We start from the raw sequence: 69168 nt of genomic DNA, 5'->3' as shown, positions 1-69168 counted from the left end.
CCTCAAGAAGTCCTCGCAAAGCCTATTCTCTCCTCTTCGCTCTCTGTCTCTGTCTCTCTTTGTCTCTCTACCTCTGTCTCTCTGTATCCCTCCGTCTCTGTCTCTCGCACAGATTTTCGCCTGGAATAGTTGAGGGCGAGTTGCAGACGTGACACCTCTTTACCTTCAATTCCTTGGCGTGCGTGTCCTAAGCACAGGGGCACCCCCTGCATATCCGCAACACAGTGAGCAAAGGCTCAGGTCTGCTTCTGGGGAACCCGACCAAAGACAGGGTGAGGTGAGAGGGCAGACTGTCTGAGTGTCCAGCCTGAGGTGAGGCTGGGAGCCCAGCCCAGGAAGGGGCAGTGTTGACATCTGAAACCAGGAAGAATCCACCGCATTTCTGCAGTGCCCCGGGGACACTGGCTCATTAGCGACGCTGCCCTCGAGGCTTGCAGCTTATGCGGGGTGGCACCGGGACGCGGGCAGCCTCTCCGCCCTCCCCGTGCGTGGCAGGCCCGTGTCGCTGTCTGCAGCATGTCTCCCCACCAGCCGGGCAGACAGGCAGGCACGCCGCACCCCCCCCACCGTACACACCTGCCTTCCCGCCCGGTGACGCTCTGCCTGTGAGCTGCCAGGTGGCTGTTGGTTTTAAGTGTGTCCGGCGAGGGAGTCGAGGTGCAGAGAGACGGAGCTGTTGCTCGTAGCACGGGGGCGCCAGCTGCTTCCCAGGAGCCAAATTCTGGGCAGAGTGCCCGCGGCCAGGGCCGTGCTGCCCCGCACCGGACGCAGCTCCTGCCTCCCAGGCCCACAGCCAGAGGGCACCGATGGGCCATGGACGTCCCCACCGGGCAGCACTCAGCAGAGCCGGAATGTGCCCCTCCCTGGAGGAGCCTGAAGGAGGCTCTCTGTGGCCGGGGTGTGGGCAGGGATAGAGGGGGGGGCTCCGGCCGAAGATTCCGAGCGGGGCTCCTGGGGGGCAGGGGCTGCAGGGTGAGCTGAGCTGTGTCCCTGAAGGGCGGCTTTGGCCGCTGTGTGGCCAGGAGGGCCGAGGCAGGGCTGAGCGAGGATCGTGCCCGACCAGGCTGTGTCCCAGTGGTGTCCAGCCCTGGGCTCGGCGCTTTTGTGGCACTTCGAGCCTTAGCACCCTGTGTGGATACGGTCCGTGCAAAGCCTGCCGGGCTGTTCCCATCCTGCGCGCGGCCGGGGGCCCCTATAATCTCCCTGCAGGATGGGCGGGGAGCGTCAGCCTCAGGCCCCGAGGTTCCCTGTCCCCGGTGAGGCCCCAGCGCTAGGCCCCCGTGCTAGGCCCGCTCCGGTCACCCCCCAGCCCTCCCTGACTTTGTGCAGACACAGCACTTGGGCTCCTGCTCTGGCCCAGCCGTCCTGGGTGACCTCACCTCCGAGGCATGCCCCCTCCCCGCACCCCTTCCCCCTCCCCCTCTCCGGGCCTGGCGCTGCAGGGCGTGGACTGGGCTCCAGGGCCTCCTCAGGGTGTAGCTCAGGCCCCTCCTCTCCATCTCCTGGGGCCCTGCAGCCCCCAGTTCTCTGCCTCCCAGCTTGGCCAGGCTCCCTGCAGTGACATAGCCGTCTGGAGAAGGATGGCGGTGATGTGTGCATAACGTGATGAATTACTTAATGCTACTGAACTGTACACCTAAAAATGATCTAAAAGGTGAGTTTTGTGTTATATCTATTTTACCAAAATTGAAAAGACCCAACCCTCGGTTACTGGCAATAAAGGGCCTCATGCTGCGATGGAGTCAGCCCCCGCCATCCCATGTCTGTCACCTCTGCGCCACCTGGGGAGATTTTGGCCAGGCCTCTGCCCGCACTTCTTTCCCTCCAAGTGGAGCGCCCGCTTCATCTGGGAGTGCCCTCTGCGTTCTGAACCTGTGCAGGGCGCCTTTGGGGGAACGGGGACACCTGGACAGACAGATGGACAGGGACGGATTCTTGTACAGGAGAAATGCTGCTCGCCACAGGCTCCTAGGAATGTATCCCGAGGAGATGAGCAGTTAAGGCTTTGCACAACTTCTGAGCTGTGATGCTTCCCATGGCACTATTTCTGACACTGAAAGCCACGCGTGACTTAGGGCCGCGTGGTAGGGGGTCTGAGGGATGGTGAGCCATGGGGCACAGCAGCGGCACGTAGGCTTCCGCTCAGAGCAAGTGGAAAGTGTCACGTTACCTCCTAGGGTGACAAAAGAGGTCACACCCCAGAGGGGCCCTATGATGCCATTTTGGTAAAACTTAGACAGGATGTATGCCTATACACCTTTCTATCAAAATCTGGAGGGAAGTTCTCTAACATGTGCACCATGGTGGAGGGACCCTGGTGATTCTTTTTTTTTTTTTTAAATTGGGGTATAGTTGTTTTACAATGTTGTCTTAGTTTCTACTGTATGGCAAAGTGAAGTGAGTTCCCTGTGCTCTACAGCGAGTTCTCATGAGTTACCTACTTCATACATATTAGTGTATCCATGTCAATCCCAATTCACCCCCCGATACCCCACACCCCCGCTTTCCCGCCTTGGTGTCCATACGTTTGTTCTCTACATCTGTGTCTCTATTTCTGCCCTGCAAACCGGTTCATCTGTACCGTTTTTCTAGATTCCACATATATGCGTGAATATACGGTATTTGTTTTTCTCTTTCTGACTTACTGCCTTTCTCTCCATTGACAGGTATGGAGGGTATAACTTTTAATAGTTGTTTTATAGAGATGTGTGTGTGTGTGTGCGTGTGTGCACATGCATATGTGTGTGCAATGTGTGTGCGCGTGTGTGTATGGGTTGACGTGGTGTGTGTATTGCTTTGGATATGCAGGTGCCCACCTGCGTGCGCTCACGCGTGCATATGTGTGTACGTGTGTGTGCGTGTGTGTGCGCGCGTGCATGTGTGTGTACGTGTGTGTGCGCGTGCAGGGGGTGTGTGCTGGGTGCAGCGTGTGTGGGCGCGCTCTGCCTGGGTGTGCGTCGGCGTCTACACTCTAGCCACCGTCCCGCCCGGCAGACAGTCCTGGTCCCCGAGGTGCATTCCCGGGGCCGGGAAGAGAGTTCTTCCCAGACTTCCTGTCCTGGAACTCGTTCCGGAGGGGAGGAGGAGAAGGGGGAGGCCCATGGCCTCCAGCGGGGTCTGGGCAGGGGCCAGGATGCTGAGAGCGCGGTGTCCGTCAGTTTCCTGGGGATAAAAACTTGCTTTTCCCTTTGTTACCACAGACCAGAAGAGCAGAGCTTGGCAGGGTCTCAGAAAGCACCCACCCGGAGTGTACAAGTGGGGAAACCGAGGCCCAGGGCCTCGGCCCCATCCTCTCGGGCCACGGGCCCCTGCTCTGTGCCTGCACGCCGGGGAAATGCCTGTGTGGAGATGTCACCTGGGCACGCCCCCACAGCCACCCACTCAGGCAGTGTCCAGCCTTCGGCCATGGGCGGGGAGGGCCGGGGCTCGGGGGGGGGGGCGGGCATGTCCGAGCACCCGGGAGGGTCTGGCCCTCTGTTATCCATCCTTCTCAACTGTCTCTCTGTTTCTGTCTCTCTCTCAAGTTGGGAAAAGTAACTGTTATTATTGTGCAACTCACTTCTTATAGTATTGTGATTCCTAGTGGTACTTCTTTTTTTTTTTTGCGGTACGCGGGCCTCTCACCGCTGTGGCCTCTCCCGTTGCGGAGCGCAGGCTCCGGACGCGCAGGCTCAGCGGCCACGGCTCACGGGCCCAGCCGCTCCGCGGCACGTGGGATCTTCCCGGACCGGGGCGCGAACCCGCGACCCCCGCATCGGCAGACGGACTCTCAACCACCGCGCCACCAGGGAAGCCACCTACTGGTACCTCTAATAATAAAATATTCTTGTGGATCATTTAGAAAGTAGCAAAGAATAGGCAGACCGTTTTTTTAAAGTGTTTTTAAAAATTTATTTATTGATATATGTACATATATACGTTTGGCTGCGTCGAGTCTTTGTTGCTGCGCGCGGGCTTTTTCTACCTGCGATGAGAGGCGGCTACTCTTCACTGCGGTGCGCGGGCTTCTCATTGCGGTGGCTTCTCTTGTTGCTGAGCAGGGGCTCTAGGCGCAAGGGCTTCAGTAGTTGTGGCTCTCGGGCTCTAGAGCGCAGGCTCAGCCGTTGTGGCGCACGGGCTTAGTAGTTGTGACACACGGGCTTAGTTGCTCCATGGCACATGGGATCCCTCCGGACCAGGGATGGAACCCGTGTCCCCTGCATCGGCAGGCGGACTCTTAACCACTGTGCCACAAGGGCAGACAGTTTTTAAAGCTACCCCCTCGTAATAGGTTGGATGGTGGCCCTGAAAATGATATAGCCAAGTGTTAACCCCCAGACCGGTAGGGATAAGTTGAGTTTGGGATTGACATACACACACTACTATATATAAAGTAGCTAACCAGTGAGGACCTACTGTAGAGCACAGGGAACTCTGCTCAATACTCTGTAATAACCTAAATGGGAAAAGAATTTGAAAAAGAATAGATACATGTGTATGTGTAACCGAATCACTTTGCTGTCCACCTGAAACTGACACAACATTGTTATTCAACTCTACTCCAATATAAAATAAAAATTAAAAAGAAAAAAAACAACAGACTCTGTGACTGTGAACTTCCTTATTTGGAGATAGGGTCAGGACTTCCCTGGCGGTCCAGTGGTTAAGGCTCTGCACTTCCAATGCAGGGGGCGCGGGTTTGATCCCTGGTCGGGGAACTAAGATCCCACATGCCATTTGATGCGGCCAAAAAATAAGTCAAAAAAAAAGAAAAAAAGAAAAAAAGGAAATAGTGTCTTCACAGATGTAATTGAGCTAAGGGTCTTGAGATGAGCTCACCCTGGGTTATCTGGGAGGGCCCTAAATCCAGTGACGAGTGTCTTTGTAAGAAACACACACAGAGGAGGAGGAGGAGATGTCCGCACAGAGGGGGGCAGAGATTGGAGTGATGGGGCTGCAACCCAGGAACACCTGGAACCCCCAGAAGATGGAGGGGGCAGGCTCCTTCCAAGAGCCTCTGGACGGAGCCCGGCCCCATAGACTCCTTTATTTGGACTTCTGGCCTCTGGGGCAGTAAGAGAATCACTTTCTATCTTCTTAAGTCACCACATTTATGGTACTTTGTTATGGCAGGTCCAGGAAATGAATACCGACTACGACCCCAGCAGTCAGGGTGGGTCCTGGTTGACAGGTGGGGTGTTGTCCTCTGGCCTTGAGTCTTGGGGCGTGTATGTGTGTGTGTGAGTTTGTTATGTAGTTTAGATCTTACTGACAGACTTTGTGGTATCTTCATTTTAAAAAACAGGGTTTCATGAAAAATTTCTCATTTTATCCAGTAATTTTCACAGAATGTACTTTTTTTCTGACGACCAAATGTATGTTACAAAGTACTTGTGTATTTCATAAAATTTGGAAGATACAGAAATAGACACATGAGGAGTAAACATTATACTTATATTGTATAATATACTTATATGTATATTATACATTATAACGATCACGTCTGTGCTTTTCTCCGAGGCGTGCACCTCGGTCAGAATCTTGTCAGGACATGTAAAATGGTGCGGCCACTCTGGAAAATAATCTGGCAGTTTCTTAAAAAAAAAAAAAAAAAGAAACCTAAACTAAACCTATGCGTAGGACTCAGCTATCGCATTCTTGGGTGTTCATCCCAGAGAAATGAAGACTCGTGTTCACACAACACCTGCACATAATCCTCCAGAGCCGCTTTCTGGGTAACGCGACGACCTGCATGAATGGTTAAGCCGACCGTGTGCGTCCGTCCATCTCATCCGCACCGGGGACGCCTCTCTCCACACAAAGGAGGAACCCGCCGATAAACACGACAGCTTGGGCGGGGGGGCCTCCAGGGCACCACGTGGAGGGAAAACGTCAGTGTCACAGCCTCACATACCGCGAGATCCATCTATGTAAGCTTCTCAGGAGGACAGAATCGCAGAGACGAAGAACGGATTCGGGGGTGCAGGGATGGTGAGGAGGCTGTGACGTAGGGAAACGGCCGTGGGGGAGGACTAGCTCTGTGTCCTGTCTGCAGGGTGGTTACATGAATCTACATATGTGATAAAGTGGCACAGACACACACATACACACACCTTCTCATGCCAGTTTCTGTACCGTTGTTACATAAGGTGCAATCGGCTGGGTGAAGGGTGCATGGGACCTCTCCGTACTATCTTTGCAACTTCTTGCAAATCAATAATTATTTCAAAAGAAAATGTTTAAAAAAATCCTCCCGGGAAAACAGACACCGGTCTCGGCATTTCAAACAGGTGAGGAATAACAGGCCCTGGTCTCGGGACAGCAACGGAGGCTCAGAAAAAAGCTGCAACGGTGCGCGAAGCCACCTCCACCCCGGCGCAGAGGAAGGAGGGGGGTTCCCAAGCTCTGGGGTGCCCTGGCCGGAGCTGGGGGAGATCTGGGGAGCCCTGCTCCTCCCCGACTCTCCCGGGAGCTGAGCCCAGCCGGAAGCCAGCTGGCAGCCCTGAAGGGGCTTCTTCTCTCCCCCAGGCGTAGGGTGGATACGGAAGGCAAACGGGCGCTGGGGAAGCCCGGGTCGGTGAAGAGCAGGGCGTGCGTAGTGGACTCTCCCATCGTGGCCGTGCGTCGTGTTTATCGACTCACGTCACAGAGCGACCACGTCCCCCTTCGTTAAACCTTCTCAAAAGCATGCTTTAGGTGGCCACGTGTCGCCTAGCGGGGGGGGGGGGGTGCTGTCATCTGTTCGGTCAAGCCCGCCTCCTCGCCCGGCGCGCAGCCTCTGATGACGCCGGGGTGAATGTCCCGGGCGCGAATGTTTGCGGGCGTCGCGGTGGTGTCTTGGTGCGCCTTTGCCACCCTGGAGTCTCACCTCTAAAAGGATACTTGCTGCGCACGGTACCCCTGCAGCCCAGCGCCTGCCACCTGAGGAGTGCCCTTGGGAGGTGGCGGGGAGGGTGTCCAGCACGGGGGGCCGGAGGGCCGCCTGTGCTTGCGGATGACGCCTGGGGTCTGGCCGGCAGCTGCTCACCTCAAAACCCTCCCACCCGGCGGCTGCTCGCTGGGCCCTCCCTGCAGCTCCCGGTCCCAGGGCCTGGCCCTGGCGTGGCTCTTCCTGGAATGGCCCTGGACGCCCCTCTACCTGCTGCCGCCTCACGCGCACTCACCCGGCCACACATGGCATCCTGGGTGCGCTCCCGCAGCGCTGAGAGCTGGAGACATTGGCTGTCACACAGAGTCAGGCTCCTGCCTGCTTCCCCTCGGTGGAGCCCTCCCCAGTGCCCAGGCGGGATGTCCGGCCCCTTCTCTGCGCCCACTTCCTGCTTCCTGTCTGCCTCATCTGCCTTTACCCACAGCACGTGCTGCAGCGTTCCTCCCAGCGGCTCCAAGGGGACCCCAGACCCAGCAGCCCCCTGGCAGGGGCTCCGTGAACCCCTCACCTCACTGATGGGACCCAGGTCTCTCAGGTACACGGTTTGGAGCCCGCCCGCTTCCTGTCGCTCTGAAACGTGTTCACACCTTCTCCCATAACCATTTCATAGATGAGAACCCGACATGCAAGAGGGGAGTGGCTGGTCCCCCGGCCCACAGCTGGCAGGGGTCTCTCCAACCTGAGGTTAGGCCAGAGCGCCCTCCCCGGGTCCTGCCAGCTGCAGGAGGTTGTGATTCTGTGCAGGGGACACCGGGCTGGATGTCCCTGGACTGAAAGAGCCCCCACGGGAGTAGGGGAGGCTGGGCTTTGAGTCAGAGGCTGTGGGAGCTTGGGGGCGCCCACGAGAGGCAGTCGAGAAACGCACACCCCCAAGTTCCAATCACCACTCGCTGAACCTGGAGTTCAGACTTCTGGTCTCCCCCACCCTGGGGCGGGGGGGGCCGTTGTTTCTCTTCCCGTGTGGCTGGTGTTTAAATCTACGCTCAGAAGAGGGAAGGGCCCATGTTTGACGAGGAGCGTGTGAGTTGCAGGGACGTGAGAAGCAATTGTACGTCTTCTCACTGCACTGCAGCATCGAGCTGCGGCCAAGGGCACAGGGACTAGGTGGACGGCTGCGAGGATTTTCACAGACAACACTCCCGTATCTCCCCACCAGGTCAAGAAGCAGGTGGCGACCAGCCCTAGTTCTCCGCTGCTGAAGCCAGGGCGGGGCTTACTGGCCTCGAGGGTCCAGATAGACTGGACACGGCTATCGGCCTCTCACTGTTTGCCAAGACAAACTGTCACGAGCTAAGGGCTTAGAACTTGTTTGCTTTCGCAGCTCTGGAGGCCAGACGTCTGAATCAAGGTCCTGGCAGGGCCGCTCCCTCCTAAGGCTCCAGGGGAAGATCCTTCCTGCCTCTTCCAGCTCCTGGTGGCTCCAGAAGTTCCTGGGCTGTGGCCATATCACCCCAACCTCCACATCCGTCACCACCTCTTCTATCTCTTATAAAGACTGGTCTTTGGATGCAGGGCCCATCTGCATCATGCAGGATGATCTCATCTCCGGGTCCTTAACTAAGTACACCTGCAAAAACCCGAGTTCCAAGCAAGGCCACATTCTGAGGTTCCGTGTGGACCTGAGTTTGGGGGATGCTATTCAACCCCCTGCCTGTCCTCAGGGCCTTCCCAGCCCCCTTGAGATTATAGCTGCATTTTAAGCCTGACCAATAGGCAAATGATACTTGCCATGAATTTTTTACCCCGAATCGCAGTGCCATTTTATTCCCCGGCTGTAGGCCAAGGGGCCTCATGCAACAGTTAAATAAATAAACCATTAAGGAAACAAGCAAAGCATTGAAACTGACACAGGTGAGGAGGGGAGATCTGTGACATTCGCAGCCCCCACTGGACACCATCCAGGCTCCAGCTCCAACCCACTTCCCATAAGGGTAAGCCCACCCCCATGTGCTGACCACCCCAGGGTTACCAGGACACGCCACCCAGGGTGCAGGTCGGGAAGGGCTGGGAACCACAGTCTGGGTGGGTCTGGGTTCTGTCCTTCCCAACGCACGTCGCCTCCTTGGGCCTCAGCTTCCAGAAGGGGCTGCGGTCATACGGTCCCTACAGGTGCTGCATCCTGAAAAAGCCACGGCTCCAACCGTCCAGCCAGGCCATGTGCCGTAGGTCAGAAAAGAAATTCCCACACGTGCATTTGTCAAACACGCAGTTCACAGAATTAGCCTGGCAAAGTCTCTGCAGCAGGAAATCCAACAACGATCTGCCTGGCCCGTCCTTCGGTGGGAAAATATATATGACGAGAACTCATGGTGAAAAATATGGCCTGGGAAAGAGGTGCTTAAGGGATTTCTGAGAAGAGAAAAGAACATTCTGTTCTGTGCAGAAATTCTCCGAGCGTCCCTCCACGTGGGTTCAAAGCCCTTTCTCAGCCACGTAAGGCAAACCCGCTGCCGTGTCCCAGGGAGGCTGAGAGGCTCCCTCAAACCCCAACCCCTGGGGACACTTCTGCCCGCTTCCCGACCATCTTCACGGGAGGCTTACTCCTCCCGGACCCGCCTTCGGTCAGGAGGTCTCACGCCCGTGCCTTCCCGTGCTAAGCCTCCCGGGAGCCAGCCCAGTGCTGGGCGTGGCACAGACGGTGGATGGACCCACCCCAGGCCCCATAGTGAGCACGACCCCGGCAGGCAAACAGGAGGTGACAGTCTAGTATGAAGACTGCTGCACAGTGAGGTGTAGAGAGCAAAGTGGGGTCCTGGCGAGGAAGCCCTGCAGCCGGGAAAGGCTTTACGGAAGGGGTCATTCACAGTGGGTCCTGCAGGGTGAGTAGGAGCCCGCTGGGCGGAGGAGGAAGCGCGCATGTGCCGAGGAGGTGTGATGGGTGGATTGTGGCACAGTGCTTGTGGGTCATCCCTGGCATGCTCTTCCCAGAAAAAGATAAGAACAGTGCCATTTACTGAGGGTTTGTACTTTACAAACACACCCTCACATGATCCTTGCACGTGACCCCTGAAATCGACATCATTACCCCCATTTTACAGATGAGGAAAACAAGACTCCAAGGGGGTTAAGTTGATGACGGGTGTAGGTGGCTCTGAGCTCTGGGCTATGCCTTGGACAGGTCCCACATGGTCCCTCATATACCCGGTGCGATTGTCCAAAGTGCCAGACGCCCCTGACAGCTCCGTTCTGAGGTCTGTCTGTCCACGTGGGCAGGCATTTCTGGGGGTTGCCGCTTCCTGAATTAGAGACGAGGTCAGTGCCCTCGTGGAAGGCGATGGAGCCGGGCAGACCTGAATAGGAACACCGTTCCGTTGCGGAGCACAGGCTCCGGACGCGCAGGCTCAGTGGCCACGGCTCACGGGCCCGTCCGCTCCGCGGCACGTGGGATCCTCCCGGACCGGGGCACGAACCCGCGTCCCCTGCATCCGCAGGCGGCCTCTCGACCACTGCGCCACCAGGGAAGCCCTAAAAAGACTTTATTTTTAAGGGCGGTTTTAGGTTCACGGAAAAATTGAGGGGAAGGCGCAGAGAGTTCCCGTGTACCTCGCCCCGCAGCGCGCTCAGCCTCGGCGCCGTCAGCACCTCCGCCAGGGCGGTACCTTGTCACAGTCAATGAGCTGCACTGATACGTGGTCATCGTCCAAAGGCCACAGTTTCCGTCGGAGTTCACTGTTGGGGGTGCACTCTCTGTAGGTTTGGACAAAATATGTGTCCATCCTCACAGAATCACACAGAGGAGTTTTATTGCCCTAAAAACTCCCTGTGTGCCACCTCTTTATCCCTCCACCCAACACCCTGGACAACCACTGGACTTTTTACTCTTTCTACAGTTTTTGCCTTTTCCAGATGTCCTATAGTTGGAATCATACAGTCCTTAGGCTTTTCAGATTGGCTTCTGTCACTTAGTCATATGCGTTTAAGGTCCCACCCCCACCATGTTTTTTACTGGCTTGATAGCTCATCTCTTTTTAGCCCCGAATGGTAGCTATGTATCTATCCATCACCTACCGAAGGACATCTTGGTGGCTTCCAAGTGCTGCCAATTATGAATAAAGCTACTATAAACATGTGTCTGCAGGTTTTTGTGGGGGTATAAGATTTCAGCTCCTTTGAGTAAATACCATTTGAATGCTGGAGCAAATAGTAAGAGTATGTTTCCTTTTTTTTAAACACTGGGCTTGTGAAGAGTCCAATCAAGTCTAACGTTTACTTTTTTTTTTTTTACATTTTAGTTGTTATGAATTGTAACATTCATACATAAAAGTGTACACATTGTAAGCAAGGCAGTTCGATGAATTTTCACAGACACATTCGTATAATCAGCAACCTGATCAAAACACCTAGGAATACCAGCACCACAGAAGTTTCCTCGAGCCCCTTTCAGTCACTAACTGTCCCCCACCCCCTAAGGATAATCACTATGAATTGATTACGCCTGTTTTTAAGAGTACGCTTAGCTTGGTAAGAGGCTGCCGCGCTGCCTTCCAACGCGGCCGCACCATTTGCGCTCCCACCAGCGGAGAGCGAGCATTACTGTTGTTCCACGTCCTCACCGGCGTTTGCCGTGGTCGGTGGTCTGGATTTTGGTCATTCTGATAGGTCTGTGGTGCCCTAATCCAAAGTCAGTAGGAAACTGCTTTTTGTGGCACCTTTTCCCATCTGTTGATCTGGGCTCATAATTGTAAAACTGTTTTCATCCCTTAAGCCTTTGCTCTGAACCGTCCAAGCCAAGCCCTTCTGGGATTAAAAACAAAGCCCACTCCATGTCAAGTGCTGCCGAGTCAAGATGGGGCAGAGAGAGGGGGCGAGAGGGGTGCTGTCGGGGCAGGGACAGGCTCTGGACTGCAGGACATAACCCCGGAGACCGGCCGAGATGGGAGGATTTGCAGCACCTGAACCAGGGTTTCAAGATAACAAACCTCGTATCAGTGGTGTCAGACTGTGTACAGCGTGTCTAATTTGTTCTTCTCATTTAATCAATATTTATGAGATTCATCTAATAATGGCCCTAACTCCTTCACTTTCACTGCTGGATGGCATCTCACTGCACAGGTCAGGATGCACTTCATTCTCCCATTGGATGCTGATGGAGTCTTCAGTTTTTCATTGTATCTCTCAACTTTTGCTGACAGATGCAATGCAACAAGCCATCTCAACACTTAGTGGGTCTATACGATGACCCTTGTATGTAGCTCAGGCATCCCTGAGCCACTGAGCAGCTCTGACGGACGGCCCCTGAGCTCTCTCACGCCCCGGTGGCCAGCTGGCGGCTGCGTGATCGCATGATCTGGAATGGCCCTGGTCACGGGCATAGCGATCGATGAGGGTACCTGGCTCCTCCTCCTTGTGGCCTTTTGCTCTGCAGGAGGCTCAGCTTTCTCGCGTGAAAGAGGCATTGCAGCCAAGCCCCCCACCCCACCCCGTGCACAGCGCTTTTCAAGCCTCTGATTGAATCCCACGTGCTAATGCCCACTGGCCAAAGCCACTGCCCCGGCCAGTCGGGGTTCAGCGTGCGGGAGGGAGGCTCCATCGCTTGAGGGGAGGGAAGAACTGTGGCCATCACCTTCTGCCACGTTTAACGTCATGAAGGCGCTTCTGTGTAATCCTACGCGCCCCTGGGGCCTGTGTGGGGTTTGCTCTATATGAAGGTGCCATACTGCTCTCGGAAGTGGCTCTGCCTGTCCCGATCTCAGCAGCAGTGTGTGGACACGACCCTGTCCGTGACCTCGCCAGCGCTTCCCGTGCTCTCACTGGTTGTATCTCACTGACAGGACTGCTGGTGGAGGCTTTGCGAATGCTATTGGCCAGTTGGCTTTCTGCTTCCATAATTTGTCTGCTTCTATTTTTGTCCCTTTATGTAAAATGACTCTGTGTGTGTGTGTGTGTGTGTGTGTGTGTGTGTGTGTGTGTGTGTTTGGTTATATATGATGTTTTGAGATTATCTTTATAGACGGTTATACGTGTATATAGTTATATATTATTATGTATTATATACACGTGCATATACATATATGTGAATTACACATAGCGCACATGCACGCACACACACAGATTATTACCACTGCTCTGGATACATGCATTGCAAACATCTTCTCCAAGCTTGTGGCTTTTTTTTTTTTTTTTTTTCTGAGATGTCTTTTCCTGCACAGTGGTTTACAACTTTAATGGTAAACAAAGATCAATCTTTTTCTCTTGTGCTATTTGTGTCTTGCTGGAGACATTCTTCCTTAGCCTGGCTCATGAAAATATTCTTTTTTTTTTTAAAGAAGTTCACATCATTCCTTCTTTCCATATTTTGGGTTTTAATCTGACAGGAATGGGTATTTGAGGAGGCTGTGAGGTAGGGATAGCATTTCATAGGTGGGCAACTCAGTGTCCCTAGGTGGTAACTAAAATATCTAACTTCTCCCTGAAGAGCTGCACACTTTATACCGTGTCCACATGCTGGTAGTTCAATTCTAGGCTTTTGATTTTTTCCATAGTTATTTCTTTATCCCTGTCCCAATACTACCCTGTATCCATCAAGTAATTTTGTAATAAACCATTGGATCTTATAGGGCAAGGATTCTGAACTGTATGATTTTCCAAATGGCATTTCCTAACTCATGGTTGCTGGTCGGTAAGAACGAAATTGACTTTTGTTCACTCTTTTCCCAGGAAACTTGGCTTCATAATAATCCTAAAAGCTGTCTGAGACTCACCTGGGGTTTTCTGTGTAAACATTTATCATTGGTGAATAATGGCCGTTTGTTTCTTCTTCAACAACCTTTGAACTTATTTCTTTTTCCTTGGTTTGTGGCGTTTTCTGGGACCTTCGAAGCGATATTGACTAGAAGTGGTGGCGGAGGCCACCTGGCCTCATCCTTGAACTTACGGGGAACACATCTTAGGCTCCACTAAATACGGTAGAAAACCGTTCTCAGGTCGAGGGGGTCTGCTTCTTATCTGCTGAGAGGATTGATCGCGGGTTGGGTGAAAGAACACGCAGTGCGTTTCCTGCACCTGCTGCGGTGGCTCTGGGGGTCTTCCTTTGCTCTGTCGGCCGGGGCCTGGGGTGAGACGTCAAGGCCTGTGGAGGGCCACGAGGTGAGGAGCTGAGCTCATGGAGACCCCGGCCTCCTTCCAGCCAGGACCCATCCGCACACAGAGGGCCGTCCCCAGGGGCCCCTCCATCTCGGCCACCCCGTCCCCGGCGGGGCCTCTGGCTGTGTCCAGGGAAGCAGACGTCCAGGCCCGCCCACCCTCCTGCTCGGATCCCGGACCCAGGCCACGTCGGGGACAGGCGCGTCTGCTTGTGCAGGACAGTGAAGCCTGCGGCGTGCAGCTGTGGCCGCGCTCTGCGGGGTCCCCCCGCTGGCCTCGAGGAGGCTGCCCGGCCGCCTGGGTGGCAGCCGGCGCCCGGCGGCACGCGCGATGCAGGCAGGGGCTGCCCCACGGGGTGCCGGGGAGAAGGGGGCCTGATCCTGGGCCTGTCCCAGTCCTGGTGAGGGGACCTGCCATTCCTGCCGCCCTCCCCGAGGGGCGAGCCTGCCGGAGCCTGAGATAGCAGTGTCGTAAGAGCTGTTTCTCCCTCCCTCTGACTTCTCTGGCATCCCAGCCCGCCCTCCCCTAGCCTCACGGCCTCCCCAGATTGATAGGTCCCTGGAGAGTCTCCTCACCCTGCAGATGGGGCAACCGGAGCCGTCAGAGACGTGGAACCCACCCTGTCTGGGTGTTCCTGGAGGGACGACCCCCGTTTCTGGGAGACGCCCTTACCCTGCATTCCCCCTTCCTGGGACACAGGGCAAACCCAGCCCGAAGCCACAGAGATTGTGAAATTCGGGTTCTGGCTGGGGGAGAGGGCTGGCCTGCTGAGCAGAGCCCCGGGCAGGCCAGGGCCGTGCTTGCGCCAGGAGCGACTGCGCCTGAGGGAGAAGGCTGCCCCGCAGAGGCCCTCCTGCCCACGGAGCCAGGCCCGCCCCCAGAAGACTGCTCTCTGCTCCACGAGGGAGGCCCTGAAGCCCGGGCTGCCCCGGGGGCTGCAGCTGTGCTGGAGGGTGGCCGAGAGCCTGGGGTCCTGACGCCCGGGCCCCCCGCCCCCGCCTTTACTCCTGGTGCAGCAGCTGAATGAACTTCAAGGCCTCACACGTGGACCTGGAGAGCCTGGAGAACACGGGCAGGTGGGTAGTGGGAGGGTGAGCAGGGAGGTCTGCGGGGAGGCCAGAACGTGGGTCCTTCAAGGTGGGGCTCCAGGCTGCGGGCACAGCTGGGGCGTGGCCCTGGTATTTGTTATCTGCGCTTCGTAATAAATGATCACAAACGTGGTGGCTAAAAACACACCCATTTATTATCGCACACTTCCTGTGGTCAGGAGTCGACAGCAGACTGTATTCAAGGTGTCAGCTGGGCGGTGACCCCATCTGAGAATCAGGGGCCCCTTCAAAGCCACGTGGTTGTTGGCAAAATTCGGTTCCCTGTGGTCGCAGGGCAGAGGTCCCCATACCCTTGAGGGCTGCCAGCCCGGGACCACTCAGCTCCTTGCCATGGGGCCCCCTCCATAGGAATTTCACTTCACGGCTGGTTGCTTCTGCGAGCTTGTAGGAGAATTTCTGCAGCTTCAAATCTCTCCCTCCGGGGAAGGCTGGACCCTCTTCTAAAGGGCTCACCTGATTAGGTCAGGCTCACCCAGGGTAATTCCTGTTTGAGTGATTCAAAGTCAACTGATTAGAGACCTTAATTACATCTGCAAAGTCTTCACCTTTGCACATGCATTACCTAATTATGGGAGTGAAATCCCATCACATTCACGGTTTCACTCAGATTATACTGGCCCTTTTAGAATTCTGCCTTGGGACTTCCCTGGCAGTCCAGTGGTTAAGACTCTGTGCTCCCAGTGCAGGGGGCACAGGTTCCACCCCTGGTCAGGGAACTAAGATCCCACACGCCATGCAGCACAGCCAAAAAAAAAAAAAAAAAAAAAGATGGAATTCTGCCTTCCCTCTGGGTTGAAAGCACATGATTGATTTCATTCACATTTTCACACCCACCCCGGTGACCTTAAACCTGGGAGAAAATGCTAGGTGTTTATGCTGTTGTTAATCTTGTCAACAGTCTGACGAGGAAATACCCCCTTTACAGATGAGAAAAATGAGGCTCAAAGCACATTGGCCTATGAAGGGCACATGAAGGGTGCCTTCTGCTGGATGCTCCAGTTCACACCAGGTTGGAGGGAGGTAAAGCCTGGACTTGACCTCGCACAAACAGACGCCCACCCGGCTGTCGACAGGCCCCACCACCTACACAGCCTGTGACTGACAGCCCCTCCCCAGCCAGGCATTGGGCACCCAAGGAAGCACAAGCTGACTGCTCTCAAGCTCCCCCAAAATGCAGTGGGATCACGGATGGTGCAGACCCTAGTCCGAGGGGCATCTTACATCCCCTGAAGACTCTCAGAGCTGCCTGGACCCACCTCTCCCCCGCTCAGGAGGAAGACCTTCCGTGGCCTGCTTGAACCCCTCTGCTGATGGAGAGCCCCCTTCTCCCTGAGGTGAGCTTTCCCTTCTCTTGAGAACTCGGCCCGAGATTCAGCTTCATGACGAGACACACCCACCTCCTTGCAGCTCCCACCCGCCAGTTATTTGGAGGCGATGGGTTGCTGTGGCTCCACCACGATGATGAAGATGACAGATGCTGTGCATACTTGAGATGGTCACTCTCCCTCTCTGAGCCTCAGTTTCCTCATCCAAAGCTAGGGGCCAGCCTGGACTTGGTTCTCCAAGCGTGGAGACAGCATGCGGGCAGGGAGCTTCAGGGCCTCGCAGTCAGGAAGGGTGCTGTGTGACCCTGGGCAGGTTGCTTTCCTTCTCTGTTTGGGAAAGTGGGTGGGAGAGTCTTCAGGGACCCCCCCCCCACAAGGCGCTTGACTTTTATCCCCTGCCCCAGGGACTCCTCCAGGAGGGGCCGCTTGTCCCCGCTTCCACAGACGGCTCAGCCCTGTGCCTGGCCCTCGGTCGTTACTAAGCATGTGCACGGTAAGTGCGCGGTGAACCTGAGTGAGCAGGTGACTGGATGGACCCAGTGGAGACACTGTTTCTAAAACTGGGGCAGCGGGGCTTCTGGGCTGTGTGCCTACTGTGTGTGCCAGACGCATGCCCATCTCACGCCTACTCTGCTGAAAGAGGAGATTGGGGCCTTGTGGCCCAGGGCCCCGGCCACCAAAGGAACAGAGAAGGACTGGAGCCCAGTTGGCCTGGGGCACAAGCCAGCCGAGCACTGGCCTCCAGCCGCCTGCTCCTTGTCTTGGCCGCAAACAGTGGGGCCACCCTGTTCTGCGTGCCTACTGTGTGCTGGCCACCCTGTTCTGCGTGCCTACTGTGTGCTGGCCCACAGTTTCTCTTCGTGCTCAGAGCCTTGAGGTAGGGTTTGATTTTGGTTACAGATGCAGAAGAGACTGAGGGTCTGAGAGGCTAAGCGACTTGATCAGAGTGACTCAAACTTTGGTTCAGGGTTCTGTAGCCTGCGGTTGCTGGAGCTCTTCCCGTAGCAATAAGCACCGTTAATAGGAAACAGGCCACTGCTGGCCCTGGATCTGGCACCGCGCTGAGCTCTCTGTTTCTTGAATCCTCACTTCAACCCAGATGCAGGGGTAATCAGCCTCGCTTTAGCTGCGACCAAACTGGGGCTCAGAGAAATAAACTTTCTCAGCCCAAACCCCACAGCCTCTGAGTGGGGAGCTGGGATTTGAACCCAGATGTTGGACTACCGAGTCTCGCCTGGACCTCCAGGTCTGCCGCCCGAGGGCAAGGGGTCCCAGGAGGCCAGAGCCCCCAGCGGGGCCTGGTGTGGGCGGCCGGGACCCCCGGCGGGAGGGGCAGGGGCCCGACAGCTTGTGGAAGGTCAGGGAAGGCACGGGTTCCGAGGCCCGCCGCGGGCCAGGGGTGACCCGGCCACCGTCCCCACCCCCTGCGGCGAGGCTGCAGGCCCACGACCTCAGAGAGCTGTGTCCTCTGGGTCATTGTGGTGGGGCTTCCCGAGGCACCCAGCGCAGGTCATCACGCCCCCGTGTTGCCAACTACAGCCGGCCTCCTCCTGCCTTCCAAACCCGCCCAGCCCACAGAGAAGGCAGCCCGGGGTCAAGGTTAGATAGAAGGTTTGCTGGCAGTTCTGCTGGGACCTGCTCCCTCCCCGAGGAGGTGCCAGTTCTGGAAAGCTCTCTGCTGCCCCCTGGTGGGGGGAGGCCTGGGAGGGGCCTGCAGCGTGGCGGGGCTGCTCTGGGGCTCCCCGACCCCAGGACCACAGGAAGGAGGATGGAACCCCCCTGCCCTCCTCCCCGGGGCCTTCCAGGCTCTGCACCCCGGGCGCAAAACCAAACCAGGGCTCTCCTGACCCGGGAGCCCCTCTCCAGGCTCCGTTTTTTTTTCTGTTACTGGGGAGGATGGGAAGTAAAATGATTGCCTCACGGTCCAGGAGATTTCTTTGGGGACACGAACATGTTTTGGAACCAGACAGAGTGGTGGTTGCGCAACAACGCGAATGCACTAAGTGCCACGGAGTTGTTCACTTTAAATGGTCAATTTTATGTTATGTGCATTTCATCTCCTCCAAAAGAGAAGCTTCGGGACTTCCCTGGTGGTCCAGTGGTTAGGAATCCAAGCCTCCACTGCAGGGGCACGGGTTCGATCCCTGGTCAGGGAACGAAGACCCCATATGCAAAGAGAGAGAGAGAGAGAGAGAGGCTTGGGATAGTGCTGTGGGGTGGGTGAGAGCCACTGGGAATGCCCACGGCCTCTGAACCTGGCACCCTGTCTGGAAGTTGGGAGCTGATCTCAACCCTGCCTAGATTCCTGGCCCTTGGCGGGTTGCTGGGAGGGAAGGGGAGAGAGAGGGCGGGGAGGGTTGGGGTAGACGGCCCAGGTAGGCCTTTAGATACGCTCAGCAGTGGACTCCACGTCGGGCTGGAGGCCGTGACACCACGTGTCCCGAGGGTCGACTGGGGGCTGGAGGTGCGACTGGCCAGGCTGGGCAGGAGGACACCCAGGTGGGGGGCGCTTGGACCCCCTTCTCCTGTCTCCATCACTTTCGGGACACAGAATCGGGGTAGAGAGGTATGGAACCATGTGCCTGCCCTCGTGTCCTAATGGGACACATCACACGGCGCAGCCTGGCAGAGCGGTGCAGTGGTTACTGCGCTGGGCTCCGGAGCTCTGCCCCTACCTACCTGCTGTGTGACTGCAGGCAACAGACCTCACCTCTCTGTGCCTCTGTTCCTTCAACTGTAAACAGATATAACAGTCCCGATCTCACAGGGTGGTTTGAGGATTACAGGCAGACAGAGCTGGACATTCAGTGAGGGTCCAGGGAAGGGAGAAGAGGCCCAGGGAGCCCCACGACCTGAAACTGGGGTTTGAGGGAAGGACCTGCCCAAGGCCACACCGTGAGTGACCGGCTGGGGGGACCTGGACGGGGTCAGCTAGACTCACAGACCTGCCCACTCATACCCGAGGACGGGATGCAGCAGCAGCGTGGCCCCTGGGGGCAGGGCCCAGTCCCCAGACACTCCCCAGGAGGCAGCGCAGGGAGGGCAGCCTGAGGACTCCAGGTTTCGGCAAAAAAACATTTATTGCTATTTGACCCCTGCCCTTGGGCCCCCATTTCCCGGGAAGCAAGCCCCCTGAGACACCGGGACAGACGGAGGCCACGGCTCAGGACGGGGGCCCGGGGACCAGCCAGGCCGCCCGCCCGCAGCACCGCCCGGGGCCCAGGTGTCCCCGGCGGACGTTGAGCTCGGTGGCAAAGGTCCGAGCCTTCTGGTAGAAGAACAGGGACTTCTCGCGGTCCAGGAGGAAGTTGTGGTAGATGGCGGCCAGGCGCGTGTAGATCTTCATCTGCGCCTTCTTGTTGCCCAGGTCCACGGCCGCCGCCAGCGCCAGCTGGTAGTACCCGGCCGCGTCGAGCGGGTCCTGCGGGGGACACGGCACGTCATCGATGGGACAGCTCCGCACCGGGCGCTTTGGGGGGGCTGTCTCCCCCAAGGCTGCGCCCTGCCTGCCTCTCCAACCCCAGGGCTGGGCCCGCGACAGGGCTTCAGGGGGACAGGACGCTTCATCGCCCCCGACGGGCCACAGCTCCAGTGCCTTTGGGCTGGCCCTGCATGCTTCCCCCAAAGAGGTGCCCACCTGCTCCCGGGGCTGCCTGAGAGCGACTGGGGGTCTGCGGGGGCCTGGACTGGCCTCTCGGTGGCCCTGGTCCCTCCTGTGCTCTAGACCCACCGGTCCTCCCCCTTCCTGAAGCCAGGGCCTCGAACCTCCTAGCACCCAGCGTCCCCTCCTCCTGGAAGCCTCTTCCCTGCTCACCCCTGGGACCTGGGGGGACATCTGTGGCTTCCACTTGGGCTGAGCTGGGGTCTGACCGGCTGCTCTGAGAGCCCCCAGCAGGGCTACCCCGGCCCAGGGTGGCCATGGCTTGACTCCCTCCAGCCCACGGCCACACTGATGCCAGCACGAACGGCCTTCCCCGGGCCAGGCCCAGCGCAAAGCCACTCAAGGGTGTCATCTCAGAATCCCCTGCGACTGCAGGGGGGCGTGCCTCCCTCCAGGACATGGGATCCCGTTTCAGACACGTCTTTGCCTCAAACGCAACGTCCGCAGGCTGGGATGTTCCCCCACCCCCGCCAACTCCCGTCTCCCACCCCAGCCTCCCCAGGCCCTCCCCCCGCGGTCACCCAAGGGACTGCTCTAAACCCAAACCCAGCCCGGCCACCCCCCGCTCACAATGGCTGCCCAGGACAGAGGACAAAGTCCAAAGTCACCAGCCCCGGCCCCTCATTGCCCCCCCGCCCCGCTAGAGCAAGGACCCAGAAGACAATTAAAGCAGGTGTGTGTAGCAGTTCAGTGTCCCAGCCCCAGCCCCAGCCCCGGCCAGGCACAGGACCCTTTGTGGACGGCAGGGACGGGGAGGCCAACGCGGCTGATTCTGGGACCACAGGACCACAAGGGTCGACACCAGCACTGAAACAGAGGGAAGCTGTGGGAGCCTGGGAAGCACCTGACCCATCCTGGGGTGGGACAGGAGGGCTTCCTGGAGGAGGAGACATCCCAAATAATGGAAGGAATTGGCCAGAGTGGGCGGTTGGGGGGTGGTGGTGTGCTTTCCTGTGCATGTGCCGTGCACATGTGTGTGTAGAAGCTAGCGGGTGGCAGACCCAGAATCCACACCCAAATCTTTCCTAGTCCAAGCTTCGCCTTTCAGCTATGACCCACCACACACAGGCTAAAGATGGTCCTGCCTCTGTCCGGCCCCTCTTTCTCCTTCCCATCCCTGTCCCACGCAATAGAGCCCCTGGGTCACACAGGGCACGCAGGGCACGAGAGGGCCGCTTTCCCTCCTGGGCGCGTGGAGAAGGATGTGAGGTGAGGGAATTCCAAGGCCTCAGAGTGGTAAAGGCAGGCGTGGCCTTGGCAGGGCGGTCACGGTGAGGCTGTGGATGGTAGCGCAGCCTGGGAAGCCCGTTTGGAGGGAAGCGGAGGAGTTCTCTGCCCCTTGACCCCAGCTGCCCGGCCAAGGGAACCTGGCCTCAGCTGCAGCCCTGCCCTTTCCTTCCTGCCCGGAGTGACCGTGGAGAGATCAGCCCCCGTCCCCAGGGCTCGCTCCCAGTGTCAGGGGCCAGCGAGCGTTCCGCCTGGGCTTAGATCAGACACCTGGGGTCTGGAGCCGACCCTGGCCTGGCTCACCGCCCCCCCCCTTCCCCATCTTGCGCAAATCTGTTCACCTCCCCAGCCTCAGTTTCCCCCTCTTGTTTTGAGCTGAGGAACCTCACACAGCTCCCTGCTGCGGTACAGAACTGATCACGCAGAACCTGCGTGGTACGTGCTCGATGTGGCCCTATCCTCAGACGGTCCAGGGGCGCAGGGCTCTGGGCATACGGAGAGGTGGGCTCAGGAGAGGCTGGCCCCAGTCCTGCTCCACCGCCAGGCACCCCGCCCAGGAGGGGGCCCTGAGGTAGAGAGAATGAGCGGGGTCGCAGGGCCCCAGGGCTCCAGGATGGGAGCCGCAGAGCCACACGCCCACAGGGCCACAGGGCGGCAGAGTCCCAGGCGCTGCTTCTCTACCGTAATTAGCTGCCCACTCCTAGCCTCAGTCTCCTCCCTGTCCTGTGGGGTCACCAGCTCCTTCTGCAGCAAAGCATTTGAAGAGTTAATCACACAAATCGACAGCACGGAGCCGGACAGCACGGAGCCCGAACAGCACGGAGCCGAGACAGCACGGAGCCCGGACAGCACGGAGCCGAGACAGCACGGAGCCCAAACAGCACGGAGCGAGAGAGCACGGAGCCCGGACAGCACGGAGCCGAGACAGCATGGAGCCCGGACAGCACGGAGCCGAGACAGCATGGAGCCCAAACAGCACGGAGCCCGGACAGCACGGAGCCCGGACAGCACGGAGCGAGAGAGCACGGAGCCCGGACAGCACGGAGCCGAGACAGCATGGAGCCCAAACAGCACGGAGCCCGGACAGCACGGAGCCGAGACAGCACGGAGCGAGACAGCACGGAGCCCGGACAGCACGGAGCCGAGACAGCACGGAGCCCGGACAGCACGGAGCGAGACAGCACGGAGCCCGGACAGCACGGAGCCCGGACAGCACGGAGCGAGACAGCACGGAGCCCGGACAGCACGGAGCGAGAGAGCACGGAGCCCGGACAGCACGGAGCCGAGACAGCATGGAGCCCGGACAGCACGGAGCCCGGACAGCACGGAGCGAGACAGCACGGAGCCCGGACAGCACGGAGCCGAGACAGCATGGAGCCCGAACAGCACGGAGCCCAGACAGCACGGAGCCCGGACAGTGCAGAGTCTGGACCCCGGTGGGGCTCAGCTGCAGGGGTCATCACTGCCCTTGGGATCCCCCAGCGCTGCCTGCCTCTGACATAGCAGAGGCTGCAGTGACCACTTCTGGCCACCATGTGTCACCAGTGCACAGGCTGGTCTGCCCTGGGCAGGGGACTGGGGGTTACCTGCAGGGAGTGGGGGATCTTCCAGGGCCGCCCCAGCTCCTAGATACCATTAGTTGGGGAGGGGAAAGGGAAGAGCTCAGCCCCCGGGCTGGGGCACCCTCACCCCTCAACCAACACAGAGCAGGGACGCTGTGCAGGTGCTGAGCTAGACCCAGAGTGGGGGTGACGGGGGTTGTCTGCCCGTGCGGGGAGGGGCGGGGAACAATAGAGGAGACATTTCCAGGCCCTTGTCTGCATCCGCTGCGGGGCTCAGAGATAAATGGAAAAGCGGTCCCCTTCTCCTCCCAGCCCTGCGGCTCTGACAGGGCGGCGGCTCAGCCAGGATGCTTGAGCGGTATCCCTGCCATAAAACCTGTGGCACCCCACCTTGAGCCCCAGTTTCCCGCTCTGTGAAGTGAGGTGGTAATAGTGCCCCTACCCCATCCAGGTGATGTGAGGATTCCAGGAAGGAAGAGCTCTGCACAGGCTGGCAAGCACCCGGCAGGAGGTGCCAGGGTCTGGGTTGCACCTTGCGACGTGGGTCCCCCTGCCCTGGGAATGCCTTCATCCCCCGCCCCCGTTATTCTGTGGCTACTTCCTGCCTCACTGTCGACACTCAGCTTTGCGGTCCCCTCCCCCAGGAGCCCCCCAGCCGCCACCACACTCCATTTTGTCCTTTAGCCAACGGCCGCATCACCTGTTCACACGTCAGCCTCCCGCACTGAGCCTGAGCTCTAGAGGGTGGGGCCCGAGCCGCAGGGGAGCTCAGAGAGTGTCCGCTGGCCTCGCCTGCCCCTCACAGGAAGCCCGGAGCTCCGAGGAGGCCACTGGGACTGGAGAAGGACCTGGACCCAGGCCTCCCCGGTGTGGGCGCACGAGGGCCCCCTCCCCCCCGCGCCCAGCCCCGCGCGCGCCCGCCCACCTTGAGGTCGTAGAAGATGATGTCTCCAAGCGCCAGGTACACCTTCACGTAGTACAGGGTCTCCTCGTCAAACTCGAGCGGCGAGGCGCAGAGCGAGAGGGCCTTGAGGTAGAAATGCTCGGCCAGCTCCGCGTGGCCCAGCTGCTGGTGCAGGGCGGCCAGCCGGTGGTGGGCCACCCGCTCGTTCAGCCGGTCCCCTGGGGCCGCAGGGAGGGGCCGCGAGTGAGGACACGGCCGGGCGGGGCGGCGGGGCGCAGGCCGGCCAGGAGCACCCGGGCCGTGTCCGCCTCGAGGCTCCAGCCAGCCCCCTCCCGGCCCCAGACTCTCACGTTCGCGTCCGTAAAGGGGACCCGATCAGGCCCGCGCCCCGCCTGCCTCGGGGACGGGGCAAGGTCGTGGATCAGGATGCCCGGTCTCTGGGCCTGCACGGACCCTCCCGGACAGGGGGCGCAGGTTACCGTCTAGACTGGAGAACCCAAAGTCCTGCGGTCTGCGCACCCGCAGGCGCCAGGGCTCCGGTCAACCCGCAAACACGACCTTTGGCCTCCCGCTGTGCAGTCGGCGGCCCCCACCCCCTCCTCCGGGAGTCACCAGGCGAGGCTGTCTCCAAGATCCTCCCCCTTCCAGGGCTCCCCTGCTGAGCACCTACTGTGCGCCCGGCCCGCTTGGGCTCCCTGCCTCGGGGAGGGCAGACGGCCCGGAACAGCACAGGGGGACAGAGGGCTGCCGGGCACTGAGGGACCGGCCTCTGGACACGGGACAGGGATTTGGGCAGCCAGGTGGGGGGCGGCGGGGGAGCCGCAGAGCCGGTGTCGCTCGTCCAGCCTGCGGCGCCCCCTGAGACCCCAGGCCGCGGGCGGGCGGGGCAGGTGCGCTGCTGCCCGTCTCGGCAGCCCGGCCCGCAGGAGAAGCGCCTGCAGCCCCCGGGAGCCCCGCGGCCGCGCTCGGACCTCAGAGGAGGAGGCCCTGGGCCCGGGCTGTGGCTTACCCAGGGTGACGCTCAGCGCCAGGGCCGTGTGGGCGAACTCCAGGCCCTCCTGCGGCGCCTCCGTCTCGGCCAGCAGCGCTGCCAGCTTGTTGCAGAGCCGCAGCTCGGCCTCCTGGCTCCCGGTGGTCACGGCCAGGGGCAGCGCCCGGTCCTGCGGGCACAGGCGGGCGGGTCAGGCCTCCGCCCGCAGCAGCCAGCCGGGCCTGGTATACCCTCCTCAGAGCCCCCACTCACCCACTGGAGCTTTACACAGCTCTGGCCCCCCGGGAGAGGTCAGCTCAGAGAGGTGTGACACCCCCAGCGTCACTGGGCCGTGAGCAAGCTGGGTGTGAGCCTTGCCCATCGAGCTACACCACACGCACCCAGACCAGCCCCGACCCTCCCGGGTGATGGGTGCCTGACCGGGAAGGTCCAACACCCCTCCAGGCTCTAAATACGCCACGTTTCTCTGGGCGCTGGGGCTGAGCCACTCGCACGAGCTGGGGAGACGGACAGGGAGAAGCTGCCCTCCCTGGCAGGCACGGGCAGACCTGGGCCTGGGCCGGGTCCTCCCCCGATGTGCTGTGTGTCCTTAGGCGCACCCCTGTGCCTCTCTGAGGCTGTTTCTTCTTCTGTAAAATGGGGACAGTCCTCGCATCCCAAGGTTGTTGGGGTCACTGGGACGCACGTCCCACGATGGTCCTTCTTTGTGCTCTGTCCCTCCCAGGCTGGGGCTGGGGGCCAAGATCCTCCCTGACCTAACCGCTGGGAAACTAAACACGTGCGTGGGGGACCCTGCCTCCAGGAGGGATGCCCCCTGAGGCCCACCCGCCCGGACCCACAGCAGCCGCTCACCCGGTAGAAGGACACAGCTTTCTCCCGCTCCCAGGTCCCGTTGAAGAAGATGTCTCCAGCCGCCTCAAAGAGCTGCAGCCCCAGCTTGGGGTCCCCTGTGTACAGGGCCGCGTTCTGTGCCACCTGTGGGGATGCAGAAACTCTCATGGGACCCCCAGCGACCCGGCGGGGCGAGGTGGCTGGGCCCGCTGGGGGAAGCTCACAGCCACCTGCCGGCCGCCCGGGACCCTCTATCCCACCGACACGGAGTGAGGGCTCTTTCCTCTCTTACACCTCAGTCCCTGTGCATGCGGGGCTCTCGTCACCTGCTAGCATGAGGACAATCATCTAAGCCCTGGGTCCCAGGAGGAGGCCTGGCCAGCTGAGGCCCCAGGAGCCGGCACGTGTGGGCTGGGGAGGCACCTGGGACAGAGCTCAGAGCCAGCCTCCGAATCCTGCCGGCCACGCCCAGACCACAGCATCCTCCGCTCAGCTTCACCTGGGGCTCCCAAATCCTGGCTCCTCGGGCCCCCCTATTTTCCCTCCCGAGCGCTTAGAGACGCCCGACCGCACGTCCACTTGTCTCTCCCGCCAGAGGACTGAGCCTGTCGCTCCTCTGCTGCGTCCAGGGCTTCGCACGTGCCCGGCGCATAGTAGGTGCTCAGAGAAAAACACCGAGTGACCGAGGGGACCGGCCCCGGTCCACAGCCCAGCCACAGCCAGCGGCTCGCAGCCCAGACCTTGCTGTGCTCCCGGGCACCGCTGGGCCTTTGCACCTATGAGTCCTGGTGCAGGAATACCCCATAGGCCCACCACCAGCCTACAGTTCAAGCAGCCCCCGTGACCCCAGGCTGACCAAGCGCAACCCCGGCTCCTTTCTGCGCCGCAGCCCTGGCCCCCAGGCAGCACTGCTTGTAGAGGAGGCCCAGGGGAGGTACACAGCAGGTGCCCAAAAAGGAAAAAACCCACAAGGCTCTTGGGTCTCTCAACTTGTCACAAATCACGTCACGTTTGAGAAACGGTCAAAAAACAGAGCTTCTGTGACAAATGTATTTTTTAAGGAGAAATGTCGTGCGCAGCTGAAGCAAGCTCTGTGTGTCCGCTGAGTGGGCACGACATTTGCACGTGTATTGAGCGCTTGCTGTGTACCAACGCAGTCGGGGGCACTGTCCCCGGAGCCTCTGTCCCCAGAGCTCAGATGGTTACGGAAGATGCTGGAGGTCTGGGGCGGCGGGAGGTGGCGCGGGCACCTGGCGGGCGGCGGCTCAGGGGTGAGTGGGTGGGTGAGTGACGGCGCGTGCGCGTGCCCGGAGCCCCCGCACCTGGATGTAGAGATCCACCAGCTCGTTCTGCTGGAGAATGTAGTAGATCTTCCCCGCCTGCAGCCAGGCGTAGGCCTCTTTACCCTTCTTCTGCAGGTCGATGAATATCCCCAGACTACGCTTGGTGTAGTCCAGCGCCGATTTGTAGGCCCTGGAATCAGATGTGGGCGCTCAGGACAGGTCTCCCAGGCCGGCCGGCCGCGTGGAGTGGACGGGGCTCTCCCCAGGGCCGTCTGGCGGTGACCATGGACCTGGAACGTCTGGAGCAGGGACGGAGCCTGCCCTTCCCAGGTTGTTGGGAGAGATCCAGGATGAACATACGGCAACTCGTCCAGCAAAGATGAAGGAGGCCCTCGGGACGGAGACAGGTAGCCACGGGGCAGGAGGAGCGAGCTGTCTGTCGGCCTCACTCCCCCAAACACAGGCCCATGTCACTTCCAGACGTAGCAGGGACTGTGGCCGCCGGACGGAAATTTAGAGATCGTCCAGGCTACTGGATCTCACACCAAGGGAGCGTCCGAACCACCCGGGGGGCTGTTCAGACACAGATCGCAGGGCCCTGCTCCCAGAGCTGCTGACTCGGGATGTCTGGAGTGAGGCCTGGGGATGTGCATTTCCCACCAGCGCCCCCCGGCAAGCTGGAGGCTGCTGATCCGGGGTCCGCACTTTGTGGAGCATCGATCTAGGTCGCTGGCCCATCGGTCCTGCCGTGAAACCGAGGCCCGAGGCTGAGGGGCGGAGGCCAAGACGGGCACATCTCCCGAGTCCTGGGGAACCTGGCTCCTTCCCTGCCCTCGGGGAGCGCCCACGCTGCAGGGGGTGTTGTGAGACTCTGCCGGCCTGCAGGCCGTGTGGTCCAGCCATTTGTCACCCACCCCCGGGCAGGATGCTCTGGGTGGGCTTCACGTGTGATTCTGAAATCCTGTCCCAGGGAAGCAGCTGGGACAGTCAGCTGTCTCCAGTGGATGAGAATCCTCTGGGCACGCGTGGCTGCTGTCCTCACGTCTGAGGGGACAGACGAGGACCAGACCACCTCGCCCAGAGCTGGGCCAGCGAGAAAAGACTCCGGGCAGACAGGGGTCAGCCTCCAGAAGCCACCACGGCAGGAGGAAGGGTCCAGAAACACATGCTCTGCCTCCCTCGAGGATGAGACGAGGCCTGCTGGCTCAGAGCCCGTCTGACACTAAGGGATGAAATGGCCCTTGAGGAGGGGCTGTCCTAGGACGGAGGTCCAGCCTCCTCACCACCCTTCCCGCCCCCGGGGCCAGCCCTCACCTCTCGGTGCCCAGGGACAGGTAGAGCTGGCTGATGGCCTCCAAGAGCTGCCCCTCCAGCACCTTGTCGGCCACCCTGCGGGCCAGCGACAGCTGGAACTCGTGGTAGACGACGCACTGAGTCTCGCTGGGCATGACCGTGCTGTAGAAGTGACACAGCCGCTGGACGGCGTGCAGCTGGCCTGGGCGGGAGACAAAAGGAAAAGGCCCCCATCGTGCATCACAGCAACGTTTGCAGGGCCAAAGGCCCCTGCTGGGTGCCCGCCTCTGTGAGCTGGGCTCATTGCACGTGCAGACAGGCTGAGTGTCCCCCGCTCAAGGGCACACAGCCGGCGAGCATCTCGACACAGGGCCAGGCTAGGCACGTCACAGGGGCTCGAGGGACAGCAGCGACCCCTTTTATAGCCCCCAGGCTGGGCCGTCCTGGCCGGGCTCTCCCACCGCACCAGGGTGCTGCTTCTGCTTCGCAAAGCTCCTCCCAGCCAAACAGGGGCCGCCTCACACTGAGCAGACAAGGCAGGGGTCACCGACACGCCCCTGCGGCAGAGGGGCCAGCGGAGTTCACAGCTGGAGCACACGGCATGCGGCGGAGAAGGGAGTCAAATCCAGCTCCGGTGTTCCAGAGCCGGTGCTCCTTCATGAAGCCGGGCTCCAAGCCCTCAGCCATACTTGCCTCTCCTAAAACCACAGGGTTGGGAACCATTGGGAGCTTCCACTATTAAAAATGACCCGGGGGCTTCCCTGGCGGCGCAGTGGTCGAGAGTCCGCCTGCCGATGCGGGGGACGCAGGTTCGTGCCCCGGTCCGGGAAGATCCCACGTGCCGCGGAGCGGCTGGGCCCGTGAGCCACAACTGCTGCGCCTGCGCGTCCGGAGCCTGTGCTCCGCAACGGGAGAGGCCACAGCGGTGAGAGGCCCGCGTAACGCAAAAAAAAAAAAAAATGACCCGGGGATGAACAAGCCAAGATAAGACGTGAACGACACAGCGAACCAACCAGACCTAACAGACCACAAAACACGTCCCCAGCAACAGGAGAACACGTGTTCTTCACGTGCCCACGAACATTCTCCAGGACGGACCAGAGGCTGGATCACAAAACTATTCTCTGTAAACATAAAAGGACTGAAATCACGCGAAGCATGTTCTCCAGGTGCAGTGGAATGAAATCAGAAATCAGTCACAGAAGGAGGTTTGGGGAATTCACAGATCTGTAGACACGAACGGCAAATTCCTCAGTCACCAGTGGGTCAAGGAAGGAAACTAGAAGACACTTGAGATGAGTGAGCATAAAAGCACAACATACCACAACTTAGGAGGTGCAGAGAAAGCAGTGATTAGAGGGACTTTATTACTATAAATGCCTGTGTCAAAAAAAGAATAAAAATTTCAAATCAAAACCCTAAACTTCCCCCTTAAGAAACTAGAAAAAGAAAAGTTAATTAGACCCAAAGCAAGCAAAAGGAAGGGAAAATAAAAGTTCAAGCGGAAACGATAAAATAGTAGAGAATAGAAAGATAGAGAAAACCAATGAAACCCAGTGATGGTTCTTTGAAAAGATTAACAAAACTGACAAATCTTTAGCTGGGCTGACCAAGGAAAAAAAGAAAGAAGGTGAAAACGACTAAAACCAGGAGTGAAAAAGGGGACATTACTACCGATCTCACAGAAATAAAGGGCATGCTATGAACAATTGTATGCCAACAAATTAGGTAACCAAGATGAAATGGACAATCCTAGAAAGACACAAACTACTGAAAGGGGCTAAAAAAGGAGCCAGACCAGGGCTTCCCTGGTGGCGCAGTGGTTGAGAGTCCGCCTGCCGATGCGGGGGACCCGGGTTCATGCCCCGGTCCGGGAGGATCCCACGTGCCGCGGAGCGGCTGGGCCCGTGAGCCGTGGCCGCTGAGCCTGCGCGTCGGGAGCCTGTGCTCCGCAACGGGAGAGGCCACAACAGTGAGAGGCCCGCGTACCGCAAAAAAAAAAAAAAAAAAAAAAAAAAAAGGAGCCAGACCAAGCACTCAGCGACCCTGGGGTGTCACCCTAGCCCTTAGTCTCCTCACTGTTCGATATGGGGGAGGAGCAAACAACATGACCCTCTGGGTCCCCCAGCTCTGCATTCCCAAGTCTGAATCCCCCAGTGCCCGGGTTTGGGGAGGTGGGTCAAAGGAGGTTTCTGATAGGCACACGGGGTGGGCGGGCCACGTTCCACTGACGAGCCTGAGGGCACGGGGAGGGTCAGGGACCCAGCTCTTGGTTCCTTCTGGAGGTCCAGAGGGACCCCGTCCAGCCTCAGAGAGTGGTCTACATCCCTCAGTAGCTCCCCTGCACTCTCAGGAAAAACACCAAACCACAGTCTGGGCTCCTGGGCCCCTGCCGAGCTTCCGGCATGAGGTTCTCACCCGCCCCCCACCTGACCCTCCCACTCCAAACTTTGCACCTCCCTGCGTGGCCCAGCTCACTCCCCCCAGGGCCTTTGCTCTGGCTGCTGCTTCTGCCAGACCCCCATCCCATGCTTGGCTAAACCCTCCTCATCCCTCAAGTCCCAGACTAATCAGGCTGCCCCGACCCACGAGTTGAGGCCTGGTGCCGCCCATATTTAAGCTGAGCTCCTGCTTGGTGGCTCTTGTGACCCAGGCATCTGTTTCCCACGCTTGGCCGCCAGCCCCCAGTGAGGACCACTCGGGTCCATTTGCAGGTGGAGCCCCGCACAGAGCCTGGCATATTCACACAAGTAGCTGTTGGATGAAGCAACGGCCCCGCACCCTCTGTGCAGGCGAGACGCCAGGTGTGCAGGGCTGTTGGGAGATGCCAGCACCAGCTAAAGCGCCCAGCATTCGAGGCGCAGGTGGCTCCTCGGCACGGCTGCCCCCGCCTGGCCTGGGCTACGTCCAGGGTCACCACCGCCCATTTGCCGGGGGCTGCCAGGATTCCCGGCCTCGGGACTTTCAATGCGCAGAGCAGGGCGGTTCCAGGCAAACCGGGACGAGTCGTTTGCCCTGGTGACATCTGGCCCAGCGTGGGACACCCTCAAAGCATCTGCACACGTCTGCTCGTTTCCAGCACTCGGCATCGTCAGTGCAAAAACAACCGCTCGCCTCCCAAGCGCAACCCCCAGGTGCGTTCTGAACAGAGATGGAAAGAAAACGTGTTTTCTTTCTTTCCAGGAAGCCAGCGTGCCCCACACTTACTCTCCAAATGGTCCGTCTCCACGGCCACCAGAAAGGCCCACTCGTAGTAGCACTTGCCCTGCCGGGCGAGGGCCCTGCAGGTGCACAGGTGACCCAGCCGCAGGAGCACCTGGGTGAAGTCTGGGCCGCACTCTCTGCTGGGCAGCCGCGAGAAGAGCTTCACGGCCTCCAGGAAGTAGTGCTGGGCCAGCCTGCCGGCGCCGGTCTGCAGACACAGGGTCCCGAAGTTGGCCAGGACCACCGCCTTGTCCCGCTGGCGACCCAGGCGCCTGGCAACCCGCAGGGCGCGGTAGTAGCCCTCGGCCGCCTGCCGAGTCCTCCCCAGCCTCTTCAGGGCAATAGCTACCATGTTGGCCATCACGCCCTCCTGGTCCAGGGCGGCCACCGCCGCCTCCAGGACGGACTCCAAGATGTCCAGGGCTGCCGGGATCTGCCCGTGAAGCACGTGCAACCAGGCGAGGGCCACCAGGCGGTCCACGACCGTGCGGCCGCCCGTCGGGGCGTCCGTCTCCGCGGCCCGCGTCATGAAGGCAATGGCCCTGCCCTGTCGCCCGTGCTGGCTGTGCAGCAGGGCCAGGCTGGCGTAGATGGGGCCGTGCAGCGCCCGCCCCGCGCCCGAGGCCGGGGAGGCCAGGGCCTGCAGGAGGTAGGGGGCGAGCTGGGCGGGGGGGCGGGGGAGCTGGGGGCTGCTCCGCAGGACCAGGGCCGCGCTCCGGAGCGCGCTGTCCAGCGAGCCCCGCGCCCGCCGCGAGGCCACCCTGACGCAGCTCAGGGCCAGGTGCGGGAGGCACTTGCGGCTGTAGACGTCCGCCAGCAGCAGGTAGCAGTCTATGGGCCACGCGGCGCCCGAGGCCCCCGAGGCCCCATGCAGCTGCAGCAGCCTCTCCAGGAAGGGCAGGGCCTCCTCGGGCCGCTTGCCGCGGGCGTGGTGCTCGGCCAGCAGGAAGCAGGCCCGGGCCTCGGCCTGCGGGCTGCGGGCGCCGATAGCCCTCCGCAGGCCGAGCTTCAGGAGCCCCGACTCGGCCTCGGAGCCGCCGACGTGGCCGGGCGTCCCCAGGAGCAGGGCCAAGGCCTTGGGCACCACCTGCGCACACTTCTCCCTGTTCTTCTGCCGCAGGTGGACGGCTGCCAGGCCGGTGTACACGGCCGCCACCAGGACGAGGTCTCCGAAGCGGCCCCCCAGCGCCCCCAGGGCTTCCTCGAAGTACACGCGGGCCTGGGACAGCTTCAGCCGCCGCACGCACAGCCGCCCCAGCAGGAAGCACAGCCTGGCCAGGGCCATGGGCAGCCCGGCCTTCTTGGCCACGCCCCGGGCCTCAGCCAGAAGCTGGGCCAGCTCCTCTTCATCGGTGAAGCCTCCGAACACGCCGCCCAGCCCGGGTGGGGAGAGCTCATACAGGCCCTGGAAGCCGGTCTCGAAGCCAGGCCTGTCCAGGAACAGCAGCAGGGAGTGCAGGGCCTCTGGGTCAGCCCGGACATCCCCGGCGTCCAGGCAGAAGGAGGATTTCTTGGTGTCCGGCGAGCTCGCACCACTGGATGCCCCGTGGACGCCCGGGGACGCTGGGTCCTTGGGGCAGCCCTGGCAGGACTTGGTGTCCAGCGAGCTCACACCACTGGATGCCCCGTGGACGCCCGGGGACGCTGGGTCCTTGGGGCAGCCCTGGCAGGACTTGGTGTCCGGTGAGCTCACACCACCAGACGCCCCATGGATGCCCGGGGACGCTGGCTCCTTGGGGCAGCCCTGGAAAGACTTGGTGTCCGGCGAGCTCACACCACCGGACGCCCCGTGGATGCCCGGGGACGCTGTCTCCTTGGGGCAGCCCTGGCAGGACTTGGTGTCCGGTGAGCTCACACCATCAGACGCCCCATGGATGTCCAGGGACGCTGGCTCCTTGGGGCAGCCCCGGCAGGACTTGCATCGTTCTAGGACATTCTTCACCTTCTGCAGGGTCTCACGTGGCTCTGGGTGCAGGCAAGGCGGGGACATCTCTGCAAGTGACCAGAATGCCCACACGGGTTAGAGTGTGACCTGGGTCCAGGCTGGGCCAGGGGCGTCCCTCCCCGAGCCGCAGGGTCCCTGCCGCCTCTCCCACGGGGCTGCCCTGAGCGTCTTGGGATTTCTGCGGACTGCGGAGCGCAGAGCTGGGCGCGGTGCGGGGCTGCAGTAGGACCGTCTGCTGGCAGAGCACGGAGCGGGTCGGCCAGGCTTTTATCCAGTAATGCTCCTGACCTTTGCCCTTCCCTCTCAGCCAGGGGAGGAACCCCCATGAAATCAGTCAGTAGCCAATCAGAACTGCTGACCAGCACGAGCTCAAAAGCACCCACAGCACTGACAGTGGCCTGTGTGCCCACCTGCCCGGCCCTGGCACGAGGGTCATTACGACAGGAAACGCTGGGGATGGCTCCCAGAGCCCGGGGCTCCCCCTTCATCTTGGCTGGCTTGGGAATCTGAGGCTCACGGTCACTCAAGGGTTAAAGAGGGGTGCCGGAGAGCCTGGGGACAAGGAGGTGCCCACAGTTGCCAAGGGACTGTTGGCCTTGGATGGACTCGGCGCCCAGAGGCATGTCCAGCCTCGAGGAGCAAACAAGCTACATTTCCCGTTGCAAAAACATGGGCTTTGAAGGGGGACTTGTTTGGAAGGAAAGAACCAGGATCTAAAGACTCTTCTGTTTCGAGTTCACTTGTAGAAAAATACGTTCAAAACTGTCTGTTAGTCTGTAAAGGCTGGGAATTAAAAAACTCGAATATGGTTGAGGGGCAGGTATGCGGCCTGACCGTGTACTGGACCAGCGAAGGAACGCCTGCGCCCAGCGGAGGCGAGTGGGCCCCCCAGGGCGTCTCCCCACGTTATCCGGGTTATCCTGACCCCGACAGCTGAGATCCCCCCCCGAAGACAAGCCTGCAGAGGGTCTGGGGAGGAGGGAGGGCCCTGGAATAGCCCTGGGGCCCCGGGGGCGGCTGGCTTCCAGGCCTCTTCAACCACATCCCAAAGTGGCCCTTCTGTGTTTGTGCTTCCATGGAGCCCATCCCCGGGGACTCCCAAAGGGTCCTCGGCACCTGTGTCCCCGGGCTCTCCCTGACTCCAACCCCCTACTGTGGGGAGAGGTAGTGTGGAGGGAGAAGGAGGGGGTCTCCCCAAACCAGCCCCCTACGGGAAAGAGCAGATCCTCAAGGGACTTTTCCAACATAAGGCTCCAAATTCAGCAACCTCCACACCCCCTTTCAGCCCTCCAAGCGGGGCGCGGGGCAAATTTCAGCTGTTCTAGGTTACCTGAAAGGAACCCAGAACCAGGCATGAGCTCAGAAAATGGCGGGGATGGTCCATCTTTGCTGGGGACAGTGCAGGCGGACGAGGCATGGGCTTGGCAACAGAGAGGTCACCCTCCCTACACGGGCACGGTGCAGGGGGGCTGGCACGTTTGTTGGGGACCTGCTGCGGCAGTGGAGGGGAGCCTCACCTCCACCTCCTCCAACGTGCCCCCTCCAGGTCCGACTCCCCGCCACCAGCCCCCCCCACAGAGGAGTACGGTCCGTGGCCAGCGCCCATCCAAGCCCAGCTCTGCCCCCTCTGTCCGGCATCACCCCAAGGCCCAGCCCCACGACCGGAGGGACCCCGGGCTGTGTGGGAAGAACATACCGTGTTCTTCCTGCGGCTCCATCTCAGCTTCTTCTGTGTCTGAAAAGGGAGAGAAGGAAAGCATCACCCTCCGGCCAGCACCCTCCGTGTCCAGGGCCAAGTCGGGGGGCCGGGGGGCCGTACCAGAATCATAACATCCCTGACACCAGCTCCCTGAGGGGAAACGGGCTGGGCCGGGGGTGGGGCGGGGCACTGGCCGAGAAGCCACATCTTCCAGGATGTGTCCCCGCCCTAGCCCACCCCTGCAGGACTCCATCCGCCCTGAGAGGCTGCTGACTTCGGCTGCTCCCGCTCTGGGGACAGGGGACGCACTCCCCCCTGATCCCGACAGCTCTCCCAGGGGCAGGGCGGCAGATCTGGGGTGGCACGCCCTCCTTTCCCACTGCCAGCGCGCCCCTCTGCGCCTCAGTTCCCACCTCCTGAAAATGGGCTGGCACTCACTGCCCACTGCGTTGCCATAGAAACCAAAGGAGAAAGAGAGCTGTAAAAACACACGGGAAGGGTGAAGCACTGTCAACTACACAGCATCCGGCAGAGAGGATCCCACAACGCCCCGCAAACTAGGGTCCCAATGCGGCCTCCTCAGAAAGAGAAGAAAGCATGTGCCAGGCTGGCTTAAGCCTGATATGCCAAGGTCCACTTTAAGTATGCCTGCTTAGGAAGAAAAACTGACTTGTGGGATCTCGAAAGTTTAAATCTAATATTGGCGGGAAAAGCCTTATAACACGTGTCAGCAAGCAGGCAGAAAAGATGTGTGTGTGTGTGTGTGTGTGTATGTGCGTACATAGGTACACATATGTGTACATATGTGTGTGGATGTGTATGCATGTATTCACACGAGTGTGCATATGTTATGTACATCGTGGATGTGTGGATATGTGGGTATATGTGTACGTGTATGGCTCTGAGTGTGTCTGTATGTATTCACGTGAGTGTGTGTGCATGTGTGTACATATATCTGTGTGGGTGTGTACACAGGGGAGCATTTATCTCCATCCAGAGGGATGAAGGAATGAGCTGTAACGTTATGTCCCCATGACCCCTGGGATTTGGGGGTAAGTTTGCTCCAGCACCGTCCCCTCTGCTGCATTTCCTTTTGTTGTGGCTTCTGACACGCTTCCTTCATCTACGATGTGCACTGCAGCCCGGGGCCCGCACGCTGGCCCTGCCCCAGTGCAGCAGGGGGCCTTAGGCTGGCACCTGGAGTTGGCGGAGAAAAGGCTTCGCTGAGGCCCATCCTCGGGCAGCTGGGAGGCTCAGGGCCGCTTTCCTACATCTCCCGGCCCCTTACCCTGGCTCCTCTGTGTCTGGCCTGGCATGTGCCCACCTACCGGGAAGGCAGTCACAGCATCTGTCTGATCACCTTTAAGAGCCCAGGGGCTGGCATTCATTACTGTGGCGTGAGGGAGGAAGCAGAACATTCCCGAAAGGAAGCGGGGTGGGTGCGGGGGAGGAGGGGTTGCCGCTCTGAACAGTGGGTGAAGCCAGATCCGTCCAAAGCTCTGCTGAACGGACAGTTCAAGCTCACAGAGCCCGGTGCCGACCGAATAGGGCTGATGGGGTCTCAGCCACGGGAAAGCTCTGCACCTTCGTGGTCTTTCCAGGAGTCTGCCCCGAGCAAACTGTCCTACATCATGGGCTATAGGGTGCGACCAGTGGCGGGTCCTGAGAGGGGCCCGCAGCCATCCCGAGGCGGGCGGAAGGAGCACCCCCCAACACCCCGCACACCTACCCAAGCTGTACACACTGCAGACGTCCGTGCTGGACGTCCTCCTCAGTAGCTGCCTGGCATCCTCCTCAGAAAAGCGTCCTTCGCTGCTGAAGAAAGACCTTTCCTCTTCATTGAGAAAAATCACATTTTCCAAGCTGGAAAAAATAAAGTGCATTTAGATTGCACGTTTCCAAGATTTCACACAAAGACCCTTTTCCACTCCCTCACTTGACAGATGGTACCTGCATACCTAACCTGTGCCCAGCGGTGAAGACACCAAGATAAAAAACAAAATAGATCCTGCCCTTAAGGTGGCTTTGTCTGGCCAGAGGCAGACGCCCAGGAGCAGGAAATGCTGCGACAGATGCAGCCGGTCACAGCATCCTGGGAAGGTGAGCTCCTGGGCAGCCTTCAAAGCCCCACCTTAAATGCCCCTTCCCCTGCAAGGCCGGCCGTGGCAGCCGCAGGCAGACTCGATCCCTCCACGCTGTAAGCTCCACACAGAGCCTCACACAACATAGGCACAGGGCACAAAGTCAGGGAGAGGAAAACAGGAAGGAACAGAGGAAGGGAAGGAGACAGGGAGGGGGAGGCAACTTCCGCTTACAGGGCTAAATTACCAGCAAAATATGAAACTTTCAAACGTACTTCAGAACTTAGAGGGAGCTCTTTTGAGAAGTTAAAGAAAACCTTAGGGTAGATTGCAGGACATTCGATAAAATAGGCCTGTATGCCTCAAAAGTGTCGGTGTCCTAAAGGACAAAGAGAACAAGGAACTGTCTCAGATCAAGGAAATGAGACTAAAGAGACAGACAGGTGCTAACATGGGGTCTGGAATTTTCTTTGGCTATAGAGGGAATTACCGGAAAACCTGGTAAAATCTAAGGTCTGCAGATAATAGGATTCCATCAACGTTAATTTCCTGATTTTGACAGTTGTGCTGTGGTCATGCAAGTGATGTCCTGATTTCAGGAAACACATATTGCATTACTTAGGGGTAAAGGGACATTGTGTTTGCAAATGACTCCCAAAGAATTTAGAAAAAAAAAAAGTTTAAAAAAAAAAGAGGAGAAAGTAAACGTCATGACATGTCAACATTTGGGCAACCTGGGTGGAGGACATACAGAAATTTTATGCCCTTTTTGCATCTTTTCCCTAAGTCTGAAATTATGTCAAAATAAAGTTAAAAGAAATGAATAGCTACCAGAATGCTCATTAAACAAAAGATAAAAGACTCATATCTGGGCTTCCCTGGTGGCGCAGTGGTTGAGAATCCACCTGCCGATGCAGGGGACGCGGGTTCGTGCCCCGGTCCGGGAAGATCCCACGTGCCGTGGAGCGGCTGGGCCCGTGAGCCATGGCCGCTAAGCCTGCGCGTCCAGAGCCCGCGCTCCGCAACGGTGAGAGGCCCGTGTACCACAAAAAAAAAAAAAAAAAAAAAAAAAAGGCTCATATCTGGAATAGGAAAGATGTTCAGGAAACATTTGTTGAATGAATGAGGGAAGTTGTTAGGGCTTCTCCAGCTGTAAACAGGACCAATGGCACTGGGCCCTGTCACCCTTCTGGGTTAAGGGAGGGCAAAACAGACTGGCTCGTTCCCACAGCAATTGCAGCTCAGCCCGTTAGCAAGCTCAGGCCATGTTTAAGTCACGTGGAGCCCAGACATCTGTTGAGCAGCTGTGGTCTCCCCAGAGATGATGGCCAAGGGTGCCCAAAGAGTGTTCCACAGAACAACAGCTGATAGTGTTGTCTGGAGGTCAAGTGTGAAAAACGCATTTCAACAGGAGAAAGAAACGTTTCAGACTCTGTGCGCCCTCCTTGTGCTGGGAATCCCTGTGGGCCACCAGCCAGGGCGTGTGGAAAGCACATCCTCACTGACGAAGTTTGAGATGGAGCCCTGGGGGGAACACACTTTGGGAAACTTGGGTCTAGCTGCTGCTCTGGGCATCCGAGCCCAGCCCAGCTTCAAACAGCTTCTGATGAACAGGAGGCCATGGGGCAGACAGACACTTGAATTAGGAAACAGAGTGACTGGTGGGACATGTCATGAAGCCAAAGTGGCCTCTGAGGCTTGGTTTGGGAGGCGTTGGTCTGTCTGAGGTGCCAGACGAGAATGAGACGGGATGTCAGGGCTAGCGGGGCCCCGAGGACGAGCATCTCACGATGCGTCCAAGGGGCAGATGCCGACCCAGGGAAGGGTCTTTTCTCCACACTGACTCCTGGGCTGATGTCTAAACAACAAAAGGTCAAGAACACAGCTGTGCCGGCTGAGCACTCTCTCAAGAGCCCCCTGCTGCTGCCCAGGGCCAGGCAGTGGGGACTTGGAGGTGACCAGAGAGTCCTGGCTCAGAATTCCCTGGATGGGGGTGGGGAGGTCACACGGGGAGAAGAGCACAGCCAGGAAGGCTGTGCCCAGGGCTGAGCCACCGGAGATGAGACGGGGGGCCATCGAGAGCCCCCAGGAAAACGGGATGGTCGGGATGGAGGGGACATCTCACGTAGAGGGGGGCGCATAACCCAGAGTCGTTCTAGAAGGGCTGAGCCAACCCGCAGGCTGGCCTCAGGGTGACACAACGCTGAGTGGTGGCCTTTGAAACTGGGGGCGACCAGGGCCTGGGTTGCAAGAGGCCTTGAAGGCCAGGCCCAGAGCTTCAAAGGGCTTTAGGAAGGGGAATGGCGGGGTGTACTGGCTTGAATAACATCCCCCCCGAAATCCATGTCCCCCTGGACCCTCGGAAGGTAACCGTATTTGGAAATAATAGGATCTTTTCCAATGTGATCAAGTCAAGGGTCCTGGTATGAGGAGATGATCCTGGGTTATCCAGATGGTCCTTCAATCCAACGACTGGTGTCCTCACAAGAGGCGGACGAGAGGACACAGACAGGGAGGAAGCCACGCGAAGACAGAGGCAGAGGTTGGGGTGATGCGGCCACAAGGGCCGCCTGAAGCCACAGGAGCTGGAAGGGGAGGGAAGTGCCCTCCCACGGAGCCCCCAGAGGGAGCTCGGCCCTGGCCACCCCGTGATTTGGACGTCTGGCCTCCAGTCTGTTGTTTTCAGCCCCCAGTTTGTGGGGCTCTCCCCGCAGCCCCAGGACACCTGTGCACGTGGACACCTTTGTATTTCAGGGACCAACCCCGGCAGCCCTTGGAGGAAGGGCGGGAGGGGTGCAGACGGGAAGCCGCGGTCATGCCCTGGGGACAGAGGTGGGAGAGGCAACTAGGAAGAGGGGCTCGGGGGTGCCGTCCAGGACCCTGAGGATCTGTCACCTGGGAAGCAGGTGGACGGGGTAGGGTTCCCGCGGGGGCAGGGGGTGGAGTCAGAGGGGGTGAGGCCTCAGCCACTCACTCAGACGCTTGGCCCTGCCCGCTGATGAGGCTCGTCTGCACAAAGGCGACCTGTCCCGAGGCCGCGTGCCGGCCCAGGCACCAGGGCAGGCCAGGCACCTGGGCGCCCAGGATCTCGATGTGGTCACCGCTTCGGAAGGTCATCTCTTCGGGCCCTGAGCCCTGGCAGTCCGCCACGGCCAAGGCCAGGCCCACAGCTGCAGGAAGGAGGCCACACGGTCAGTGCTGGGGGGGATAGGGCCGGGGCGGGGGGGGGGTGGGGGCAGTCAGACGGGCGGCCCTCGGCCACACGGGCGGTGTCCCCGGCCAGGGAGCATGCCATCCTGCAGAGGCATTGATTTAGCAGCTGGCCAGGGTGCGGGGCTACCGCACTCGAGGGGCTGGACATCCATGCGGTACCTGAAGCGGGGGGCTCCTTTATCCCCACGCTGAGGATAAGAAACTGAGGCCTGGGGATGTTGATTAACTTGGCCTAGTGCTGTCGCCCTCCAAGGCCAGGGCCCACCCAGGACAAGTCCAGCTGTAAATGTCCTCCCATGGGGCCTTATGTCCACTTGACAGGTCCACAGGCCACCCAGACACCAAGCAGCCTGGGGCAGAGCCAGTGCACTGGACCAGGGACCCAGGCCGTCTTTTCTAAACAAGACCCCTGCCTCTCGCTCCTCCATTTGCGCACGCAGCGGATTCAGCCGGGGCCCTGCCCACCGCACCCCCACCGTCCGAGGGTCCTCCGAGGTGTCTAACCCAGTGCCAGAAGGAGAGCGGAAGTTGCGGAAGTGCGGGTCGAATAGGGTGTGGAAGTTACTCTCTAGAGGTGGGGTGACCAGGGACCCCGGCCCGGCCTCCCCGCATGCTGTGTGAGTTTGGACCAGCCAGCGGACCTCTCTGAGCCTCTGTTATTGCCTCGGGAACCGCAGGGGATTCTAGCTACCTCTTCTGGCTCGGGGAGGATTCAGGGTGGGCGCAGAAGCTTCGGGAATGCTGGTGCCTGCCCCTCCTCACCCACCTCGTCCCCAGGGGAGGAGGGCCAGTGGAAATATTTACCCATCGGCTGGATGTCCGGCGTCACAGGTCCACCCATGGAGTCGTTGATGGGGTCCCAGGGGACCCTAAGAGCCCACCTGGAGTGGGATAAGAGAGGATTTTAGGTTTAGGGCAGATTGAAACCGTGCGTAGGCTGGACAGGTCAACAGCCCCCAGGGACCCGAGCGAAACCCACCACCTGCCCCCACTGCACGTGCGCGCGCGCGCACACGCACACATACACCCAGGTGGGCGGCCTTCAGCTCCAGCCATGCCCCTCGCCCCCCAGCCCAGGTGCCTCTTGCCCTCCCTCACGCTGGCATCCTCGGGGACCTCCCTCCATCACCCCGGGAGAGAAACTCAGCCACAGACTGTCATTTCATAGACACTGAACATGAGGAGATGCAGTTTCTCTCTTTGTTTTGGCTGCCAGGAAGCTCAAGCCAAGTTTATGCCCTACGTTCAGCACATGAGCCTGAGCTTGCGTGTTACCTGTCCCTGCCTTCCCCGGGCCGTCCCTGCCTTGGTTCTTATTTGCACAGATCCCTGCGTGCTCCCTTACTACGAGCACAGGCTATGTAGCTCCCGCAAAAGCTTTCCAGAAGGAGCTAGAACGGGAAGCCAGAGCCCCGTGTTGTACGCTCCTAGGCCATCTCATCCCAGGACGGCCCTGCCGGGAGGTGTCACCGTGCCTCCCGTTGTGCTGGTGGCGGCCCCGAGGCCCAGAGGGCTGGGCTGGCTTGCTGAAGCCACACACTGAAAATGGCAGCAGGGCTCGTGGCCAGGTGTGTCTCGGGCTCACTCAGGTCCCTGTCCACCCGCCCTGGCCTACGGCTGGACCCGGGCCTGGGGGAGTCTCCGGGGGGCCGGGCCACACGCCGCACCCACAGGAAGCAGAGAAGCAAAGGTCGGTACCTACTGATGGAACGGAATCAAAGGCTCCACCGCTGTCCCCTCCTCTGAGGGCGTGCTGTGGCCGGGGGCCAAAGAGTCCGCTGCCAGGGCCGCCTCTGCCCGCGGAAACCCCGAGGGCTGCCCGAGGCGCTGGAGGCCAGTCGTCGCCCTCACGTGGCGGTCAGGACACAGGACAAAGAAAGGCCCTTCAAAGCGGTAGAGGGCGGTCATTCAGGCGGCCGGACACAGGGGCAGCTGTAGTTTGCAGGCGGGACCACCCGTTCTCCGCCGGGAATTCCTGCAGGGGTTCCCCCACCCCAGGTTCTGCATCCACAGAGAGACACCGGAGGCCCCAGGGGCCCAGACCCGGAGGCTGGACCTGGGCTGGAGTCCCCACTGCGCCAGGACTTGCCCGGGAGCCTGGCTCAGCCTCAGGCTCTCTGGGCCTCAGTTTCCCTATCTGGGCCATGAGGGGCTCGGCGTGTGATCCCAGGGGCCCTTCCTGCTTGGACCGCCACCGGCGAGCCCGGCCGCAGCGGCCTCCTCTTGTCCGCTCCGTGGCTGCAGAAGGACAGGCAGCTAATGGCCAGTTTGCTGCGGCCGCGGAGCCCGACTCTGAGGCCGCCCAGGTACTGGGAGCAATAGCTCGGGCTTAGGGGGGCGCTGGCCAAACCCCTTTTCTGTTATTTCCCGGGGGGGCTTTTCCTTGCCCCGCGCGCCCTCAGTCTCCGGCACCTCCATAGCCCTGCGGCCCCGGGGCGTCCCCAGCCCGGCAAGGAGCCGACCAAGGTCACCGTCGCCTGCACGGTGCTCACCTTCCTGGGAGAGGAGGCTCTCGTGCGTCCGCTTCAAGGCCTCCTCGTCCACGTGGACTTGGATGGCCGTCTCCTGGTCCTCGTCAGGCTCGAGCAGCCAGAAGGTCTGGTCCACAAGCAGGTTTTCCAGGCAGTGATGCGTGAAGCCTCGGGGAGCAGGCAGACAGCCTTGGTCACCGGTGGGCTCCAGGCCGGGGGCAGGGAAGCCCTCCCGGCTGGGTGTTGGCCGAGCCCTGCGCCGACCAAGCCCGGGGAGACGGACCACCCGGCCCTTGGAGACTCATGGTACCGTCCACTACGTGGCCAGGCCACAGGTCGGACCAGCTGGGCTGCGAGAGGGCCAGCCGCGATGGTGGACAACTCATCTGCCTCCCTGTGCCCTGGGAAGGCCGGGCAGGGTCTAGTCCCTTCTTCTAGGACCCTCGGTCTCCTCTTCTACGAGATGGGACAGGGGTGTTCAGGGAGATCACGTACGCTGCAGGCGTGGGCGCGGCCCTGCTCTAGGGGCACAAGACACTGTCACTCTGAGTCTTATTTCTCCCTGCCTCAGCCCTCAGACTGGGAGTAGGGCAGCAAGTGTCCCCAGGAGAGGCACTTAGACGGCCAGAGTCTCCCTTAGAACAGGGAATGTTTCAGAAAGAAAGCACTTGGGTTGAGGTTGAAACAGGGTTTCCTGGTCTGTGCTCGGCCCGGTGGGAGCTCAGCTGCCCTGGGGGCCAGTCGCGCACAGACCCGCGGGCATCTGCGACTCCGCCCATCACAACCTCGCTGAGGACAGGTGACGTCGGCCTGAGAGGCCATCGTGAACTAACTTAGTCTAAAGCCCCGACTGGTAACATAAAATGCTTGGTGAGTGACAAGCGTCCCCATAACCGGGTCTGCGAGGGTCACCGCCTTACCGAGAGCGTGGTAGGTGGAAAACTTCCAGATTTCTTCAAAAGTCTTAAACGTCACCACAATCCGATCCTGGTCACTGTGGATGGACAGCAGCCTGGCCGATAGCTCCTTTCGGGGAAGAAACAGAAATGAGAAACAGTCCCAGTGGCTTTGGGGCGTCTGCCTATCAGGAGGACAGAGCCACGCAGTAGAAACATTTTGCAGAAGTGACCCTGGCGGGACTTCCCTGGTGGGCCAGTGGGTAAGACTCCGTGTTCCCGATGCAGGGGGCACGGGTTCGATCCCCGGTCAGGGAACTAGATCCCACATGCATGCCGCAATTAAGAGCCTGCATGCTGCAACTAAAGATCCCGCAAGCTGCAACGAAGATCTCGTGTGCCGCATCTAAGACCCGGCACGGATAAATAAATTAATTAAATTTTTTAAAGTGCCCCTGATAGGAACAGCAAGCACAGAGCTGTTTCCTTTACAACCAAGCTCCTCCTCGCCTGCTCTCAAGCCAGCTGTGGTTCCCCAGGGCTGTACCAAGCCCCACTCCTTCCCAGAGCTCACAGCCTCCATGCCCCGGACCTGCACCCTCTGTGGCTCCGCCTGCCTCAAGTCCTACACATAAGCGACACCAGGTTCTCCCCCGCTCAGCCCTGTGCAGTCCCAACCTCGCCTCCTGTCCGTCCCGCAGCATTGACTCCGTTCCAGTCCTAAGTCCAGCATCCCCTCTCCTGACATCCATCCCATGAACACTCCTGGTGGTGCTGGGGCATTAAAAGTGACACCAGCTGACGCTGGCCAAGGGGGAGAGGGTACTGTTATCATCTCCATCTGGATTAAGAAATAAGGTCCCGGTTCCTTTCCGAGGTCTGACCCTGGATCAGCCGGGGTTCAGCCCAGAGCCAGCGCGCACCCTGGCCTGGCATCACAGGGGCAGCCCCACTGCAGAGCGCCGTGCTGGGAGCGCCATGCCTGCTGTTCGCAGGTCCTCACAGCAGCTCGGTGGGGTAATAAAGCTAAGCGTCCCCCGTACGCGGCTGAGGAAGCTGCGCTCACAGAGGCCAAGGGACCTCGGCCAAGGTCAGGCCGGGCTGAGTGCAAGGTCAGGTTGTGGCCTCTCGACCCTAAGCCCCAGGACCTCTGCCACGGGGAGGTCACCCAGCTCGGCCTCCTTCCCCACCAACCTCCTGACAGACCGTCCACCCGTGCGAGGCCAGTCACCAACAAATCCAGCAAAGAATAAGATCAACTCACAGCAGTGCTTTTGGCTCCCTGTGAAGAGACTAAAAATCCTAGCAGGGTGGGGCGTCCGTGGAGAAAGGGACTGGGGCGTTCAGAAAGCGGTGGCCCACGTGCGCCTGGGGCTGTGTGATCATGGTCCCGGGAGCCAGACAGCCAGGAGAGCAGACGGGGGACAAGTCACCCTGGGGGTGGCACCATCAGCTAAGGTCTGGACTTCATGGCCAGACCTCCTCCTAGGTCCGCCGCCCTCTCCTCCGAGCAGGTCTCCTCCACCCCATTCACAAGCGTGGATCCCCTGCACCTTTGCCCACCCAGGCCCCCCGAGGAGCCAGACTCACCCCGAGAGCACGGGCCACCTCCCAGCTGTCATTCTCCAGAAGACGGAGCCGGCCCCGCAGGACCTGCTGCAGGTTGGGGTCGGGCAATCCGCTTTTCCTCTGCACAGCCAGCAGCTGCAAGGTCAGGTCTGGAAGGGCACAGGTCAAGGTGGGCAGTTACCCGGGGCCCAGGCCAGTTCTGTGGGGTGCTCTCCCTCCCCTGAGGGCCCCCGCCCACAAACACGGGGACCCGGATTCACACCCCGCGTGCACTGCCTGTGGGAACTCCGCACAGCCGCTTGTCTCCCCTGAGGCCCAGTTTCTTTGGTGGTAAGTGAGTTATGTGCTACCCACGTCTTACAGAGATGGGAGGAAGTGGACTGTGTCACAGCCCCAGGACAGGACAGCACAGGGCAGGCATTCGGCAAACGGTCCCAAGTCACCGTGACCTCCAGCCCCGACTTCTTCCACGCCTGGGCTCCAATGGGGCATCCAAGCTCCAGCAGACACCCCACGGGCATCCTAGAACTCTTCAGCACCCCCCGCACCCCAAACTGGCTTGTCCTCCTTTCTTTACCATCTCCAGCAGGCCCGCAGCCCCAGTCCTGCTCAGACCAACGACACCTCCTTCCCTCACACACCACTGGCTGGTCCACAAGCGAACCCCACTGGCCCACCTGCAAAACCAGGCCGAACCCACCCTGCTCGCCCCTCACCATGGCCCTGCCCCATAGGTCCTCCAGAGCAGAGTCTGAGCCCTGGCCCTCCCTCCACATGGTTCTCTGGTCCACAGAGGGCCAGAGGGTCCCCTCACAACTAGCTCTGGCTTATGCAACGCCTCGGCTCTCAGCCCTCCGGGCCTTGCTGTCCCCCAGAAATTTCTGCAGCGATGGACATGTTTGCTCTCTGCACTCTCCTGCACAGAGGTCACCGGCCACGCAGGGCCCTGAGCTCTTGAAATGTGGACAGTGTAATTGAGGAGCTGGATTTTAAATTTTATTTAAGTTAAATTTAAACATAGACAGCCACGTGTAGCTACTGTATTAGACAGCACAGGCCCGGCGGTTTTCCATCTCAGGAAGAATAAAATGCGGATCCTTTCCACCTCTCCAGGCAAAGCCTGGGGTATCTTGAGCTTCACCCCGCCCCCCCGCCTCTTCTCCCCCTCCCTTCCAGCCTGTGGCCGTCTCTCTGCTGCCCTGAGACTTCGAGGCACGCCCCCGCCAACCCACCCCAGGGCCTTTGCACTCACCGTGTCCTCCACCTGAAGCACCCTCTCCCAGACCAATTCCCGGTCTGGCTGGTGCCCTATGATTGGATCCCAGCTCAAATGTCCCCTGCTCACCCACACCCCGTACCCCTGAGAGGCCTCCTGGCCACAGGGGTCCTCAGATCATGGGCTGTTCCAAAAATCGGAGAGGGGAGATGAAGGGGAGAGGATGGGAAGGGAGGGGAGAAGAGAGAGGGAGAGGGACGGAACGCAGAGAGGGCGAGGGAGAGAGGCTCCTGACACCCTGTGAATAAGCCTTGCACCTGCCTTGGAATTTTCCAGCTAGGGGACCCTCGAGCAAACATCCCCATCCCCTCCTGGGGGGCAGGGCCGGGCCAGAGGAGCACATCTGGGATCTGGAATCAGGCCCCTCCCCCAGCAGGAAGCCAGGCCAGCATTTCCCAACCAGTTCTAAGGCGTGACCCCTCCTACTCCCGTAAGAGGGTGGGGTTGAACTGTCAATCCCATAATAAGCTGCCTCGCTGTTCGACAGCCCTGCTCAGCCCGAGAGACCACGGGCAGCGCTGCCCACCCGGAGGAAAAGCTGGAGGACGGGCGGCTGCCGCCGCAAAGCTGGACGGCCAACGGCGCTGGGGTCGCCACGCCCCCCACCGCTGGGGCTCGGGAGTCGCGTCTCCAGCGTCAGAGGCTTCCTGCTGCCCCCCTCGTCCCGTCAGCGCCCTGCGGAAGTCCCGCCGTCCCGTCCTCGGAGCCCCTCCCCGGAAGCAGTTCCCCGATGCCTCTTCCGGGGGCGCGGGGGTGTCCCTCCTGGGGTTTCACTTCCCCTGCGTGCGGCCTCCAGGGCCATGCCCCCCCCTCTTGGGAGGGCAGAGTCCAGGGAAGGCCTTTGCACGTGCAGGCGAACCCCAGCCTTCTGTCCCCAAGTGAAAAATGCAGAGTCCTGGGCCCTACCCCAGACTCCGTGCATCAGAACCCGGCGGGACCCAGGCATCTGCGTTTAACAAGCCTCTCCTCCACATTCAGCGTGACCTCAAAGCAGGGCGCGCACATTAGAGGAGCCTGGGTTAGACGCTCCTGAACCAGAAGCCCACGGGACGGGTGAGGCCGGAGGGAAGGGGGGGACGCCCAGGGATCCCACATTCAGGTCCCCAGCCCAGACTTAAGCCCGACGCGCGGTGTAGCATCCGGGACGTCTACCTGTGGGGTAGGAGCCCATGTGGCCGGGAGAGGGCCTAGCAGCCGGTGGAGAAACTGGAGAAACGCCAGGGACAGGAGCAGCATCTGTAACAGAGCAGAGTCCCGTGATTCAGGTGAGAACACGCCGCTCTCAGCTACGCAGGCGCCAGCCCCCAGGGATTTCTAGAAGAAAGGTATGTCCACACCCCTACGAACCACCGTTCACACCCTTCCTCCAGGGTCACAAAACCCAACAAGGTCTGGAGGCTGTGAATGTCCTACTGTGCTGTTACTAATTAGCCTACCCTAGAGGCTTCTGGAAACAACACGGCATTATCTTGCCGTTCTGGGGTTTGAGAAGGGTCTTTTGCTGGGACAAAACAAGGTGTGGGCCGGGCTGGTTCCTTTCTTCTGGAGGCTCCAGGAGAGAATCTGTGTCCTTGCTTCCCCAGCTTCCGGAGGGGTCCGCATTCCTTGGCTTGTGGCCCCTCCTCCATTCCCAAAGCACAGCATCTCCAACCTCTCTGTGATTCTGACCCCAGGATAACCTTCCCGTCTCAAGATCCTTAATCCCCTTTGCGGAAGTCTCTTTGGCCGCGCGGAGGTAACGTGTGTGTGCACAGGTTCTGGGGACGAGGGTGTGGACTTCTTGGGGGGGCCTTTACTCTGTTGACCACAGAGGGGAGGTGACAGCCCAGGCGGAACTCGGGGTCTGCGGCAGATGGGGCTGCATCCTGATTTTGACTGGCCTGTGAGGCCGGTCCTCTGCTGGTTGTGTCAGCCCCCAGCCCCCAGCTGGGAAGCCAGCTCCCAGTCTGCATCTTGGCCAGACCCCTCCACGCACACACCCGTCTCTGGCCTGCTCGGTTCTCATCTGTACAATGGGATGAGCAATCGGGGCCTTCAGATCAAAGGGGATCTGATCTGGAAACACCTGTGGTTCCGACGGACGGCGCTGAACCTCCCTGCAGCCTCTTCACCCCGGGGAAGTCCCGCTCAGCCGTGGGCACGGCGCTGCCACGTTGGCCTTGGACCGTGCAAAACGATAGGCTCATTTCTGCTCTCTCCCCACCTACGTTATACCAGCCCTAAGCCTGTGTGGTCAGAGCCCATTTCCAGCCCTTGCTTGCTCTGCATCCCCAGAGCGGGGGCTCGGAAACGCCTGTCGAATCCAAACAAGGGCACGGCACCCAGATCTTGGCTTTAAGCACCGTCCTCCCCCTGAGAAGCCAGGGCTCCTTGAGGAACGGCCGGTTCCAGGGCTGCGACAGGGAGAGCAGAGGTGAGATGTGAGCCTCTTGTTGTCCCAGAAAGTAGGACGCGCTCACAGGATGCTGGAGATGCATCACAAGACCAAATCGGGGGCAATATGAACAACAAAATAAATAATGACAGCAACTGATAGAGTCCAGAGAATGAAATAAAGACCTCTGAGCCCACCCACGCTGAAGTAAATAAATGAATACCTGGGGAGAGGGGACAGCTCTTCTTTGCAGTGGAAGGTCCATTAACAAAGGTCGAAAGAACACAGCATTAGAAAGTCACCATTTAGCAGCCATCGTCATGTTATTATCTCAGTCAAGAACCTTGCACGGATGATAAAACTAGTGCTTGATTAGGACCAGAGGAACCGGCTAGTCACAAAGTCCCCAAGTATCTTCCCACGGGCTCCTTACTCATGACAAAGGGAAGAAGGTGCCTTTGACAGTGACATTTACGCTGTCAAATGTCTCCTTAGTCACGTGACGGACGTGAGCCGCGAACGTCACCGGGGACCAGACAAATAAATGGACATCGGGGTCTCCTGGTCGGCCGCCCTGAGAGGAACCGAACACTTCTGTGCTATATTTCTGCCCAAAGTACCCGCCTGCAATCCTGAAAAAGCAGCCACACTTGAACTGAGCTGTACCCAAACATTCTACAGAATAGCTGGCCCGGAACCTTCAAAGTACCAGAGCCTCCAGGTTAGAAAGCTCCGCAGGCACGTGGCCACAGAAGGCAAAGCCTGACCAGGGTTTTCTTTGGTGGAAAGGACATTACGGGGACAGGTGGCAGGATGGGAGTGAGGTCCGTCTGCAGGTTAGATAATGGTGCTGTTTAAACCAGGAGAGTTTGAAGTTTGAAAAAATTGCACAACGGTGCTGTACGAGCAGGTCCTGGTTTTAGGAAACACACACGCCGAAGCACTCGGGGATAAAGGGGCATCATGTCTGCAGTTTACTCTGAAACTGCCCTGAAATAGAAATATATCTGTAAGTGCAGAAAGAGAGAAAGCAAGTGTAGTAAGATGTCAACAATTGAGGAACCTGGGTGACGTAAATGGGAATTATCTATATTATTTCTTGTGACTTTTGTTGTCAATTTGCAAAAGAAGCCGAAAGGGGAAGGGGCTCTGGGTGGACGGGGTGAGAGTCCACTGACCACTTGGCTACTTGGGGCCGGGGAGCCCAGGAAGACAGGAGAGGCTCCCAGACCCCGCTGCCTGGGCTCACAGGCCCACCCCAATGCCAGCCAGTGCCAGCCAGTGCCAGCTGTGCCGCGGGGCGGCCAGGGCAGGAAACGCCTGGCAACGCGGTCAGAACGCTTCTGGCTCGGCCGCGGCACCGACGGCGGCGATCCCGCGCTCGAGGACTCGCGGCCCCTCCTGGGCTGGGCTGCCACGCGGGAGGCTGGTCCGGCCCCCGTGCATCCGGCGGAACCCGGCCCCTGTGTGGCGTGCTGGCGAGCTCTGGAGGGCGCCCGACCCAGGGGTATGCCCAGGCTGGGCAGGTGTCTGACTACAGGAGTCAGCACCCACGACGCCCCCCCGACCCTTCCCGTCCCCGCTTACGCCCGCAAGGACCAAGGTGTAGGCGTGCACGGCGTCCGGCTCTGGGCCAGGCGCCGAGTATGAGGTTTTGTTTCCATTCTCCCAAAGCATCGATCATTCGTCATTGGGCACCTGCTCTGTGCTGAGCCCTAGAGGCAACTAAGCAGGTGACCAGGCTGAAGGTGGCGATGTGACCAAGGGAACCCCAGGGAGGGACAGGAGGACAGGCTGTCCTGGGCTCGGGGAGGGTCCTGGGCCCACCTCAGCCTTCCCCCCGCCCTCCTCTCCTCTCCTCCAGGACCCAAGGAGTTAGGGAGAGGGGTCCTGGAGGTCACCTAGGCCACCCCTCAGGTTTCCACGTCAAGTGGCCCAGCGACAATCAGGATGGGAACCAGGCCCCCCGGCAGGCAGCCCCGCCCTGCTCCAGGCACCGCCCCTCTCGAGCGCACCTGGGCAGGCCGGGTGGGAGACGGCCCTGCCCTTGCCGCACCCCTCGTCCTCCGCGTTCGGGAAGTAATCCTGCCCGCGGCCCGGCCCAGGCCCCACTTCCTTCCCCTGCCTGGGCCTTGGTTTGCCCTCCTGGGAGAACGAGGGACTCCCCGTCCTGAGTAAGCCCCGGGACTCACCTCCCAGCACAAAGCAGACCCACCCGTGGGCACCCAAAGCTGTACGAGAGCTATAAACTCCGCCAGGGCTGCATTTCTAGAATTTCCAACCCCTGCCCCTCTCGCAGCGCCCTGGAGAAGCACGAGGTGGGCTCCCATCTGTCGTAAACGCTCCCTGGGCGTATCCTCCTTCAGCACAAGCACTGACAGGGCAGGCCTCCAGCTCCATCCTGGGTGCGGTGGACGGCAGGGTGGACGCACACGCCACACTCACCGGTTCCCACAGTAGCCTTGGCCTCCTCGGGCCCTGCTCGACCCCACACGGCCGACGCACTCGCTCCCGCTCTCTGGACCTCGCGGCCACCGCTGCCTCCCGAGGGCCCCACAGGCCCCCTCCCCGTCGGGGCCTCCATGACGCAGGGGCCTCAGTGCCAAGGGCCCGGCATGCCGGGCCGGCCTCTGTGGAGAGAAGAGAGTGCAGGGGTCAGCAGTGGCGACCTCTCTAGGAAGACAGGCAGCCGGCCCCAGCACGGATGCTGCCGCCAGAGTTGGGGTCAAGAGGAGAGAACGCCTCCTCTTTGCCTGGTGGAGCCTTGAGCATCCTTCCAGAGCTCTGCTCACGGCCACTTCCCCTCCAAACAGCACGGTCCGCCGGGCACAGACTCTGTTGGAGACACGTGCCTACGTTTGCTTCCAGCTGGAAGACCTTGTGGGCAGGTAGGGGCCCATTCCTGCTCATCATCAGACCCCGAGGAAGTAGCTCAGATCCTGGCACCTGGAGGCTGCCCCAAACGTTCCCACCGGGGCTCCCCTGCCGGCACAGTGGTTAAGAAGCCGCCTGCCAAGGCAGGGGACATGGGTTCCAGCCCTGGTCCGGGAAGATCCCACGTGCCGCGGAGCAGCTAAGTCCGTGCGCCACAACTACTGAGCCCGCACTCCACAACTGCTGAAGCCCGTGAGCCTAGAGCCCGTGCTCCGCAACAAGAGAAGCCCGCGCACCGCAACGAGAGCGACGTGGAAGGAGTAAAGGCCGTGGGGGAACAGGGAACGGAGCAGGTGTCCTCTTGGGACATCCCGGGACCACGGTTTAGAGATAAGCCCACTGCACCTCCCACCCGGCGAGGGCTGGGAGGGACAGACTGCCCCAGAGACAGTGCATCTCCCGAGAGAAGAATGCTCAGCTCCGTTTCATTGGGAGCCCAGCTGGGCTGTGACTCCTCCAGTCTCGGATTCCCAGGAGACCCTGCTGCTCCTTGTAACTAACCCCGCGTCCTGGGAGGCTCAGAGGGGCCCCGTCTCTCTCACCAGAAGAGGCCTGCACCCCGGCAGAGTCCCCGGAAGGAACGCCGTCCAGTTTTGCAGGAAACGGGCCAGGTCCCAGGCTGCCCCGTGAGCGAAGGAAGCAGGTGGCAGAGGGCGGGAAAGGAGGAAGTGGCCGGGGAGGAACCAGAGAGCTCTCCCCACACCCGGGGTGCCCTCGGGCCTCCCCCCGAGAGCCGGTCATTATTCACCACTCTTTCCTGGGGCCAGAGAGGAGTGAGGGCCTTTACGTCCCAACAGACGGTGCTCCCAGGGTCTGGGGTTTGGTCACCAATCAGAGGACACAGCAGGACACGGAGCCCCTTGCAGGCACGGGGGACAGGGAGGGCGGGTGTGCAGCCTGGGCCGGGGCTGAGGCACAGAGGCAGGCCCCCGGCCCCCATCCACAAGGACGGGAGTCAACCCCGCCCCCCTCAGTTTCCACCTCAGGGACGGAGGGGACAGGAGTGGCCCTGCCCACTCACACGGAGGGTGGACAAGAGCAAAGGCCAGGAAGCAAGTGCAAGGGAAGCCCCTCTTGCCAGGTCTCTCTGCTGTCTGGTGAAGAGCTGGGAGAGGTCAACCCCGAGCCCCGACCAGGCCGGCACAAATTCCCTCTGCTCGGGGGGACAGGAGAGCCCACCTCTGAGCCCCTTCCCTGGGGACAAGACTGCAAACTGCAAGGCAGGTCTGGCCTCCTCCAGACCCACCCCCCCGTCTTGCGGTGGGCGCCGGGGAGCAGAGGGCCCAGCAGAGGCCCAGAGGACGTTGGTGAGGGACACGGGGCTCAGAACCCACCGGGCCTGGACGGCCCCGAGGGCCCCTGGCCGGCCTCCCGGCTCCACCCGCTTCCTGCAGCGGAGAGCGGGATGGAGAGGCGGGTGGCGGCAGCTGTCACGCCACCTCGGGGCTGGGGGCTGGGGCACAGGACACGCACGGGGCACGAGCTGTTGCCGATGAGGCGCAGGGCTGCGGGGGGCACAGCACCGGGAGACCCCTGAACGCACAGAGGAGCCACCAGAGCACCTTACACCCCGCGAAGGGCTGCGTTCTACCCCTTGGAAGTCTCCTTCCTGTATTTGTGCAGGAAGGAGAGAGTGGAGGTCGCGAGGGGGGCCTTGGGTTCACTTCCCTGCCTCGAATTTTCACCAGGATCAGGGGAGCCGGACCTCCGTCAGACCCAGCAAGGAATAGTTTCAGAACTACGGACCCAGGGCTGTCCCAGGGCGGTGGCGAGTCTCCGCGGGCTCCCAGAGGGCCTCAGACACAAGCATTTGTCAACGCCCGCGTGCACCAGGCGCCTCAGCCAGGTTCACTGCAGCCGGCGGGGAAAAAGCTCATCACCCCATATTCTACAGATGGAGAAACTGGGCTGGGCTCCGAGGACTGGGCAACTCAACCCCCTACACGCACACGCACGCACACGCGCGCGCGCACACACACACGCGTGTGCGCACACACACACGCACACACACACTCTCTCTCTCTCACATTAACACTCACTCACATCCCCCCCCACACACACACCCCTTCCATGCCCACGCTGGTACCCTTCTAGGCAGCCCCTCGCCCCCGGGGAGGAGGGAGGAGGCCGGAGGGTGCTCCCTTGCCAGAGGAAGAAGCAGCACGGAGCGGCAGGTTCCAGGAACGCAGCATTGCTGCAGAATTCTCCAGCAGCCTTTGTTCCATGTCCAATGTCATTTCAAGCCCTGCTGCCTTGTACTCCCCGTTCCCTGGTCCCCGGGGGCCGTCCCCACCCTCGTCACGCACGAAGACCTCCTGGCATCTTTCAGGGCGCCGCTCCATCTGTCTGGCCCTCCTCAGCCCCCAGCCAAGCCATCGTCCGTTTCCTTCCTCTCTTTGCCCTGAAAACAGCGAGCCCCGCCCCTGTCGCCGAGGGCACTGTGGCCTGGTCACAGGTGGGTGCCGGGGCCGGGGAGCAAGCGGCTTGGAGGCCAGGCTGCTCTTCTGCTCTTCTGAAGCATCTCAGTAGGGCACGTGGACCCCTTGTCCTGCACAGGGCCTGTCTGTGGGGTCTCTATAACCCCCGGCCGGGGTCCTCGTCCCCCCCCTCTGCAGCCAGGCGTCTTGCACAGCCCACACCCAGGGCGTCGGACTCTGTTCCCCGCCTCCGCCCCCCAGCGCCTGCGTCCCTGCCCCACGGGCCTGCCCCCAGCAGCTCGGGGCCTGTTTCCTGAGAAAACGGAAGGCTTCGGGGCTCAGGGACTTCCCACTGGCTCGGTGAGGGGCCTGCCCAGCAGGCAGGGCTGCCGGGAAGTCGTAGCGTGGGGCTCCTCGCCACAGCCCGCCTGAGGAAGTGGCTCCGTCTCCCCGGGAGGGTCCCTCCCTGCGGGGCCCTAAGACAGCCTTGCTCAGCCCGACAGGCTGCCGGCTCCCGACTTGAGGAGGGGCCGCCCAGCCCGCAGCCCAGGGGGCGTCCCGAGCTCCCACGGGCGGCCCTGCGGAGCCTCGGGGACTCTCCTTCCCTGTGGCCTCTGACTTTCTGCTCTGCTCACTGTCGGGCCACCTGATGCGTCAGCAACAGGCCCCGGGTCCCAGCCAGCACCCAAACCCAGGGGACGGGAGTTTGGCACCAGAACACGGAGACCTGGGGTCGGTGGGCTGGGAGGCCGCCCCGTGCCTCAGCTCACCCACCAGAGAATGAGGATGAAAACACCACCTACGAGGAGGTCAATGGATTAAAGGACGGGGCTCCGGGGTTACAGCTGCGGTGAATACATGTGGGCTGGACAAAGGGAGGAGCTGGTTTGGGGAGGTCTGGCCAGAGCTTCCTCTGGACCCGTACTCAACAGATGCCTCGAGGGCCAGGCAGACCTCGTCCATCTTACCAAGAAACACCTCTTGAGGGCTGTCTGGTCACCCCCTGTCCTGGGGTGACCAGTGCACCCCCAAATTCATGTCCACCACTGACCTCAGAAGGTGGCCTTATTTGGAAACAGGGTCTTTGCAGGTGAGGTTAAGACGAAGTCACACGGGACTGAGGTGTCCCTGCACGCCTGGGGGCCTTACAGAGAGAGGAGGGACACAGACACACCTGGGATACTGTGTGAAGATGGAGCCGGAGGCCAGGGCGATGCGTCCCACGAGCCCAGGGACGCCTGCAGCAGCCGAGAGCGGAAGGACCCTCCCCCAGAGCCCCCCCCCCCCCGCCGGGAGGGCAGCACCGCTCCCACACCCGGGCCTCAGACCTGCAGCCTCCAGAACTGGCGGACAATTAACTTCCGTGGTCAGAAGGCCCCAGTTTGTGGCCCTTTGTTACGGCACATCCAGGACGGCAGTTGCCCCGGGTCCCCCGTGCCTTGCATGTCTCTGCTGTAAAGTTGGCGTCTGGGGAGGAAGATGAAGTAACCTCAGGTATCAGACGCTGGCTCGGCACCGGAGGCAGGAAGCCTTGTCGTCGTCAGGAGCCGGTGCCCTGCAACGCTAAGTGTCCTCGCTGGGTCCTCATGACGGCCTGGGGGAGCACGGCTGCGCCCATTTCACAGAGGAGCCAGGAGGGCTCCGTGGGCAGCTGTGCTGGCTTAGCCCGGCCGGGGGGGTTGGGGGGGCGGCTCTGGTGGGACTTAAACCCAGGTGCGTCCGAGTCCAGCCCTCGACACCCACCCTGAACCTGAGCACACCCTCTATGGCTACGCCTCTGTCCACTAGCTCAGGCACAGCACCGCCCCCCGTACCCAGCCCCCCACCCCGTGGGACGCGACGCCCCAAGGGACCCGCAACACTAACTCCCGCCAGTGTGGCTTTGCCATCTGTCACCTCTAGGAAACTCCCACAGACAGGGCTTGGGGCTCCCGGCGGGGGTCGGGGGGTGGGGGGCTCACTGCAGGCCGGGGGAGGGTCTCAGTGAGGTGCTGGGACCACACGCCCAGGGCAGGACCTGGTGCTATGAAGCCTTGGGTCTGGGTCTCCCCTAGAACCTTCCGGTTGGGGCCCCTGGTCAAGTCACTCGTCCCACTTGTTGATGGAGAGGAGGCCCAGGGGTGGTGACCTCAGAGTGGCCGGGTCACAGCTACAGCGCCACCCGGGCCGGGACACATGTGGTGTCTGCCAGAGGTGGCGTCAACCCAGGGTGGAGGCCCACTCGAGGCCCCCTAGACCCGGAACCCCGCTTGCTGGAGATGTTCCCGCGTCCCGGCCTAGACCTTCGGGACGCGCTGGCTGGCTGCCTGCCTGCGTGAAGCGGGGGCCGAGCGAGATCACGAGAGTGACGGTGCTTTGTCAAACCTGACACCATCACCGGGGCCGTGGCTGCCGGCCGGCACGGGGTGCCCCCAGAGCTCTGCCCGGTAGTCCGCTAACCGGCACCCACAGCCTTCGGGCCTCCCCGGACTCCAGTCCTGCTCCCTCCCGATCCCAAAAGGTCAGAAAGGTCTTCAAGAAAGCGAAAGGCAAGACGGCTCAGATCTGACCGTGTCGAGAGCCAGCTCTGTGGACGACGCCTGCTCGGCCGTCCTCGCCCGCCCGTCCAGCGCCCCGTACCTGCGCCCCGCTCCGCGGGACCGTGGCACCGGGCGGCCGCTCCCAGCTCCTCGTTGGTTCGCCCCGCAGGCCGTCTCCGCCGCCCGCAGCCCAGCTGACTGCACAGTGGCCGCCACCGCCCCTTCTTCCTGCCCCACTTCCTCCCTGCACCCGTGCCTCCAGAGAGAGGCAGGCCCCACGCTGCTGCACCGCCCCCCGAGGGCTGGTTGATCATTAGCTCCGTCCTGGACCAGCTCCAGGCCCTGCCCCGCCTGCCCACGGCCCGGCACCCGGGCTCAGATGTGGAAGCCACCCCGCCTCAGCTGCCAGGATTGGGGAAGTCTGACAGCTGCCCGGCCAACCTCAGCTCTGCTCTCTCTTCCTCTTCCACTTACCGCACCCACGTGCACACACAAGACACCCGCGCACACGTGTGCAAACGTACACACACGTGCACACGCGCGTGCGTACACATACGTGCAAACGTACACACACGTGCACACGCGAGTGCGTACACATACGTGCAGCTCCTCCCGTCTGCCCCGGTGCTGCCCCGGCCCGTTGGCCCTGTCAATGGGAACGTGCACAGGGGACAGCTGGGCGTCTGCTCTCCTTCCCTCTTTGCCTGTCCACTGGGCTCCAGGCCCGACCTGGGTTTGACAGCAGGGGATCTCAGCCCTCCCTGGGGAGCCAGAACTGGGTCTCCCGGGTCTCAGACAAGAAGCAGAAACTGAACACGGGTCGGCCCCTGGCGCTAGCCTCCCATCTGCTCTCAGGCCCTCCCAGAGGCAGGGGTGTGGCTCTGGTTGCTGGCCCCAGCCCAGACCCGGGAATCAAGAACAGAGGGCCACCTTCTCCGTCCTGTGCTTGAGAAAGTTTGGACTTTCACTCACGGCCTGGCTTCATGACCGGGAACATCTCTGAGTTCGGTGGTAATGTGCCCATTTCACAGACAGGGCAACTGAGGCCTGGGGCATGACGGGGCCCCAGGCCGGTGACAACTGGAAGGTGAGCCCAGAACCAGGTCTGACAGACCCTGAAGCCCCTGGGCTCGGTTTCTAACTGCGGCACTGCTGACATCCGGGGCGATCGCTCTTTGTCCCGGGGAGGGGGTTGCCATGCACGCTGTGGGATTCTAGCAGCATCCCTGGCCTCTACCACCTGAAGCCGACCCCGGCTGTGACAACCATTCACATCTCTAGACACTTGTCTCCTGGGGGCAATGTCACCCAGAGTGAGAACGACTCAGGGCCGAGATATTTCCGGATGACCCCCTCCCTCCCCGTCCGTCCTTTCTCGGATCAACTCCCAGCATTAACGCAGTCACCTCGGGGTCGCAAACTCCCTCCCCTCCCCAGTGGGCCAGAGCCCAGGCCCGAGGGGGCGGCTGGAGACGTGGTGGGCACGTGGCCAGCTCACGCCAGCAAGGTCCCCACTGAGGGCCCGCGTGAGGCTCAAGCCCCTCACGGAGCAGCTCTGGCCACCGGGGTCCAGGGAAGGCTCGCCACTCCCTCTGGGGGCGCCAGAAAGGCCAGGCCCAGGGCTCGGGCTGCCCACAGCCCCAGCCCAGCTCGGCCGCACCCCACACACCACCGACGTGCTCGGGGACCACGAGGCAAGAGCCAGAGGCTCAAGGTGGCCATTTTCACCGTCCCCCAAGACCACAGGCCAAGTAACGAGGGAGGAGTCCACGCCACCCCCTGGGTCCCAGGGGGCCAGACAGCCTCTCCCACCAGCAGCTCTCCCTCCCCCCCCGAGGGAGATGTGGCCTCCCCAAGCCTGGCCTCTGTCTGCGGACTGGGGCCCCCCAGTTCTCCAGCCGGCTCTCCAGGACCCCACATTGTGCGGAACATGAGCTGCTCGCTTCTGTTCCCTTTGTTTTTCTGGACACTGTGTTGAAAGGAGCCCCAGACGGGCTCCACATCCATAAAAGGGTCCGGACGCGTTTCCTCTCCTGGCCATCGTGCCCCGCTGTGGCCCGAGACCCCGTATCCTGTTTGTCTCTGTAGCTGCGTTCTTGGCCCAAAGCCGGGGGGGTTTCCAAGAGCCTCCACCACTGTGCCCGGCATCCTTCAGCTCTGCATATTGCACCCCAGCTTCACAGAGCGCACCCCAACTCTACAAGTGCACCCTAATAGCCTTCCAGAGGAAGAATGCGAGCCTTTAGGGTGGGGAGGGGCTTTCCAAATAAGGGGTCCCTCCTGGAAGTCGCACCACAGGACAGCCCTATACAGCCCGGCGCGCAAGAGGCTGGTTTCAACCCCAGCCCAGCCCAGGCTTTGGGTGCCCCTGAGAGAGCCTGTCACCCCCTGGGCCTCCCTTCCTCCCTTTTAAATGGTCAACTTGGGCTTAGAGATCTCGAAGTGCCCTCCCAGGTCAGCAGCTCTGATCCCTGCAGGGTTGTAATAAATTCCAATTATCACTTTTGCCAAAAAGATGCTGGATCCATGGATTGTAGCCATTCCGGTGTATTACCACCATCCCACTGGACTGAGTAGCAAACGGGCTTAGGAGAGGCAGGACCTGCTCCGGGTCGGGTCACACAGCCCCCAGGTAGACACCATGGCTGCCCGGGGCCAAAGCGAACCCCCGACATTCTAAGACATGAGACACGCAGCCAGAGGAAGAGCTCTCAGGAACTTCCTGTGGGAAAACCTGTGGCCACCCGCCAGCAACCCAGCTGCAGCTTCTCTTTACCCATCCCTGCGGGTCTGAGGTGGCCCCCTCCCACCTTCCGCCCGCCTGGACTCTGCTCTGCCATTGCGGACGGAGGTTCCCAATGAGCCCCCAGGACGGCTCCCGCCTGATTTCCTAGACCACAGATGCTGGCCCTGGGCTGCCATCCAGAGCCGGGGGACAGGGGCTGTGGGGTGCCCTGCCTTCCGTCCTCTGTTTATTTTTTAACTCATGGAGCAAATAGCAACAGCTGTGGTCCTACAAAGACAAAAAGCAATTTCTCATTTTGTCATGTCATCTTAGAGCATTTTCAGCCCTCTGGGACTCTGAGGGGATGTATCAGCACCGTCTTGGGCCAGGAAAGGTGACCTAGCCCAATGCCCAGGCCCAGCTGGGATCCTCTGGACAGCCTCCCTGGCACGTGGTCCAGCCTCTTGGTGGGTCCCCCCACTCCGCCTTATGACTGCTCTGCACTTTGGGGTTCAGAGCTACCCCTGCCACCATCCATCTTGGCTCCATCACCCCAGTTCTGACTTCAAGTCCCCACCCACGAGGGGCCTCAGACAAGCTGGGGTTATAGACTTGGAAACCGACTGGGCTGGTGTAGCACAGATGTGTGCAGCGCCAAAGGAAGGGGAAGAAGAGGGAGGGGAAGTCTAGGAAGGCTTCCTGGAGGTGGAGGCTCCTCAGCTGACTCTTGGAGGAGGAAGGGCTAGGCAGAGAGAAGGTGTAAAGGTCGGCCTGGGGACAGGGCCAGCCAGAAGAGCACGTGAGCCTGGCCTGCTCCAGGTATGTAGCTTGCTGAAGCATCCCACAGCCACCTCTGGTGGCTGCAGATTCTGAGGGCAGGTCACCCTCTCACCCTGAGGGTTAAGCTACAACAGGCCATAAACATACTTGATGAATCCCAGGAATGCAGAGGCCCTGGGGAGGGGGTGGGTGTAGGGTTGGGGGACAGGACTACTCCCTGCTGGGTCTCTGCAACAGCCCAGACAGTGGAAGCAAGACATACAGGTGATTCTAGAGCAGGGGCAGCAGATGCTTTCCTTAAAGGGACAGAGAATAAATAGACTTGGCTTTTCAGGTCATAATGTGGGCTCCACCACAACACTTGCCGTTACAGCCTGAAAGCAGGCTTAGGTGATAGGAAATGAGTGGGCCTGGCCCGGTGCCAAGGAAACCTTATTTGCAAAACAGGGGTGGAATTGGGCCCTGGGTATGGGCCCTGCTCTAGAGAATGGGGCGGGATGGGGAATTCATGGAAAAGCCCCTCAGGATCACCCTGCCACTGATGCAGGAAGGAGTCACCACAAAACATCCCCTGCCACCCTGGAACTGGGAGGTGGAAAGGTTCACCATTAGTGAATCAGGGAAGAACAGAATCTGATGCCATGTTGGATCTGTTTCTTTGACTTTCATCTTTGCTTTTTGTTGCTTTCGTTACTATTATCACTAAAAGGATGCTGCCTATAGCTGCGAGCATAGTAATGGCCTGCCTCGGGGAACCCTGCTCCTCTGCCTGAACGTTAAACTAAAGTGACTTGGTTCATCTCACAGGAGGACGTTCTGACCCTCTGCCCACCTGTGAAATGCTGCAGAAAAGAAATTACATCCCCTCCCGGAGGCCGGCCAAGCCAGGAGATATTTTGCAAGACAGGCAAAAAAAAAAAAAAAAAAAAAGCCTTTTTGCTTTACTTCCTCCCTGTCTCTGTTCTATAAAAGAAACTGGCATCCAGACCCTGATAAGATGGTACTCTAGGGGACTTCCCTGGTGGTGCAGTGGTTAAGACTCCACCTGCCAATGCAGGGCACGTGGGTTCAAGCCCTCCAGGAAGTTCCCACGTGCAGCGGAGCAACAAATCCTGTGCGCCCCAATTACTGAGGCTGCGCTCTAGAGCCCGCGAGTCACAACTACTGAGACCGCGCGCCACAACTACTGAAGCCCACGCGCCTAGAGCCCGTGCCCCGCAACAAGAGAAGCCACCGCAGTGAGAAGCCCGCGCCCCGCAACGAAGAGCAGCCCCCGCTCGCCGCAACTAGAGGAAGCCCGTGCGCAGCAACGAAGACCCGACGCAGCCAAAAATCAAGTAAATAAATAAATTTATGTATTTTTTTAAAAAAGATGGTACTCTAGGACATTAGTCCGCCATCTTCTCAGACGCCCGGCTTTCCAAATAAAGTCTCTGCTCCTTGCCTCAACACCTCGTCCTGATTTACTGGCCTGTCGTGCAGCAAGCAGACCGAGCTTGGATTCGGTAGCATTAGGAGAGCATCTAAGTAGAGAATGGTGGAGCCGGCGCCGGCGCCAGGCAGCCCGGAGGACCAGTAATGACCAGAGAGCAGAAGACCCTCCTGTGCCTGACGCCGGCTCAGGACACGACACAGGAAGCTGCACCCTTCCTCCCTCCTCTCGCTGCTTAGGACCGTTTAACTGCTAAATTATCGAGGGTTACCAAGAACCAGCTCTTAAGCATGTTCCCAATAAAGACAGGTGATCGGGCTGCGAGGTAGCGAAGTCCGTCCTTCAGGCTTTGGGGAAACTGAGACTTGGGAAGAGAAAGCCCCTCACCCAAGGTCACAGGACGGGGGGAACCCAGTGCCCCCACTGGTCCATATGCCAAGCAACGCCCCGTCACCTTTCCTGGTCTCTGGCTCCACATCTGTCAGATGCAGATGTGACCTGACTAAAGCAATCTCCCAGAAAGACGCTCCTTCCAAGGCCAGTGCATTCCTGAGCCCCACCTGGGTCTAAGGAGCAACTCTGCCTGAGATGTCCTTCCTTTGCACAACCAAGTCTGAGGTCGGAGCCCGGGACAGAGAGAGGAGCTGCTAGTCTGGAGCCTGGCACCCGGCTGCCGCTGGACCTGCTGAAAGGGCTAGAACCATGTGTGTGCTCAGCACAGCTCGGTCTGTGTTTGTTGTTTCTGGCCTTAGCAGCTGAAACCAGGCCCAATCAAAGATGATTAGAGCTCTAGGCCCTGTGATTTCAGGAACTGCTCTTTGCAAAACAAGGATATCGGGACCAGACAGCCTTTCCAGATGACTGATGGCCCCCGGGCCGGGTCGAAGGCCTGCAGGAAGCAGTCAGCAGTTCCCGTGCACCGGAGACGCCACCCACAGTGGCCGTGGCCCCAGCCCGTCCGGCTCTGTCCGGGCAGGCGTCGCCCTCTGCCCAGGAATCGCTGACTCTGCTGCCCTGTCTCCCCTCCTCGGCCCACGAGCTGGCCAGGTGCCCGGGTGTACTTGTGCCTGGCACTCCTCCGCATTCAGAAGAGGGGTGCTCCCTCGTCAACACCCCAAATAATGTGACAGGGCATTCGGAGGAAGTTGGTAAGAAAGGGCAAAGGCTGTTTTCACAGCCTATAAGGGAGCAAGGCCCGGACTGGCATGTCCTCCTTGTCACATCCTTAGGGGGGCCCTGTGGTAGCCACCAGTTCAAAGCAGCCCCCTCCTTGAAAAAATAAGGGATGGGGTGGGGACTCCCCTGGTGGTCCAGTGGTTAAGACTCCACGCTCCCAATGCAGAGGGCCCGGGTTCAATCCCTGGTCGGGGAACTAGATCCCACATGCCACAACTAAGAGTTCGCATGCCACAACTAAGGAGCCGGTGAGCCGCAACTAAGGAGCCCTCGAGCTGCAACTAAGACCTGACGCAAGCAAATAAATAAATAAATAAAAATATATTTTAAAAAATTAAGGGACGGGGTTCTAAGCGGCCACACAGCTGGCAGTGGCCGAGTCTTAGAGGTTCCTCCCATCATAGGACAGGCTCGCCCCACTGCCCTGGACCATCCATCCCCTGAGCCGTGGGTGACCAGGAGGCGGCTGCCTGGAGGAGATGGGCGTAGGGGGCTCCAGCCTGGGAGGCACGGCGTGGCCTTCACGGCTGCCGTCTTCCCTGGGAGCCTGGGGAAGTCACCCAGCTTATCAATGAGACCCCAGGGACCCCCCGACCCCGTGGGCCCTCCCTCCCCAGCGCACCAGCATTCCTGAAGCGGGGTGTGGCAACCCCACTGGCATTCTGGACGTTACCCCGGCCCAGGCACCGGGGGATGGATCTTGAACTTGGCTGTGCAAACATTAACCCAGGCCCCAGCACACACTTCCCAGAGGCCTCCCAGCCAAGACCCCCCACTGCAGGTGGGACAGGGCAGGAGGGGCCGGGGGGCGTTTCTGCAGGCCCCCCGATGCCGTTCCCTGCTGTGCCGGGACTACACGTGGGTGATGCTGGCTGGGGGGGGGTAGCCCCCGTTTCAGGCTACGTCTCATCTCTTCTCCCTTCCGGGGAAACTTCCAGAGCCTTCTGCCCCAGCTAGCTCTGTACCCCCTCCTGAGCCTCACCTCACCCACTCCCCAAAACTGCCCTTGCCCAGGCCGCCGGCACCTTCCGCGTTGCTAAATCCAGCGGTCTCGCCCCCACCCTCATCTCACCGGCCCCTCGGCGGTCACCCTCTGCCTCACCTGCCGCGCTGCTGTCTACGCTCGCTCTTCGGTGTGAGCGTGAAGGCCGGGGACTTCAGAGCTCTCTGGACACACTGACAGTCCGGGTGCCACCTCACACCTGAGGGCGATGCCGGGCCTTCCTCCCGGTGGGACTGGACAGCCCCATTTCCTACCACCCACCCCTCCCTCCCCCGTATCTCAGGAAACAGCACCACCGGCCACTCAGCACCTGGTCTTTCACTTTCCACTGACCTGTCACACTCAGGCCACCCCGTTCCCCCGATGGTTGGGGGTCCTTGGGCTCCCTGATCCCCCGTGCCCCCCCACTTCCCCTGCATTTGCACATCCTCTGCCTGGCCACCTTCTCCTCCAGGCTGTGACCTCAACTCCCGTCTGTCTCCAAAGTCTCCTTCCTGCATCGCCTCTTTCTGAGGCCTCGCTGACGTGAACAAGCCGCCCCTTCCCCAGCCCTGAGGGCTCTGGGCGCATGTGTAGGCTGCCGCTAGGCTAACACTCGAGGACCCTCAAGGGCACTGCCAGGGAAGTCTGCGAGCGTTTGTTGAATGACTAACAAACCGTCACCTGAACGGGAGCCCCCGTGCGCAGGACCTGCTTGTCCCAGACTCGCAGAAAGGGTAGCCCCCTGAGTTACCGCCTCGGATAGGGCAAAGCCGTACAGGACGCTCACCCGTCCCCTCCTGCCCGATTTCCAGTTCTCCCCTTTCTTCCTGGCTCTCCAGGGTGGCAGCTGGGTGGGAGGGACTCAGGTCTCATCCAAGGGCCTCCGCAGCCTCCGAGCAGCAGCCCCGCTGCAGGTGGACATCCACACCTACGCCCTTCACACGCCCGGCCACCCAGCGGCAGGTTTCACAGGCCACGGCGTGGGGGGGCCTCACTGGAGCACCCACCGATCCCGTGCCGATCCAGGTGTGAGCCCGGGGTCTCCCCTCACCGTGCAGGTGGGCACGGCCTCCACCTCTCTCTCCCCCACAGAGCCCTCCTGGCTTCACAAAGGGCAGATTTTCCGTCCCAGCGCCTCACACGCCAGTCCTGTTAATGCCATGCTGACCCCGCACCGTACACGCTAAGGTGGCAAAGAGCACCGATTCTGCCCAGGTATGAACCCTGGTGAGTCCTTCACTCTTGCCCTGGGTCGTCTGCCCAGGCCCAGTCCCCGCCGGCGCGGGGAAGGGGGGCCCACAGAGGGGAGCGATTATTATCATTATGGCCAGCGGGGGCAGGGTCCGGCTGCTGACAGCATTGCCCAGCCCCACCCTGTGCCTAGCTCAGTGTGGGGACCTGCGTGAATGGATGAATCAGGCGACCCCTCCCTCCAGGACTCTCGGCCTAGTGGTAAAGACGGCCAAGGAAACAGTCAGAGTGACTGTGACAGAGGGCAAGCAGAGAGGCCGGGGCCACCAAACAGCCCCCGTGTCAACTGGAGATAGCCAGGGCGCCTGCCTGGAGGAGGGGGCTCCGAGCCTGGCCCTGGCACATGAAATACATTCCCTGGCAGGAAATGTACACAGCGAGCCTGGGACATGTTGTAGGGCCAGAGAGTAGAAAATGGGATAGAGAAGATAGATAGACAGACAGAGAGACAGAGAGACAGACAACAGATCGATGGATAGCTGACAGATCTATGGATCCCCACAATGATGGGACTATGTCCAAGAGACGCAGGGGATGACAGGAGAGGTCTCGACAGCAGAAGCTGGGACAATTTAAGGAACAAAATAAAGTTGTATTGGATTATAACCCCAGGTATAAAATGAATATTCCTAAACCCATACTGATAGAAACAAAAGATTGCATAACTAAGTAGTAAATGGAGGAGAAAGAAGCAAATCTCCCATGCAGCAGAATTCCAAGTGATCTATGTAGCTGCTCCACCCTCCCCAGCCCTCAGACGTGGCTGGGCAGGTGACTTCCTTCTCAGGAGCACTTCATGGAAATAGAGGGGAAGGGTAATTTCATGGGAGGAAACCTGACAATCACCACCTTGGCCTGGGCACACAGGCCGACCTCGGAAGTTACAGGTCATGTCAACAGCAGGCGCCCTTGCTGGGACGGGATGAGAGGGGCACTTTACCTCTGTGACCTTCCTCTCCCAAACCCATAACCCCAGTGTCACCATGAGAAAAACATCAGACAAACCCAAATTGAGCATGTACAGGGCTGGGGTAGGGTGCCAGGAGTGAGGAGTGAGGAGATTAACTCAGCTTGGTAGTCAGGGAAGTCTTCCTGGAGGTGGTGACATTTTGGCAGGGCCTTGGAAGATAGGTCAGAGCAGGCAAGGGAGGTTCAGGTAGAAGCCCCAGCACGGCCAGAGGGCAGGGCTGGATGGGGAGTGAGCAGGGAGGGTGGGTGGCAGCCACGGTGAGAGGGGCCCGCACAGCCAGCCCCTGCAGTCCCTTACCAGGAAGGGGAAGGAAAGTGGCCCACATGGGGGCCAAGTGACGGGATGGGGTGACAGACCTCATCACGGCACCTGCATCTAGGCAACAGTGACCAAAAGAGGACAAAGGCTCTCAAGGCTGGGGGCCCTGGTGACTGAAGCTCAGGGACCAGGACCATGGGTGGTAGGCTCACAGGAGGCTGATTGGGTTCCTGTCAAAGTGGACCCCCCACCCCAGTTCCTGTCTGGGTTTTTGACTCAATCATGCACCCAAGGGGGACAGGCAGACGAGGCCAGGGGTTTCTAGACACAAGAAACACACATTCCTGCGGGAAAGACAGGGGCACGGGGTGGCCGAGAGAGGCCCGGGAGCCCTCTGCCTCTGGGTCTCCCATCATCGCCCACCCCACACACCCTGTCAGGCAGCAGGAAGAAGGGAGAAGTCCGCACATCACCACACTTGGCCATTTCTCGTGGGGTGGACTCGGCTCAGGCTGCCCCACTGCCCAGAACGCCTTCTTTTCCCCCTTGGCTGCCTGGCAAACCCTTACGCATCCTACCAAACCCTGCTCAATCATCACCTCCTCCGGGAGGCCTCCCAGATTGCTCCCAGCTCTGGGAGGAGTTAGCGGAAGAGGGGAACAAACTGCTCTTCCTTTGCCCCTGCCTCACGTGGGCACTGACCATCTCACTGCACACCCCTCCCTGTGCGTCCGCTGCAAGTCTCCTCTTCTTTCTGGTCCCTTCACCAGAGCCAGCCGCTCGCAGGCTCTAACCTGGCTCTCATTCACTCACCCTAAATCCAGACTGGCCTCTTGCTAACAGGGTGGCTTGGGTAAGGTATTTTACTTCTCTCAGCCTCCATCACTCTATCCGTGAAATGGGACCACAGCCCTGTCCTATGGGATGGCGCCGAGGTTCCAGATGCGGTCGAGGGTGGCCGTGACTCGTTCAAGAGAGTTTCTGGGGTGGCACACAGACCAAGCAAGCAGAACCGCAGACTCGGTGGTCAGGGTCTGAGCCCAGGCAGCTGCAGAGCACAGCCTCTAGTCCCTTCACTTTTTTAAGTGGCCATTTTTTGCCTCATTTTGTTTTGTTTCAGTGGCTCTTCTTCTTTGTATAAAAAAATAAAACTGTTCTTAAAAAAATCACATCTTTGGGGGCTTCCCTGGTGGCGCAGTGGTTGAGAATCTGCCTGCCAATGCAGGGGACACAGGTTCGAACCCTGGTCTGGGAGGATCCCACATGCCACGGAGCAGCTAGGCCCCTGAGCCTCAACTGCTGAGCCTGCACGTCTGGAGCCTGTGCTCCGCAACGGGAGAGGCCGCGACAGTGAGAGGCCCGCGCACCGCGATGAAGAGTGGCCCCCGCTCGCCGCAACTAGAGAAAGCCCTCGCACAGAAGCGAAGACCCAACACAGCCAAATAAAAATAAAAATAAAAAAATACGGGAGTCCATGTATTTAAAAAAGTTAAAAAATTTTTTTTTTTTTTTTTTTTGCGTTACGCGGGCTTCTCGCTGTTGTGGTCTCTCCCGTTGCGGAGCGCAGGCTCCAGACGCGCAGGCGCAGCCGCCGTGGCTCACAGGTCCAGCCGCTCCGCGGCACGTGGGATCTTCCCGGACCGGGGCACGAACCTGTGTCCCCTGCATCGGCAGGCGGGTTCTCAACCACTGCGCCATCAGGGAAGCCCCAAAATCTTTTTTTTAAAGAGGCCCAGTAAGGTGGAACAATCTGCAAGTGTGGAGAGAGACCGATGAAAGCCCAAAGACCCAGAGGGCATGTCCCAGGCCTACTTGCCGTGTGGCCTTGAGCCAGCCTTGGAGCTGCCCTAGGCTGCACCAGGAGGGCAAGAGGGGCCGAACCTGGCTCTCCTTGCGGTCCCGAGGCACTGGGAAAGCCGAGGCAGGCCTTCAGAGGCCCCGGTTCCAGCCACGACCTGCTGGTGATCTCGGGCAAGTTATGCCCCCTCGAGCCTCGAGGAGCCTCGGGTCCCCTCTGTAAATCCAGCCTGAGGACAGGCCCCTCCACAGGTCACCTGAGAATTGTAGGCTCTGTTTTGTGTAAACAAAACTCAGCCTGGGGCCTGAGCCGCAGCCCCCGAGGTGGGAGGGAGAGAGGGAGGGTCACCAGGCTCAGAGTGCCTGAGGATCAGAGGGGCACATTCTCGCCTGGGCCACGGGGGCTGCCCCTCACCCCACCCCATCCGTCCGTTCCCCACCCCTTCCACCTCCGCCCCGCCCCACTCAAAACCCACTCTCGGGGCAGTGGGCCCGGTGTCTCAGGGACTTTGGCCCCTGGGGCTTGGGCTGGGGGCTGGGGGAAGGGGAAGGAGCAGAGACGGAGCCTTAGAGGCAAGGGGAAGCCAGGACCTGGCCCCCAGCCCACGGCTCCTGTTCCTCTCCAGGGCCACACGGTCCTGAGCCCCGGCCCGGACGCCCGCATCTCGCAGACGGCAAGCTGAGGCTCAGAGAGGGAGTCACTTACTCTCGGGCCAGGGGCTCAGCCAAGATCAGAATCCCCAGGGCTGCTGCCTCCTGGACCCTCAAGAGCCCTCCCCGCTCCCCGCTACGAACCCCACCCATGGGGAGGCACCTCCCGGCCTCACAACTGCCACCCTGACAACACCCAGCTTCACCAGCAGCCGCGGGGCCAGCTGAGCACGGCCCTGCCGCTCCCCGGCCCAGACTGTTTCGGGGACCCACGCACACCCTCCCCTGGCCCCACCTGCCCCGGCAGGCGACCCTCAGCGTGGCGCTGGGGGCTGAGCGTAGGGGCGGGTCCTCCTAGAGCAGTCCTGC

At 60.4% G+C, this 69168-nt stretch overlaps 1 protein-coding gene across 3 annotated transcripts; it reads right to left on the bottom strand.

The window, feature by feature from the left end:
- Positions 1 to 19485: 19485 nt before the first annotated feature.
- Positions 19486 to 53975, bottom strand: SH3TC1 (SH3 domain and tetratricopeptide repeats 1). 3 transcript variants are annotated; one of them, XM_067036753.1, is made up of 18 exons: positions 53925 to 53975; positions 51350 to 51534; positions 47683 to 47766; positions 45276 to 45403; positions 43710 to 43815; positions 42811 to 42957; positions 42021 to 42201; positions 41123 to 41199; positions 40080 to 40275; positions 36754 to 36887; positions 35022 to 35060; positions 31384 to 33372; positions 28198 to 28378; positions 26923 to 27073; positions 25622 to 25744; positions 24788 to 24938; positions 23800 to 23996; positions 19486 to 19845 (listed from the first exon to the last, which is right to left on the bottom strand). In XM_067036753.1, exons 2-18 carry the CDS (start codon positions 51486 to 51488, stop codon positions 19588 to 19590), a joined length of 4281 nt encoding a protein of 1426 aa, XP_066892854.1. In that variant the 5' UTR covers positions 51489 to 51534; positions 53925 to 53975; the 3' UTR covers positions 19486 to 19587. The 3 variants fall into 3 exon arrangements, with proteins under 3 accessions (XP_066892854.1, XP_066892855.1, XP_066892856.1); XM_067036754.1 differs by lacking the exons at positions 51350 to 51534; positions 53925 to 53975 and adding an exon at positions 49128 to 49245; XM_067036755.1 differs by lacking the exons at positions 42811 to 42957; positions 43710 to 43815; positions 45276 to 45403; ... (1 more) ...; positions 51350 to 51534; positions 53925 to 53975 and having other exon boundaries at positions 42017 to 42091.
- Positions 53976 to 69168: the final 15193 nt, after the last annotated feature.

The sequence above is a fragment of the Kogia breviceps genome, chromosome 6 (genome assembly GCF_026419965.1).
Source record: "Kogia breviceps isolate mKogBre1 chromosome 6, mKogBre1 haplotype 1, whole genome shotgun sequence".
Taxonomy (NCBI): Eukaryota; Metazoa; Chordata; class Mammalia; order Artiodactyla; family Physeteridae; genus Kogia; species Kogia breviceps.
Note: the sequence above shows the minus strand (reverse complement) of the source record. Positions and strands in the feature narration are given on the sequence as shown.

Bases quoted from the DNA above. Each gene is read 5' to 3' on its own strand.
- SH3TC1 (XM_067036753.1), bottom strand. From the start codon at position 51,488: ATGGAGGCCCCGACGGGGAGGGGGCCTGTGGGGCCCTCGGGAGGCAGC. The intron at 40,276-41,122 runs GTAAATATTTCC...TCCTTCCTGCAG, and splicing joins GCCGGACATCCAGCCGATGG to CTGTGGGCCTGGCCTTGGCC. The intron at 23,997-24,787 runs GTAAGCCACAGC...CTGCGGCCCCAG, and splicing joins GGCGCTGAGCGTCACCCTGG to GGGACCGGCTGAACGAGCGG.